The 59,811-nt window shown below is 40.9% G+C and overlaps 2 protein-coding genes across 4 annotated transcripts in view; both read right to left on the reverse strand.

Moving 5' to 3' along the window:
* Nucleotides 1-3,635, reverse strand: part of LOC111866167 (protein tipE) — a 122,455-nt gene extending 118,820 nt beyond the window's left edge. The window contains exon 1 of the transcript XR_004513183.1: nt 3,402-3,635. The gene's annotated coding sequence lies outside the window, so the exon portion shown is untranslated. The remainder of the gene's footprint in view (nt 1-3,401) is intronic.
* A 15,062-nt stretch (nt 3,636-18,697) lies between these two features.
* On the reverse strand, nt 18,698-56,868 carry LOC111866009 (protein tipE). 3 transcript variants are annotated; one of them, XM_023854488.2, is made up of 3 exons: nt 56,711-56,868; nt 49,113-50,448; nt 18,698-21,382 (listed from the first exon to the last, which is right to left on the reverse strand). In XM_023854488.2, the coding sequence occupies exons 2-3, from the start codon at nt 50,204-50,206 to the stop codon at nt 21,319-21,321; spliced, it is 1,158 nt and encodes a 385-aa protein (XP_023710256.1). In that variant the 5' UTR covers nt 50,207-50,448; nt 56,711-56,868; the 3' UTR covers nt 18,698-21,318. The 3 variants fall into 3 exon arrangements, with proteins under 3 accessions (XP_023710256.1, XP_023710264.1, XP_033608023.1); XM_023854496.2 differs by lacking the exon at nt 56,711-56,868 and adding an exon at nt 56,517-56,698; XM_033752132.1 differs by lacking the exon at nt 56,711-56,868 and adding an exon at nt 56,418-56,460.
* Between the last annotated feature and the right edge of the window lie 2,943 nt (nt 56,869-59,811).

The raw sequence follows: 59,811 nt of genomic DNA on the forward strand, positions 1-59,811 counted from the left end.
AAGTAAAGTAAAAGTAAAGCTATCCCTGTAATAGGCTGTGGAGACCCATAGTGTTGCGAGATGTTGAGGTTCCCATATTTTCTAGACAATCGGCTCATAGCTGGCGGTAAGACTGTCAGCCCTACGCGCAGGCCGCCCTTTACCCCCAAGAATATTCCTGGTACTCGTTTCTGTTTAGAGGCCGAGTCGACCCCAGGGAGCTCAAGCACTTAAATAAAGAAATGTCAGTGAACTGTTATTATCCTATGCTCATGCTTAATTTGTTACAGGCACTCAGCTGATCACTAACAACGTAGATCTGAACTGGATTACTGCGTGGTTACAGCGTTTTGTTACATTCGGCGTTGCGACATTATGCTTGTAGAACTTCTTGCATGTGTGTATTTGTCTTACAGTTCTGAATTGTTTCGTTCCATTTTTGTTTCTTGATTTGTGCTAACTCCGCTACTGGTTTCTGCAACTGCTGAGTTAGCATGTAAAATAAAGGAATGAATTATTATTATTATCATCATCTCTTGTCACAGGTTTATTTCCTGGTATTCCTTTTCTTGAACCAGTGATGCACCTCACCACTCAGGCTTCAAGCTTCGCACTGTAGCACTTTCCGTAGTATGTGTGATGTTCCCAGGATAGCTGTTTTTTGCAGTGAATCTATGGAGTGCTTACCAGGAATTAGTTCCAAATATTTTCTCAACCCTCTCGTGACTGTACCCGTGGCTCCAATAATTACTGGTATCACAAAACATTTCATGTTGTTGTTGTTCGCTGAATTTCGATGCTTAAATTTTTATATTTTAATTTCTTCTCTGCTTCTTTTTGTACAACATTCCTGTCTGATTGTACTGATACATGTATAAGTATGCAAGTCTTCTTTTGCTTGTTTTTAATTATTATGTCTGGCCTGTTTGCCAGAACCTCTCTGTCTGTTTGTACGCCTTCGTTCCATTATTATTTTTAATATTATTATTATTATTGTAGCGTGCAGATCCGTTAGTGCGTAACGATCTCGAAACAAAGAACGAAATAACATCCACGGCTATGCAACAGATTCTTAACAAGCAAGTGTTCGCAGCTGTTACAGTCCCATTCAATGGGACTAATTTAGGGTTTAGTTGTACAGAGTTGTGGGATATTCGCCAGACAATAATGAAGCGAGCGCGGAAGCCGAAGAATCTCCACTGTTAGAAGCCGTTACCAGGGAACGATTGAGAACACATCAGACTGAAAAGACTCAGCGTGTGCTGTAGTCATTTTTAAAGTATGGAGATCAACAATGTCGCTATAATTAAGTGTAGTAACGAGTAGTGTGTAAAAGTGGTCAATAAATCCAATCTCCAATCCAAACCCCGTCTATTGGCACTAAAACACGTGACATTATTATTATTATTATTATTATTAGTAGTAGTAGTAGTAGTAGTAGTAGCAGTAGTAGTAATATTTTATTTTGGGAAAATATATTAAGTAGGCCTACGTAAAATTTGTTAAACATAACTCCAAAGCAGGATAAAATGTGGATACAACAAAAACAAACACAGCAACGACAATGAAAACAATTACAACAAAAACAAAAAAAAACCACCACCACCTACTACTACTACTACTATAATTATTATTCTTTTCTCGAGGATCTTGCAGTCACCTATCTAAATTCCCTAACACCCAAGTGTTAATTTCCATTCCTTCAAGGATTGCGTACTTCCTGTATCGCTATCAATTAATTATTAATGGAAACTGACAAAACGGGTTAGGATTTTATTGCAGGGTGTTAACGTTAACTGACATACTTCGACCTTGAAGATGGAGGCAACACGTACCTTCGAAACCTCTGTAACAGTGCCCACATCTACAGGGAACAAAAAGCCAAGAACTGAATTAACATTAAACCGCTAAACGCCGTGAAAGCCTAAAATCAGTAAGGAGATATCATTAAATTAAATCCAGACGGGTTTCAAACAGGAGGACAAAAGCAGAGCAACCGCATGCGTCGTTATGTCCCCTTGCTTTGAGGTAGGACAAACTCTCTCATATCAATTACCGATAGCATTTTATACTTATACCCCCTGCGACAACTTGAAGCGATTAAGATTTGTAACAAAACATACAGAGACACCTATGTGAGGCAGTCGTAATTTACATGTCTTTGATTGAAGCACCTGCGCCATCTGTGAAGCGAATTTTAAGTGGCTGCGTAAGGAGAGTCTACTGTCGTCATCCGTGACGGGAGTTGCATCCGTGTTCCATATTTTCGTTCATTTACGTCAGTCATGAGTTTCCAAACAGGCAGGGAGCGTAGGAAACAGAATGAAGTTGTTACCATGTTAGAGCTCATATTAAGTGATGCCAAGCTCGTAAACATTTTTGCAGGACACATACACGTACACGGGCAAAGAAATTCTTCCGTAACGATGAACTGTCTTTGATCTGGTTGCCGTCTGCATCTTGCTGGTTTCTTGCTTGGCCTCCTCTTGGACCCTTAAGATGTAGGCAGTACGTTCCTTAAGTACGTCACTGAACGTATACCGAACTATACGGTCTTACAACCCCGCAGATGGTATCGTTCGTTAATTCAATGTTAATATGACGTGTTGGACATAAAATATAATCATCACACATATACAACAGCTGAATGTACGAACTCCTCTCTGCACCCCCGCCCCAGCAGTCCGTCCCAACCTGCGTCATGGAACAAATGGTCAGGACAAAAGACGTTTCTCTTCGAGAGATGACCCCCAGATTATTGTTGATTTTGCTGTATCCAGCATGGGTTCGAGCCAAAGTCAGTTTAGCGTCAGATGAGCGTTCGAAGAAGAGGAAACTGATGGACAATGAAGAAAGTGGATGTTTTCGTTCACAAATGAAGTAATCAGTTTCATTTACTGATCCTAATTTCAGAAGACAAATAATTATAAAAAAGTTATACTTATCAAATGTGTTTAGAAATATTTGTACTATCAATCACTGTCGTACTTAGCAGCAATCACGGATCGTCTCTCGCTACATACGAGCACCCCTAGCGTTGAAGTTAGGAACTATCAGCACGAGCACATGCTATCGGAAGGAGTTACAGTACTGCCAAATTGAACACGGTTAAATCTTCGCGGAAGAAAATATTTCGAACCTCTAGATGCAAAACGACAGGTTTGACTGCAAAATTAAAGTCTGTTGATTTACCGTTTAATATGATGTTGGCCTTTTGCAGAAAAAAAAACGAGAAACAGAGGCCTATGGAAGAAAGAACATAAAACAGCTTCATGCTGCTGGTTTGGATAACTACGAATATGAGTTTAGTTAATATTTGCAACAAGACAAATTCTTTATCAAACTGTTCAGGATATCTGAAAATTTAGTGCGTCATAATGATATATAAGCACCACAAACTAAATTCCGTAAGAAATATTTACCTTAACAACGGCTGGAAACATCTTGTATATTCCGCTGTCCACCGACTGCTGGTGAATACCTGTTGAATCTGATACTTTCTGAATGTAGACCACTATCAGTTGAGGACATTAAATACACACAACACATCAGCTATTGCCCTTCGATAATAAACACATATGTCAAACCAAGCACTAGCCTTTAGCCCACTTTATTTATAACTGCATGATTTTCACCTCACACGAATCACAGGCTCAATTGCATTTATACTGCCAACTTACGTTCCACTCACTGCTCTAATCAAACGAGACATTACTTCGCTAATCAAAGACACTCATATCAGTATACTACTGCAGTCATAGTATCGCGCGCTTGTTTAAAAATCCCATATTTCGTACACATGGTACATTTACACGTTTCGTATGTTTCATAGAATGAACGAGTTTATTTCTATACACAGCATCAGTCGGTTGGTCTTTGTATAATGGAGAGGCACCGCGTCTTCTGTGAGATAGGAACTTAATTCTTAAATATTATTTATATTAATGAAATGCTTCAAAGTGTCAAAGTGAAATAATGCCACCATGATATAATTACATCCCAAAATGGTTATACACTAGGAACTCAGAATTCGTTACATGAAAACCATGTTATGACATGGACGGATAGTTAATTTTTACAGAGCAGCGCTTCTTCAATGATGAGTCACTGCCTCATTGGTGTCGTGATAAATAATTTTAAGGAGCATGAAATAGTGTAAAATGAAAACATAAATAGTTGCTGTAGCTTTAAGAAAGAAAGGTGCCTGAACTTGTTATGATTCGCAGTCGAGCGTTGGAGGTTGTAGATTTGTTTTTCCTAAGATGGAGGTTTCTGCTAAGAATTGTAATATTCCTATATAGAAGATAAGGATATTTGATGCTCCATTAAAATACAACCCTTTGTACCGGATTGAAACACGAGAAACCGCAAGAAGAAATTCACAAATTCTGAATAGAATGCCTAAGTTTACGTGCTACAAAGAAATAACGAAACAAAAAAATCTTATGGAGCTTCCTCAAGCAATGGCACACAACCTGCCTTCAAATTTTGAAAAGAATAAAGGCATGCCATAGGAAGCGCTAAAATTAAGAAAAGTAGAAATATATGTTAGAAATATTATATTTTCTACAAATAAACTGTACTAAAACAAAGCTTATATACCAGAAAACCTTGTACCGAAAAAAACACATTTATTTTGCACCTTATACATTTAAATATTTACACCCCATTATCGATCAAAATAAATAACAATAGTGTCGGCAATAGTAGTAATAAAAACTACCATATTATTAATAATTAAAAAGGAGCTTTTCGTAAAACTGCATCACTGTTAATTGACGAATTGCAGTTATTTTATTGTGAGCGGAGAAGAGGGGTTTTCTGATACAAGGAAGTGGAAAGCCCCATGGTCTTTACGTAGGAGCAGATTATATAAGAAAGGTAATGATAATAACGACTGTTTTTTTAGAATTTCAACATCAGAATTGTCAACAAAACAATTATACACATTTATAATTATATATAAGAATTTGTACAGTTCGCTTGCGGACTAAAATCACGCACTTTGTCTTTGTTTGTTATTGAGGGTAACAAAATATCGGTAAGGTGACCGGGTACGGAAGATGTCGGTTCTATTTCCCAGATGGGTTTTTTCGACAGCAGCTATAGATCGGCTGTGGGACCCTTCTAACCTCCCATCAATCGGTAATGCGAACAGGAGGCACGTTCCCTGGGGGTGCAGCAGCAGAAACAAATAAATTATCCCTTACCCCATCTTGTGCCAAGGTCATGAATATATGGAACTTAATATCCGCTCACCTGTACGCTTATTTCATTTCATTTATTCAAGTCTAATAAATAGTTACTATAGGATTCTGACGATGGTGTATAACACACGGTTGTCCAGTGATTGAGGCTAGCTCTTTCTAAAGGACCCAACAGTATAGGTGTTTTCCCTCACCTGAGGACGGAAACAGATCCAGTTTCCGAAACGTCGTGTTTTTCTTAGTTACGATGGATAAATTCCGAAAACCCAACATCTCTAAGTCTAATAAAGTTTTTCATTATTGTTTTGCAGTAAACTTGGTTATGATATGATCATATTTGCAATTCTGATGCTCTGCTCTCGGTATTCAGACAGGTGAATCTCACCTGCCAACGTTTAAAATATTCTAAATTCCTGGGGAATTTGATTAAAGGGCAAATTACAAGAAAACCCGACAATTTTAACCACGAAACAAAACACGCATTATAATATTGCAATAGAACACGGCCAGTCGATCAAATGGCCGCGCGTTATACCGCTCCATCGAATGGAATCATTATTTTGAATCCCATTTGGGGCATGGACACATGTCTGAGTTTCTTTCTGTGTGTTGTCCTGTGAAAGCAGAAAGGCTTTGCGGCGGACCGATCCCCCATCCAAAGAGTATCACCAAATGTATGTCGACAATATTTCAAAACCCAGAAAAAGGGAAGACCTTGGCCCGCATTATGTAGTTCCACGGATGAGAGAATAGATGGAACACAGTCAAGTGTAGCTTTTTCACGATACTAGTTATTGTGATGTATATGTAAGCGAAGACAGAAAAAAAAATATCGACTATAACCAACGAAGCTGCTCCTAACTGAAATTTGGATTCACTGTGGCAATACATGTGGCCTGGATGCTGTTCGTGTTTATTCCTACCCATCCGGTCCCAAGCACGTCCTACATTTTACTGCCGAGGTCCTGTGTACAAGGCACGGGATTTCTAGACTGCCAAGGCTAAAGTGGCCATTTGGCAGCAAAACGGTTAGACAACCATTCCTGGCGTCACCACGAAATGCATCCTCAGTAAAGGTCCTTGGATCGAGTACTGATTTCCTTTGTTGGGAATAACATGTTCATTGTTCTTGTTTACTAGTGTAATGTGAACGCTTCCTTGAAGAACTTTTCATTTTTTGTTCTTCTTGGCTCACCATTAACCGGGCAAGGCGAGAAAGAAAGGCATCTCGAATTCACAGTCGAGCACTTAAACTACAAGATTGAAGCAAATCCTAGCATTCTGATTCTCTGATCCCATCTAATCCTTAGATATGAGGTTTCTACTTTATTTTGTTTATAATTTCTTTCTATGTTAAATGAGCCCCTTGGAATGAAGTTACTGCTCGAACTCGAGCTGGGAATGGGTGCCTTCATATATGGAGTATAGCTAAGAATACATCGAACAAAAAGTCACGAGAAGTTGAGAATGGGTAATTCTTCAGCTCGCGGTTGGCCGTGCGGCTAGAACGTAAAAATATCTATGTTATAAAATTTTAACGAAGGTCTCAGAATTGGATTGATTCTGTGAAACGATTCAAGCAACGTCAGTAAGGTCATGTGTCCATGTGAGTGGAGTCTTACGAGCTTAGGCTAGCCCATATCGGCTAATGCAAGTGCTTGGGAGTGGGCGGATATTATGGAAATTGATAAATGCATAACATTTTCGACCGCAAAATATCAGGGGAAGAAACCGCTTTGGAGCTTAATGCGTAGACGAGAGGGTAATATTAAAATGGATCCTACATAAATAAGGCGTGAGGATGAGGAACAGATTCAAATAACTTAGAACAGGGTTCCGTGGCGGAAAGTTTTGAACACAGCAATTAAACTTACAGTTCCATAAAACCAGGAACGCTGATGAATAAGTGTGAACTGCTTGAGAATAATAGCTTGTACCAGTTAATAACAGGTTCTTGAAAGTGTAAAGCACATCTCACGGACAAGAAGTAACGAAATAACTGAAGGGTTGTTGATCTTGAAAATAGGTCACATCTCCCGCCTTTTCCTCCCACGGCTGCAGAGCCCTGGCCTGCTGTGGATCAATAGGCGGCAGCAGCAGCAGGGGCAGCAAGTTCCCAGTACTAACATGCCGCCAACACCCCCACCCCCTCCAATCTTGCGCACCAAGGTCGGCAATACCGCTATCTGCAATCTGTGTTTCTCAAGCAATGGATCTCTTGATCCTCCCGGTCAGTCCGCGGAGGAGAATTGATGGCATGATCTGTATCTATCTTTTATACACTATATATTATGAATGCGTACCATAATGCAGAGATCGTGTCTACCTCTCGGTCCGGCTGCACAGTTACTTTTACGTTAAATGCAAACACACTGAACTTTTAACTGAATAAAAATGAATGTAAATAATACAGTCCATCTCCATTACCCTTCTTCCTATTCAGTTATAGAAGAGTGGAAAGATACGCTCAATTTCAGACAAGGCACAGCCCTACACATATTTTCCTAATGTGTTCTTTGTTGATTTTTTTCATATATCTTTTTCATTAATTTTCAGTTACTGAAGGTATGAGGATGAGGTGGGCAGGGCATGTAGCACGAATGGTGGAGAAGAGGAATGCATGTAGGATATTGGTGGGAAAGCCAGAAGGAAAGAGACCACTGGCAAACCAAGGCGTAGGTGGGTGGACAATATTAAAACGGATCTTAGAGAGATAGAATAGGATAATATGGGTTGGATTGATCTGGCTCAGGATAGGGACCACTGGAGGACTCTTGTGAACACGGTAATGAACCTTCGGGTTCCATAAAATGCTGGAAAATTCTTCAGTAGCCATGGCGCGGCTAGCTCCATGAGTAAGTCAGCAAGCAAGGCCGCGCCATAGCTCAAGCGGTTACTCGCTGGCTTCCCACGCGGCGGTCAGGGTCTGGTCAAATGGGATTTGTGGTGGACAAAGTGGTGCTGGGGCAGGTTTTCTCCGAGTACTTCGGTTTCCCCTGCCAATCTTCATTCCACCAATTGCTCCACAATCACCCTCGCCTATCATCTGGGGCTGGTACAATAGGCCAGAATTGGCCGCAGTACAAGGGACTTAGTCACACCCCACTAGCAGTAAAAAAAAGTAGTGAAGGTATGAAGTTACTACTCGTATGGCTGTGTCATAGTTAGGGCACGAAAGTGTTTGGAATAAAAACTGGAGTCCGTAATGAACTTTCTCAGTTATGCTGTATGATTATAATGCTCAGTTCAAGCTTCCTGTGTTAAAGTTGGGGTTATAGAAAACAGAAGATATAAAACTACGGACCAAAATTAATTCTTTCAGCAAATGTTACTGTAAACATTCCATGTGTATGTATGTTACCTGTCGGCGTGTGTAACCGATATTGTTCTCACGTCATAGCATTTTTCACGTGCTTACATATAAGGCAGGTCTATGTTGGAAACTGTGCCATCTGAAGGATAAACATGTAACTGAGTTAACTGCTTCTACTGAGAAAGGAGGGAACGAAATGACGGTATGGAATGAATAAAAGAAAGGAAGAAAATACGACAGAAACGACTCTCTGTTGAGTTTCAACGGACTCCTCAGTTAATAGGTATAATTTATATAACCTAAACCTGTCAGTTTCACTAAGTCCATGAAGAAGAGTTTTTCTGTAGAAGCTAAGAGTCGCTCGGTGTACAGGCCACACGAAAAACACATACTTCAACTAAAATAATTAACTTTTTTTAATTGCTAGTGGGGTGGGACTAAGTCCCTTGTACGGCGGCCACTTCTGGCCTATTGTACCAGCCCTAGATGATAGGTGAGGGTGATTGTGGAGCAATTAGTGGAATGAAGATTGGCAGGGGAAACCGAAGTACTCGGAGAAAACCTGCCCCAGCGCCACTTTGTCCACCATAAATCCCACTTGACGAGATCCGGGATCGAACCCGGGCCGCCACATTGGGAAGCCAGCGACTAACAGCTTGAGCTATGGCGCGGCCAAACAATTAATTTACTATGCTGAAATATCTTCGACTTTTTTTTTTGTAGTAAGTGAAACAAAGTTTATCGGATCTAGCATTATTCTCTTTTAAATTAATTGCATTAATATTGATTACATCGACTTAAACAGAGGGAACCATGCTCTAATTAACAACTGACTAGCGTTTACTCTATACTAATTACGTGTGAAGTGTACATACATCGGTTCATTGAAATCAGTTATAAAGTTCGTGGAGTGAGGATAAATTGTTACTATAATGAGCATGACTACTAGGATTGGCGACGCAATCGACATAAACAAATGTATACTGTAAGAGTAGCAGGCCATATTACATTTAATAACACAGATAATTGTTTTCCTGGGGGGGGGACGCGGTAACGCAGTTTGTTGAGGCACTATGCTAAGAGCGGAAGGTCGCGGGATCGAATCCCGATGAGGTGAATTTTTTCAATTTACGTAATCCTTCCAGCCGCACTATGACCCTAGAGTCGACTCAGCCTCTAACAGAAATGACCACCATTAACCTTCCTGGGGAGTAAAGAGCGGCCGGGGTGTAAGGCTGACAACCTCACCGCCATCTGTGAGCCGATTGTCTAGAAAATGTGGGAGCCTCAACATCTCACAACCTTATGGACCTTTACGGTCTGTTACAGGGATACTTTTACTTTACTTACTGGTTTACCTGAGTTTTAGATTGTTTAGATAAACTTATCTCTGTAACCTCTGGACAATTAAACCCATCTTAGTGCTACAGTGTCATACGCAAATAAATAAACTTTCATTTGTTCCGTTTGATATCATGTGATCGATCTGTTGGAATGCCTTCACTTCATATAAAAGAGTAATATTTGGAACTGACGTCAGCAAGGGGGGATAAAATAACGGTATTATATTGCAATACCAATAACCCAGGAATATGAAGAGAGCAGTCTTCTGGGATGCGGCGCCGTGTAGATATTGTGTTAACCGACGTTTCGGAGCAAGGTATCGCCTCCATCTTCAGGTTAATACAATATCTACACGGCACCACATCCCAGAAGACTGCTATCTTCATAGTCACCGTCGTGAAAACCTCAAATCTTACAAACCAGGAATAGTTATACTTAGCATTACTTCATGCTGAAATCTTGTTTCATAAACAAAATGTCTTACATAAAACGGCATGATCTACAAATGAGGGGTATGTAAGGTAATGCATATATGATTTTGGAGAGGTTTTTGTTCATGTAACTTCGAAATTTAATTGTAGGGCTTATTATTACCCTCATAAAGGGGAAGCACAATAGATCACTGTAGGTAGCGGTGCAAGGGCCGAGAGGGCCCACCCCTTGCACATTCATTCATTCATTCATTCATTCATTACCCTGATAAGGCAACTGAGAGAACCACTTACCATTCTTTAAAAAAATAAACAGGGAAGTGTCGCTATAATACCAAATTCAGTAAAATGAAATCTTTTCAACAAGCCACACTGGAGGGAATAAAACTTACTCGTATATTACATTTTGTGTATAATTATTAATGTGAATTACAGCCATTCAAATTTTTCTTCTGCTAAGGCGCCATTAACAGAAGAGATATTATGTAAGATTTGAGGCTTTCACGGCGGTGACTATGAAGAAAGCAGTCTTTTGGGATTTGGCACCACATATACACGGTGCCAAATCCCAGAAGACTGCTTTCTTCAGAAGAGATATTAATTGAACATTACTCTTTAATATGATCATGTTACATTAAGTATCCTTAATATTTCAGTCTCCTGATGTCCGTAATACTATATTCTATTTCTTTCAGATTCTATAAAATAACAAACATCTCCCTTGGGGTATATGTAAAATTCACAAATACTTAATCTTTAATATAATTACATGATGATGGAATATAATAAATATTTAGTGCAGAACCTGGTCCATTTTGAAAAAAAAAATACGAAACTGTTTCACGATTCCATAATATTACTATTTTAAATAAACTGATCTTAGACTAAAATAAAAGTTCTTTCGCTTGAAGACGGAACACAATTTATTAACATTTATATTCATGAAACTTTCTGCTAAAATGAAAACTTGGCATTTAACATTATGTATCTTTATATTTAAAATATTTTATAGCAGTGAACCAGACAATAATATAGGTATAAATTGAATATTACACATTTATTATTAATATTACTAATCAAAGTGTAAAAATATATTGATATAACCGTAGCAACAGATGTGTCATTTCAAGTACTGAATCATATATTGTATACCATTCACATTGCTTCAGTGAGAAAATACATCATTTCAAGCGGCTTACAAATAAAGTTTGCGCCGTGTTATTTGTTAAACACATATAGATAATAACAAACAAACGTCCTTGCATTAAATATTTGAATGCACAATACTTCAATAGAAAAGCATATGACAGAGAAGTTCAATCATTTTATAAAAAAAGTGAAATTTTCTTCTGCCTATAATTTGTCAAGATATAGCTAGGCAGCACACGGGCATGCGTCAAGACATGTAACAATCAAGACACGATTTCTGAGACATGACGCAAAGAAAGGAGCACAGTTGAAACGAATGAGATTATGAAAACCGACGCACACCGGTCTGAGTCATGTCAGCATGTTGTAATACAGTAATTACAGAATACACAATGTTGTGTGTGTTTTAATTGTTAGGGCGGCCGCACACCAATGGCGTCAAGACAAGAATCAAGACATGAGAAAAAGACGCAGTCTTGATTCATTCGTGATTAGTCAGCATCATAACTCAGACCGGTGTGCGGCGGTTTTCATAATCTCATTGGTTTCAACTGTGCTCCTTTCTTTGCGTCATGTCTCAGATATCTTGTCTTGACTGTTACATGTCTTGACGCATGCCGGTGTGCGGCCTACCACAGACTCAATACAAGGTGGACATAGAGAATTACTGACATAACAAATAAGCAACTGTATTTTTATTATGGAATTTTCTCATTGTCCTTTAGCGTTCAATGTTTCGAGGCTAAATGTTATTCTTGGCAACAGTTGCTTGAAAGAATATCCTATTGCTGAACATTATGATTTTCTTACATCAACACGTTTTAGCAGCGTATCTACATTAATTGTCTTTGTTAGTTCTGTTCCTGGATCTTAGCACAGTGAGCATCCAAAAGGAGGATAAACATCAATATCTGTGAAAGCCTACAATTATTAATTTTTTATTTTGTTCGATGCATTTATAAACTCCAGCCATTACATTTATATACGTTACAATACACGTAGTGGCAAAACATTTGTTATAATACCTATTCCTGCGCTAATATGCAGAATCTGAAAACATTTTCACGTGTACTTTTCTAGCTAAATCCTGTAATTCTTAGCTCAATACTATGTTCTAATGTTGAATAGCGCTATCATAGTTGCTAGGCAGTCTTCATGACGCACATACACGTACTCTTAGAGATGCAGCAAATGCGTGTGACCATTGAATGTTGTGGGTCTCATTTTCATCTCCGGCATTCAGATCCATTTCAAACACTGAGCAAAGTGACGACGATACATTCAATAAGAGCCAATATTAACTAACTTCCTGGAGCTAAGCCCTTCTTGAGAATCCGCCAGTTGTGCAGCGACTCGTGAATTTTTTTCAATATTTTAGGGAACCCGAAAGTTCATTACCGTGTTCATAAGAGCTCTCCACTGGTCCTTATCCTAAGCCCATATCCACCCAGTGCATACCACCCCATCCTATCTCTCTAAGATTCATTTTAATATTATCCACCCACCTACGTCTTGGTCTTCTTAGTGGACTCTTTCCCTCTGATTTTCCCAATAATATCCTATATATATTTCTCTTCTCCCTTATTCGTGCTATATGCTCTTCCCATCTTATCCTAATCATTCTAATTATAGATCTGGTGAAGTGTACAAGTTATGAAGCTCCTCATTATGTAGTTTTCTCCAACCTCCTGTCATTTCAACCAATATTCGATCCAAACATTCTCCTCAGCACCATGTTCTCAAACACCCTCAGTCATAATGTCAGAGACTAGGTTTCAAACCCATACAGTATCACAGGCTAAATTATAGTTTTGTATATTCTGATTTTTATGTTTTTGACAGCATACGAGAAGACAAAAGGTTCTGCATCGAATGATATCAAGCGTTACTCGAATTCAATCTCCTCTTAATTTCCTCATAAACCAAATTTTCATTTGTTAATGTCGCTCCAAAATATGAGAACTATGTAACATTTTGAAAGGATCTGTTAGGTATCTTTATATCATGATTTTACCGTGCATTTTGGTGACGAGACAGCAACCTATACTTAGTTTTCTCTGTGTTTATTCCAGACCATCCTCCTCACTAGCGTCAGTTAAAGTTTCTGTGTTTTTCTTTAAGGTATCTATATTATCTCCCAGTAGATTCACACCATCAGCATAGACCAACAGCTGATGTGTCCCATTTAATTTCAGTCCCACCTGGTTTTCCTGGACCTTCGTAATGGCATATTCTAAATCAAAGTTCAAAAGCATCTCGTTTTAGATCATTTTTGATTGGAAAATTATCAGATTTACTTACATGGACTTTACTACAGATTTCATTTAACACTTTTAACCACCCTAATTTCACGGGTACACCAAACTCTAGAATACTGTACAATACTTCCCTCCTAACTGAATCATATGCTTTCTTAAATTATATGAATAGCTGATGTACTGTCTCATTGTACTTCTGCTGACTTCACGTCTTATATTGTTCAGATTATCCCCATTTATTTCGCTTGGATTCTGTAACCACTGCAATTTTGATTGTTTCTTTTAATCTAATAATTCTGAGCATTTTTCGTCGAACCATGTCTTATGCTTCTTCAATCCATAATAACGTACACTCTATTTGGCTGTTCTTAAACAACTACGTCTCCTATATCACGGGTCAAAGTTGAGCGAAGCGACAAGGAATATACATGTGAATCTCAAGTAACTCTTCACTTCCAAGAGCATCTGATTTTGGTTACAACAAAGAACATATAACCGATCAACAATGTAAGTAGGTGGGCGGTATAAATTGCTCGCTCGTGTATTTTAATTATACATGCTTCGGTTACGCAGTAAATATATAACTACATTGATTCTGTCATAAATATCACTGCTTCTATCACATCTATTTTTAAAAGATGTGAATATCTCGAAAAACTAAACGTTCCACATTGTTCGTTTATTTACTCTCTTGGTTTACAATATACGTACTTCACAATAAGTACATACTTTATTGCAGGTCACAGATTTCTTTCGCATTTTAACATAAAACATACTCCCATTAAAATACGAAACTAATTACATTTGTGTTTCTATTTTTAGAGTAGCATCTACAATAGACTGCAAATGATAATCGCCGCAAACAACCATAATTTACGATCTGCAATTTTACAACACACAATCAACGCCAACTGAAATTCAAACATGAATGACGACGTTACGTTGTCATAAAAGGTACGTTTGCTAAATTAAATATAAGCAGCCGGCTTAAGTGAATTATTTGAATTGTGCGGATAGAGCCCGTTACAATGAAGAAGCCACAACTCGTAACATCTATTCATCAAAACCTCAGCATCCAGTAAAGGCAAATTAATATTAACGTAAAACATTCCGGATTTTCAGCTTTTCAGTTGCACATGAAAGTTCAGCGGTAAGCGCTGAATTCTGCTTAGCTGCGAGTGTACTCCACCACATGTATGCAATTCCTAGATATATCATATTGCTTCATTTGAAGCTAAGGAAACTAGCAAGGCAATTTAAATAATCACACCCATGATTTATGTTGGATCCAATTTTGTGTGTACGTACATAAATATAACAGAGTATATGTAGGGCCTGTATGTGTATACATATATTTTTTTCCATCAGTATAATGAAGGTTATTTCAGGTATCATTTTATGACGCTATATCAGCTTCGGTAAATATTTAATATTGTTATATACTGAAAGGAGATTCATGTGCCAATAAAGCAGGAGGCTTCCATAGCTGTTGAAGTATCATATATATCTAACAGGATAGACAAATATATACAAATTAAATTTACCTGCAAAATGGTTAACCATTAAACAACAGAGCATGTCCCTAAAGTAAGACGTAAAATTAGTGCAAACTTTAGTAGACAGAGGGTGTCGCGTGGTCAGCGCAACGAATCCTCACGGCTGTTAATTTCGGTTTTCTAGACCGGGTACTTGCACACATATTTACTTAAAATTCTCAATTCCTACCTTGTAGGCACAATTTATATAACATTTAAGGATATGAGTTCTTTCTTCGGATTTTCAAGGTCATGATAATTCACTGCTTGGATTTCAATTGATTCAATCCAACGCAACAGAGATAAAGATAATTCTTTCTAACATTTGTAATTACTTTTTCCTTAATGTCCTTACAAAATAAATAAGATAAACGCCTTCCATCATTGAAGATGAAGTGATATAAAATCATTCACATAACTGGTTATAAGAAGGAAGTGTGGGCAGTACAGTTAAGCCTCATCCAGGGTCGCGCCATAGCTGAAGCGGTTAGTCACTGGCTTCCCACCGCGGCGGCCTGGGTTCGATCCCGGGGTCTGGTGAAGTTGGATTTGTGGTGGACAAAGTGGCGCTGGGGCAGGTTTTCTCCGAGTACTTCGGTTTCCCCTGCCAATCTTCATTCCACCAATTGCTCCACAATCACCCTCACCTATCATCTGGGGCTGGTACAATAGGCCAGAAGTGGCCGCAGACCAAGGGACTTAGTCCCACCCCACTAGCAATAAAAAAAGCTTCATGCAATGCAGACGTTAGGTCCCTCAAGAAAAGCGGATTAAGTAAATCCATCTCGGACAAACATAATATCTTATGGGCTGATGCCCATAAGTGCACACATACGCGTAGTCCCCCATTAATATCTAGATATATAGATTTTTATTACATGCAAATGAATGCACCTACGAACACTGTATATGAAATGAAGGCAAAGTACAAATTAAAAAGCATAATAAGACCATAAACATTATGAGATTTACATACGGTAAGGAGTACTATTGTTACAGAAAGGCAACACAAGGAAGTTACGATGAGAAATTCTCTAATGTTGTGTAATACTTGTGGTGCAACTGGAAAAATGAGGTGTACGTACATGAACTCAGGAACACGCGAGGCCATGAGAACAACATGGTGGAAAATAGGAGTATGGAGACTACAAGGAGATAGGAGGCACAATGAACAAGGGATTTGCGCCATATACAGCAAAGAGGATGATTGCAGGTGAGGAAGAATAGAGATTTGGAGGGACGAGACGAGACTTTGTACAGGAAGCTTAGGAATATCGACGGAAAGACAGACATGGGATAACAGAATGCATGATTAAAGAACGAGAATGAGATATAAATAAATTTAGAAGAGTATTACTTAGCAGAGAATATAGTATGATTAAAATATTGATATATAATAGATGAGTTCTATAATATGGGAATAGTAATTTAATTGGGATGCTGAAGCGTAGGAACAGGAAGTCAAACTACGGCATCTCAGAACGTAAACTGTAACAAACCTAACAAATTATTCACTCATTCATATGTTAAATAAAACACAGTACACTAAATGTTATATTTTATTATAAACTACATACATAGCAATGATGATAATGGCGACTTCTGCAGGATACGAGGTTCTCACAGCGGGGGTTATGAAGATTTCTGTCCTCTAGAATATAATGCTGCGTAGTCCGGTGAAAATCAACCGATGTTTGAGAGAAACGTGTTGCCTCCATCTTCAGGGTTGAAGAGTAAGCCAAGCATGAAACCAACAAAAGCAGGCTGCAATCGCTGCCAGTATCCCTGTGAACAGGTTGGCTAGACAACTTGAGAGAACATAGGGAAGTACGCCGTACTGGAGAGCCTAACAGCTCGAGGGAGACGTTGAGAGGGTGGGAATTAATCCGTAGGGCCTTTCCCATGGACTCATTACAGTATATAAATGTCAGATGGTGTTACACCTTCACGCTGTTGTACACGTACCCTTCTTTCAATTATTTATTCCTTGTTACATATTTAGGAGGGGGGAGACCTCACGGGATCTCCCGTTCTTCTTAGGGATCACCCTTACGGGGATATCCCGATCACGAGGGGACAACCACAGAGGTTCGGGAATGAGGGATGGCTAATGTGGCCAGCTTTAAATTCTTAGTTCGAACCTCACAGAAAACATCGATGATGGCTGCGGCTGTCACACCCAGTACTATAGTTAGCATTAGGAAACGGAACAATGGAAGTCACTGCTTGCAATAATAAAGCAGTAGCAGAACCACAGAAGATTTCGGGCTCAGCTAGACGCGTGCTTCTGCTGTTTCTTGCTTGAATTACTCTTCGACCCCGAGTATGCAGGCGATAGGTTCCTCTGAAACGTCGGTTGACTTTCACGAGACTATATGGCTTTTAACATATGACAGGAATTTTCATGACGACTTCTTTTGATGATGGCGATGATGGTGATTATGATATATTTGGAAGCAGTGGGTTTGGCTATTTAAGAATAAATGACAGAAGATCAGAAAAAGAAAAGAAATACTACGGCGCGTGTTGGTGCATACGGTAGGTCTTAACAGAGCACGACTGGCAGACTGCGCTTCTGCATATTATCCGTACTCGGCAAATAATTCTTCGCGCTGTGCAGTTTTGGAAATAATACTAATCAATATTACTCTGTAAATTCTGTACTTGACTGGCTACCAGACTGTGTTGCACGTACGATGCCAAACAACAGATGCTACGTATAAGATATAGGAGCGGAACATTATTTCTTAATACAAACTCGGTCTTCCAAATTCTGAATATATTGTCATTAATTTTTAAATCGGACTAAATAAAACTGTAAACGAGAAATAAACGCCCTGGTTATCCGGATCCGAGGATACAACAATGAAAGAAGTAAAATGCAAGCCATAAAATAATACAAAATTGCAACAATGGTTAAAATTATTATGAAGGCACTGCAGTATTAACGCAGTTTCCAGTTCATATTTTTGAATATGAGCCCACTTCAACGTTTATGTTGATTTGTGAATTCTTATTGGCGTGGGATCACAAAAGAACCCATTATTTTTCCTATGTAAGAATGTATTGTGACATGTTGCGCAACGGATGACCCTTACCTCCCCAGCGGCACGTGGTGGTAACGTAGAGCTCTCGTAATAGGCGAGTCATCACACCGCCACTCTCCCCGCGGTGACGTGCCGAGCGGAGCCGAAGTTAGCCGAGCGGGGAGAGTGGTGGGGTGATGACTCGCCTATTACGAGAGCGCTACGTTACCGCCACGTGCCACTGGGGAGGTACGGGTCCTCCGTTGCGCAACATGTCACAGTATGTAAGTGCCTCTCTGATTTCTGTGCCAGCACTTTAAATTCAGACAGCCAAATAAAGATATATGGATCAAAAGGTCGAATATAAATTGTATTCTACCAAGTGACAAAGCTGCTGTTGTTACATGATATACAGAAGATTCCATAAATTGAGCATAAAATATTCACACGGTATCTCCAATGTGACAGCATTTATTTATCTTGATTTTGTATACTGTACAATTCATCATCAAAGTAAAACATCTAGTAATTTCGGAAACACCGGATTCGTTGTGAAATCTTCCAGTTCTCTTACCCTTCATGATTTTCTTTTAAACTATGCTTCATCTGAAATCATATGTTATATGTTGAACGGCTTCGACACATATGCGAGCAAGCACAGTAAATTTCCAATGAGGAAAAAACCATAAGACATTAAAATTAATTCAACAATTTGTGGGTATCATTAATTACATTATAATAAATTGCAAGTAGGATTCAGACATATAAGTGTAATGCAACTGGCGATAAATTTGAAGTGAGAGTGTAACGACTCCTTCCTCAAAGCCTGTAATAACAGATTAATCTAGACAGTAAAACAATTTGTCTGAATGTGCAGGCACATTTAACAACCGAGATACTAAAGCAGGGAAGTTTTACAGAGCTTTAAGTGAAGCCCAGCATTAAATTATGTGTGTTCTGTATAGTACAAATAGATGAATATATTAATGGGCCATAAATCTTCTAAAATTCAATACAAGTTTCACTGTCTTAAACTAGGAAAGGGGAGCACACACATACAAGAGCACACAAACGTGCATTAATGGTGCGTGCACATACACGTAGATGATGGTGCTAAGTTCTTCTGCCTTGATGGATTGGGCTCTCTGAGCTGTTAACATTCAAATTTAATTCAGGAACTATGAATCTTAGAGACAGTCCGTAGGACTCCTTTGATAGGGGATCAGCCAAGTCGCAAGGCCGGTACCTATATAGGACAACACAAACACAGAATAAACGCAGATATCCCTGCCTCGAGCGGGATTCGAGCTCACGGTCTCAGTGTTTGAGCGGGAGAAGACATTTCGGGCCTTAGACCTCGCGGCCACTTTGATCGGCATGAGACTAAGCTATGTTACCAAACGTTCGGCTAACTATTGGTTTTGGATCGAAACCAGCAGAACAGACACATGCTTGATACTTGAAAAATGCTCGAAAATGTTGCTCGATCATTGATTCACAAAAGTTTGCATGTTCACCTACTGAAGTAGTTACAGTGGTTGTCATTATCTGCAATCCAATTGATATAGAACGTTTTGCGTTCATTCCTTGTTGTTTCTATAGTCTCGTACGAACTGTACTTTATTTCCTTAATGTTATGGGATTCATGTTTCAATAGTTGTGCCTTTTAAAATTACAGACTTATTTTTACAGCTTACAATGGCACCAAAACAAAAACATACTTTAATATAAGCCATTATGCTCTCTTGTTACTGTTTGCATGTATATATATATATATATAAAAGTAGTTAAGACAATAGAACGCCGTCATATTATATTAACATCGCATTACTGCATAACGACTTCCTCCAGTTATAAAATTTAAATTTCGCTTAATTTATAAATCACACGAGTTTTCAAGATTTTAAACTTTTCGTGTCTAACGGTTTGTTTCATTTAATACCCGAAGTACCTTGTTTGAAAAACATAAACAATTTAAACATGATTAATGAATTAAGCTTACAATTATTTCATAAAAATGTAAATTCAATATATATAATATATATGTATAAGTACAGCATGCCACAAAGGATGGACCCTGCCGTATCGGTTTCCATCTGTATTACAGGGTAATATTATATTGTAGCATCCTGTTGCGCTTTTCACTTAGTGTTAATTACTTCTACAGTCTTATGTGCAACAATTTATTGAAACTTATTAAAAGCTAGTCACTTTATAGATTTTTAATGATATGTTTCGACCAAAGTGGCCATCATCAGGTGTTAACAATTGTGGGTGATGAAACCGCTGTCTTTCTGCGTTGATGCTTAGCTGATGTACGGTTCTTCTAGTGCATAAGTGTGTTTGTAACAAGTGTAAATCCTTCTATTAGAATTTACACTTGATACAGACACACAAACGCAATAGGAGAACCATACGTCAAGCACCAAGGGAAAAAGACAGCAGTGTCCTCACCCACAACTGTTAACACCTGATGATGGCCAATATGGTCGAAAGTGACTAGCTTTTAATAAGTTTTAATATATTGTTACACACAAGACTGTAGAACTAATTAATATTAAGTGTATTACAGGGATTTCGTTTTTACACAAAAGTAACCTTTCGGAAAATACTTCATGATACATGCTACAAGCACAGATTCATAAGACTATATTCAAGTAGCTAATTCCTCTGCATGCTGAAGCTCTCTCACACTCTCTCCCGTATGTGTGTGCAGTAATATTCAAAAGCAACAAACGAAACGAACAAACAGGAAATGAAACCAAGCAGTTATTATATACTCGTACATCTATAATCAGGATAACAAATTCCTGGTATTGCTATGGTAACAGCACATTTCTTATTCATGTTTCAATTCTTATAATAACAATAATAACCCACATCAGGCCTCCTTATAATGTCCAAGGCCCCCTGCTTGTTTCAGACGCATCAGCATACACTCATATGTGCAGAGAGGTTAAGCAAGAAAGCTCTGCAACCACTGAAGCTCACAGCTGAATGTAGCACTATCCTCTGCTCTTGATGCCGCTCTACTTGGGTTTCCAGGAGATGTTGGACAGCCCCTGGAAGGAACGCCTCAAACTTCCGCTATCTGCCCATGCGGCGTTGAGATACTTGTCGTCATCGTCTTGCTCAAGTTTCTGTACAACAGAAATGCAGAGGACGCAATTTGTAATTAGGCTCTTCAAAGCTGATTTTGATACAAATTACATCAACAGATCACATTAAGTTATGCTGTTGTGCTCGACATTGCCTTTCTTATGAGTCTACATGAAGCTTTGGAATTTTACTTGGCCCTGTCATGAAGGTGGTTAGTCGCTGGCTTCCAACCGCGGCGGCCCGGGTTCGAGCCCGGGTCTGGGCATGTGGGATTTGTGGTGGACAAAGTGGCACTGGGGCAGGTTTTCTCCGAGTATTTCGGTTTCCCCTACCAATCGTCATTCCACCAATTTCTCCACAACCACCATCATCTATCAGCTGGGGCTGGTACAGCAGGCCAGTAGTGCCCGCAGTACCAAGTGGACTCAGTCTTACCCAACTAAGAATAAAAAAAATACTCCTATAATTATGTGTTTCCCATTATACTGACATCCCACTTGGAACAGTAGCAAGAATACACGTTTAATATTCTAAACATTCGGAATTTGGTAACGATCACCACTGTAATTAACAACAAACATAAACATTATAGGTGGAAAACCCCAATGAAACACAACGGAAAATCATTTATTTTCTATGTTCATCCTTCATCCGTTGAATTTCTTTCTTTTGCCCCTTTAATAACTTTACCTCATTCCCTCCTTTCTAAGTTAAAATAGAGAATGAAGTGCCATCTCTATGCATCAGACAACACACTGAGCTGTCCCTGTCAAAGAACGCGAAAATAGTACAAGGTATAACATCACAATATACACACAAATTTCGATAACATACATATATAGTCACAAATAGTTTCCTAATATATATATATTGGCAGGTACACGCCTGAAAAGGAAGCAGAATAAACAACCGAAATGTCGTGCAGCCCTAATTAAATAAACTTCAGACAATGGACACCCAATATAACTGTGGTGTACTAAATCAGATGACAAATCTTTAGAAAATCAAACTCAGACAAGGTCCAAGACGAAAGATTTTAATATTATTATGACCTACACTTTATATATCAGACCCCCAAATCATTCACACATGATAAAATCCGAAAGATCCATATTATGCGGACAAGTCTCGATCAGGTATAGGAAAAACATTCTGCCTGTCGGTGACCTTTGTTCCACAGAACCAGGCAGTTCCATTACTCGACATGCAGCCATATCAGTTTCTGAAGGCGTGGTCTACACATGAACTCTGAAATAATTATGACTGATCCGTCTGGTTGAGTTCATTCGGATATACCAAAAGGAAGCGCTACATGGGGGGATGACGAAGAATGAAATAAAATGCATCACACGTGGTCACAGGTAATATGACATAGTACTGATTCGTCTTGTTCTACCGACAGGAAGTTACTTATTTAATAAGTTAATCAGATAAGGGACGGAATTAATTTACAAAGAGAAGAATCGATAAAAGAACTAGGCAAGAATGGCGAACAGAGTCCAACAAAAGCGATTTACAGTTTCTGTTCCGAAGAGAAATCAGGACTGATGCAGGGACCGGTTTACTGTCTATTCTGGAAAGGAAGAAATTTGAATAAAAGGTAAAGTTGTCCTTGTCATCAAGCATTACGCCATGAAGGTGTATGGGGAGTGGATGTATAGATCCACATTTTCTTGACCTCGGCACTAGCTGGAAGTGAGTGGTCAGCTTCACGCCCCCGCCGCTTTACTCCGGAGAAAGAGCCCCCGTACCCATTGGATAGGAGGTTGGGTGCCGGTCTGGACGACGTAGAGAATAGAAAATTCCTGACCCTACCAGGACTCGAACTCAGATCCATCGGTCATCCAGCCCGTAGCCAGTCGCTATACCGATTACGCTATCTCGGCTCCCACTAATTTGAGTATCAAATGAAATATTATATTGGAACATTATACTGTTTGTAACTAGCATATCGAGGACACGCCATCTACATAACCACAAGCATACAGATTTAAAATAAACCAACGTATAACAATGAGGCAGACAAATGCGATGCAGCCTGATGACCGGAACATCGAAACATGTCGCAAGTACTGAATTTAATTCATTACAATTACATACAGTAGTTGTGTAGGCGGCAGATCACCATGCTTCTCCTTATGTCTAAACGTATATCTTTACACCTATTCCATATAATGTTTCTAAACTATTTTCCTATTATAAAGATGCAAAGATTTATGATATTGTCCGTTTGCCGACCGTGTCGCACTTAATGACATTCGAGACCAATGCACTAATTTTCATAAAATTTGGTATGAATGTCATGTCACTGGAGACATACCTCTTTTGTATTTTTTTTTTTAATTTTTCATGCCGTCAAATGGAATGACTTTGTGCCACGTCACTTTTATCAAAACGTGACGTCATTTTATCAACCGTGCTATTAAAGCGATTTCACGTTGTGATATAAGCGACGCGGCACAAAGTCACCACATTTGACGGCAGTCAATACCAACGCAACGTCAGTACAATGAGTGGGATAATTTGCAGCGCACATAAACATTGCTGTTGGTCAGCGTGATTCTTAGCTCGAGAGATCAGAGACCACTAGGTGAATGTTTCAGGCACAGAATTTTATAATTTTCGTGCAATACAGTAAGAGAATGCCACTTGAAACACCTAAATGTAGATGGGAGGATAATATTAAAAAGGAATTTAACGAGAGATATTTTGAAGCTGTGAATTAAATTCATTTGGTTCGAAATAGGAACCACTTGAAGGTTCTGGTGGACTTGATAATGAGCGTTCGGTTCCCATAAACTGCAAATATTAGCTTCTCAAGGACTTAACATCATGGAATTAATTACACGTACTGAAGTAAGGGAAGAGATTGCTTGGGCCAGTTGCTGGATATACTCCAAGAGACCACATAAACAATGACACAACTGGCCAGCAACTTCGGGTAGCTAACGTGGTAAGGATAGGCATACAGAGAAACACAGCATACAGTGCAGATAATACGTGGAAAGAATGGAGGATAACAATAAAATATAGATTGAAGAGAAGTAGTAATGTTGGGAGAACTAGAATAAGGTGGTTAGATCAGAAGTGAGACTCCCAACGGGCTTTCACGTCCTGGGTCTTAATGTTACAGATGAAGAAACGTAAGAAAGTTAATTTGGTTGAGTCATCAGACTGTTGGCCGACCACAGTGGCCGCGCGGTCTAAGGTATTAACTGTCTTCGCCCGCTCAAACACTGAGATCGTGAGTTCGAATTCCACTTGAAGTATGGATGTTTGTGTGCTTTTATTCTGTGTTTGTGCTGTCGTGAGTGTAGTAGCGGCCTTGCGTTAGGCTGATCCCTCACCCACGGAGTACTACCGGCTGTGTATAAGATTAAGAAACTAAAAAAAAAAAAACGGCCAAGTCCCTAGAAAGGGCTGTAGAGCCATTGAATGAATAAATATACAAACAGATAGATAGATACACAGATAGATTGGATGGATAGCTAGATCCGACTGTTGTAGNACGGCCAAGTCCCTAGAAAGGGCTGTAGAGACATTGAATGAATACAGATACAAACAGATAGATAGATACATAGATAGATAGACAGATACACAGATAGATTGGATGGATAGCTAGATCCGACTGTTGTAGTCAAAAGACCTTAAACAAGTGCTTCTGTATACTGTTATTTAGGTGAGCCTTCCAGGTTAGAACAAATGGATGGTATGCATCATTTGACTTTAAATACATGCATAAAGCGTTGAAACAAGAGATATATAGGGTTAATTATGTATGACCACCATTTGGCTATGCGCCAGACGGAAACGGTGAATCAAGCCAAATACCAACGAAGCTTTTGCATGTGATAATGTGTTTCGAAGAGAAAGGACGAGGGTTTATGCACGCAAGTTCTCAACACTAACTGACCTCAATTCGCTGCAGCTCACATAAAGTTATAAGAGACAACATCGTATCGTTTTTGAACCGACGATCCGGTAGCATTCGGACTGTGTGCATAAAAACTGACACATTGCTCATATAATTATGGACATGAGTTCTGGCTTACCACTGAAACCTAAATCGGCCATGGTCTCAGATCAGTATTGAGAATTTCGCAAGGTGAAACCAAGAAGCATTCGGCCACTGGAGCGTGAGGTGGGACTGGGTTTTGTGGCTTATTTTACGACGCGGTCTGTATCTGGTCTAGTGGGCAGAGTTCCTGGATACAGATCCTGAGGTCCCGGGTTCGATTCTCGGCGCTACCAGATTTTCTGAGTAGTGGGTCTGGAACGGGGTTCACTCAGCCTCGTGAGGATAACTGAAGAAACATTTCAAGGAAACAGCGGCTCCGGTCTGGAAAACCGAGATCAACGGCAGTGGGGTATTCATTGCGCTGACCACGCGACACCCTCTATCCGCTAAACTTGGCACTAACTTCGCCGACAACCGGCTGTCGCTCGGTCGGTATAATTCGTTTGCGGATTGAGGCCACGGAGTCTGTATATGACTATTTGGGGTTGCATGGCAGGACGATTGGCGAAGGATAAACTGGAAAATAATTGGAAAGAAAGTGGTCGTGATCTACCTGGATACTATTCTATTCTATTACGGCTCTATAGCCCTTTCCTGGGCCTTGGCAGCTTTTTCAGTTTTTAACCTATACACAGACGGTAGGACTCCTTGGACGGGGGATCAGTCCGTCGCAAGGCCGCTACCTACCCGCAGAACAAGAGAAACACAGAATAAACGCACATAGGCATCCATGCCTCGAGTGGGATTCGAACCCACAACCCAAGTGTTTGAGTGGGCGAAGACAATTCGTGCCTTAGGCCGCGCGGCCACTGTAATTGGCAATTTGGTGCCAACCCGTCACTTATATCGAATGAATGGGGATAACCATGAAGCACCTCAGTCATGATTGTCATTGGTCTGGCCGAGATTCGAAAGGTACACCTCCCTTCTACAAGTCTACAAACTTGCTCGGTGACTTGGTCAAAAATAAGGTAGTAATCCCTCGACATGTTTCACGATAAGTTTAAAAACCGAGCATCATATGTTAGGAATTTTTATAAAACTAAACGACATTAGCTTCCACTTAACGTTTTAAAGTAGACTGGTTCGTGCTAGTCGAAAATGACAAGACAACTCAACTTTTGTATTGAGTTTTGAGTGGAAAAGCTGGTAATGCAACTGTATATATGAGAGACAAAGTTTTGGGAACATGTCAATTTTTTTTACAGTGACTCAATATCTACGTCACTGCAAAGTTTTTAACAGCTGTTTTGTTGCTTACGTCAGAAGAACTTCACAGAGCTTGGAAATAAAATGAAGAAAAAATAGAAAGCAAGACACGTTCTTAGCATTACATAATCTTGTGATAAAATGCGAACATAACAACCGTTATGGCAATGACACTAAATGGTGTAAATAACACGAGAAGATAAATCAATAAAACCGTGAAAGTGCTAACCACTATCCTATGGCTTTCCCCCATGATCTTATGCGACATCAATACTTTCAATACAGACTCTCATGTGTTATGTGTTTAAGGAATTTCCTTTAATTACTGAAATTTTTAACTGCCATCCAAGCTTCACTCAATAATCTAATACCTAAAACGGAAGACACGCCCTCATGCCCTTCTTCATCTGTGTGTGCCGTGTTGTTGCACTATTACCAACCGTCTAAATCCTGTTCTATCAACTTTCTTCTACATATCCCAGCTCCGGGTATAATTAGAATGACCAAGTCAAGGAGCATGGGGTGGGCAGAGCATGTAGCATGAATGGGGGAGACGAGGAATGAGTATAGGATACTGGTGGGAAAGCCAGAAGGAATGAGACCACTGGGACAACATTAAAATGGACCTTAGAGAGATAGGATGGGATGGTATGGATTCGATTGATCTGGCTCAGGATAAGGACTAGTGGATGGCTCTTGTGAACATGGTAATGAACCTTCGGCTTCCATAAAATGCTGGGAAATTCTTGAGTAGCTGCAGAACTGGCGGCTCCTCCAGAAGGGCTCAGCTCCATGAATAAGTAAGTAAGTAAGTAATCCCAGCTCCGGTCTGGAAAACCGAAATTAACGGCCGTGGGGAGTCGTTTGGCTGTCTATCTGTCTATCTATTCTATCCGCTAAAGTTAGCAATAACTTCGCCGACAAGCAGCGGTCGCTCGGTCGGTATATTTCGCTTGCGGACTAAAACCACGAATTTTGTTTTTTTATCCCATGACAAGAATGGGGTGGGGGGAGAAACAAACGACTCTGAGGCTTTAGCTCTTTGTCCTATCGCCCTTATCATCAGGATAATAAAGTTCAATTACATAACATGAGACGTATCTATTATTGTTACTACTTACATTAAAAACAATGTACTTGCTAAAATTGTTTTCGGGCAAGTAATTAGTAATATACCGTATTTACGCATGTATAGGCCGCACATTTTTTGCCAAAAATTCAAGAGGAAAACTGGGGTGCGGCTTATATTCGAAATCACACTTAATTTAAAAAAAATTATATTCATAATTAGTAATACAGAGTGTAATACTCCTGAAATAATATTCCAAGAAAATTATTTTTTCTATAATTTCTGTCTGAAAATTGTGCTGCGGCCTATACAACCACGCGGCCTATACATGCGTAAATACGGTATATCAAACAGCAGTGGTACTAAAACCTGTTGTTACATCGTTCGCTTATGGCGGCCATTATTAAAGAAACATGGCGTACACAGGAAATGCATATAACAATAAAATATTCGTACAGGGCAACGTCATCAAAACAACGTAGACTTTTACCCGCGCCGCGCGAGAGATTCGAACCCAGAATAAAAAGCTTTAGAGAGTCGGAGACAGTGCGGTCACTATGTTAACTTCGTCTCTCAAGGTCCGCAATTCACATGCAGTGTATTTGCTCGCAAAGTTTGCCACGTAAATCGCGCAGACCGCCTTTCGCGCGACAAGTGAAGCTGGTAATTATACATGCCATTTAACGCTAGAATTGCTTCCCTTTATAACCTTTGCACAATCCTTGCTTTATCGGCTGAAATTAGTACTAATAAAGATAAACTAGAGTCCACTCAACATTACAGTATCCAACAGTAGACATCCAGTTCCTTCAGAATGTGAAACAAAAAACCAGGATCAGTTAACAAACATTGGTGCCCATTGTAATCCTAAATTTTTTAAGTAAACATGTATTTATTTTATAATACAGATACGCAACAGACTCTGATTACCTCTCCCGTAACCACAGCAAACGTGACGCGTCCGTCCGGACATGTCCGGCATTTTCTTTTAGAATGTAACACAACAAAATGGTGGCTGCATGGAGTACATATTCAACTTCGGATTTGACAGCGATAGCAAACAAAAAAATGTTATTTGCACATCCATGATCTGGTATGCAGATATATCATAAACATAACTACAATTTTCGTACGATTTATTGTTTCTAAGAGAATAATTAAAAACACGCGGAAGGTTAGGAATATTGAGGTTTTGTCCGATAAACTTAACATTGTTAAAATCTATACCTAATAATACTTCATAAAAAGGTAATAATAATAATGTAAAACGGTAAAGCTCTCCCTATAAGAGACAGTGAAGGCCCATAGGGTTGTGAGAGGTCCCACATTTTCTCTAGACAACCGGAACATAGATGGCGGTAAGTCTGTCAGCCTTACGCGCCAGCCGACCTTAATCCCAGGAAGCTTCCTGGTGCTCGTTTCTGTTAGAGACTGAGTCGACGCCAGGGCCACAGTGCGGCTGGAAGGATTAGGTCAATTGAAAAATCCAGTGATATCGTTGGGAATAGAAGCCGCGACCATCCGGCTTGTAGCATAGCGCCTCAACCAACTACGTTACCGAAATAATAATACGTAAGGTAGGTAAAGTTCTTCCTAAGCACTACGCCATGAAGGCGTATGGAGGAGTGGATGCATAGGTCCACATTTTCTTGACCTCTGCACCAATTTTAGGTGAGTGGTCAGCTTTACGCACCTACCGCTTTACCCCCGAAGAAAGAGCACCCGGTAGCCTTTGGATAGGAGGTTGTGTGGGCCCCAGAGTCGATATGGACAACGTTGAGAAGAGAAAATTCTTGACTTTACAAGGACTCAAATACCGACCATTCGGTCGTCCAGTCCGTAGCCAGTCACTGTACCTACTACGCTATCCCGGCTCCTATAATTTGGTTATAACAATAAAAATATTTGACTGAAATAGGACGCAATTTTATGACCATCTGCGCTAGAGGTAAGCGCGTTAACCAATCGGGATGTTGTTGTTGGGTTATAAATTAACCTGATCAAAACATGATACAGTACATGTACTACAAGACTTGCAAGCCTGAAAGTCTGTGCAAATGAGTTGTAAGCTTTATGAGTTCTGCCAGGAACTCCTTGTTCTGTCATTTCATCAATATAAACATACATACGTATAAATCCACTGAAAAGTGTGGACAACAAAAGACAGGCACACTTGTCATATCGCTTGGTTTACTGTTACTGGAGTGTAACTTCCAACTTGTCCGCTTTCTGTCTGTACTGCGGTGCACTGCTTTTTATTCCATTTATGACCTTTTACTCCTATACTGATTAACCTGTCAAGGGGGCTTCGCATATGTAAACGCTATAAATGTTGAAACATTGAGCTCTCTGTGATTTTCAGTCTACATGGTAACGATAAAAAAATGCAGTTCGTTCAGTACAGTCTGTTTTCAAAGTCAAGTTGCCGATATGACAATATTACGTCTGCTGTTTTTCGATTCTTTTGGTTAAATGTCGGCATACATTTTATAGTTCAATATACTAACGCTTCGCCGACCACAGTTGTCGCGTTCCGCTCGAACACTGGGATCGTGGGTTCGAAACCCCCTCAAGTCATGGATGTCTGTGTGAGTTTATTCTGCGTTTGCGCTGTTCTGTGTGTAGGTAGCGGCCATGCTACGGGCTCATCCCCGTCCAAGGAGTCATACCGACTGTGCATAGAATTAAGAAACTGAAAAAAATGGCAAATGTCCAACAAAGAGCCGTACAGTCATAGATAGATACTAATGCTTCAATAATTACCATAGTCATTTATAGCTCATTTTTTAAAAATATGGTAACATTAAGCAAACAAACTCTGTGGTCTGTAGTCCGCAAGCGAAGTATACCGACCGAGCGACCGCCGCTTGTCGGCGAAGTTAGTGCCAACTTTAGCAGATATAGGGTATCACGTGGTCAGCGCAAGGGATCCCCACGGTTGTTAATCTCAGTTTTCTAGACCGGAGCCGCCATTTCCTTGAAACAGCTCCTCAATTATCTTCACGAGGATGAGTGGACCCCGTTCCAGACCCACTACTTCTCCGAAAATTTGGTAGCGCCGGAAATCGAACCCGGGACCTCTCAATTTGTAGCCAGGAACCCTAACCACTAGACCACAGAGGCGGTTATGGGAACATTAAGGCAGCTGCAAATTTCCCCGGGATATGTCCATGCAGCAGATAATAAATAACTTTAACAATCGGTATAACAGATTGGGGAGATGACTTTCTTAGGTTAATACTGGTGTCATTTATTCGCGGAGCCATCTAACTTTCAAATTCCTCTCGAGTTACTGTACATGATTTTTCTGTGATTACATCTACAGATACCGCAGTCATTACTGGTAGCACCTTCAGATAGGTTATGGCGACCTCCTTCCATATGATTTTCTTCTCACAATTTACGTGCGTATCATCTTAGTCAACAAATGCCCCTATGGTCTAGTGGTCAGAGTTCCTGGCTACAGATCCAGAGGTCCGGGTTCGATATCCGGCGCTACCAGATTTTCTGAGAAGTAGTGGGTCTCGAACGGGGTCCACTCAACCTCGTGAGGATAACTGAGGAGCTATTTCAAGGAAACAGCGGCTCCGGTCTAGAAAACCGAGATAAACGTCCGTGGGGATTGGATGCGCTGACCACGCAACACCCTCTATGCGCTAAAGTTCGCACTAACTTCGCCGACAAGCGGCGGTCGATCGGTCGGTATAGTTCGCTTGCGGACTCAAGCCACGGACTTTCTTTTCACCTTAGTCAACACACCGTCCTTAAACAACCTAGGAATCAATTGCATTTCTTTATTCGAAGAGAACGTTTCCCAAGGGATCACACGAACATTTCCACAAACACAAAAGTTACACAGAGCTATGTAACATTTGTGACATTTCGCAACAAGCTAACATTCAGTCCAGAACCTTTCCTCTTCTCGTCTGCTGTCTAAAAACGTACAAATTAGAATATACAAAAATATAATTTTGCCTGTGGCTCTGTATGCATGTGAAACTTAATCTCTAACATTAAGGGATGAACACAGACTGAGGGTGTCTGAGAACAAGGTGCTGAGAACATTTGGACAAAAGAGAAATGATGTGACGGGGGATTGGGAAAAAACTGCATAATGAAAAGCTTTCGTAACTTGTAATGTTCTCCAAGTATAATTAGAATGATCAAGTCAATGAGCATGAGATGGGCAGGGCATGTAGCACGAATGGGGAGAAGAGGAGTGCATATAGGATATTGGTGGGAAAGCCAGAAAGAAAGAGATCACTACGATGTGGTGGTATAGATCGGATTGATCCGGCTCAGGATAGAGGCCAGTGGAGGGCTCTTGTGAACATGGTAATAAGCCTTAGGGTTCCATAAAATAGTGGGAAGTTCTTGAGTGACTGCACAATTGGCCGTTTCTCCAGAAGGGCTCAACTCCATGAAGTTGGTTAGTTCAGAATGATGTACATATATACAGAAGTTGGTCATTAGAGACGACGGCCGTTAAACAGAAGTCGACTGCGTTTGTTTAACGGTGAACTGCCAGTCCGAAGAAAACGAAACGTGGCTGTTCGTGGAACATGAGACAGAGAAACACTCTACGTCTGTGACAGTTCATCGGACCCGAATGACAATGATGTATATATATCATTACTACTTTTTTTAAAAAGTAAAGTAGGCTTTTATATGTAAATTGCTTTTAATGAAATGACTATAAGCGCATCATATCGAATTCAGTGTGCAGTACGTTGCAACGTCAACACAATGCAGATAACACTCGTACAATGCGAGTGATGTTTCACAGACTGTCATGTCGAATTTGAATGGAAGCTACTTTTTCTATTATCCCGTCTGGTAGATGACGTTAGAAGATACCGATATTAGCGGGCTCCAATCCGACGTTATTTCTTCCCACGCTGTATGTGTGATGACGTAACCATTCGTTGTCATGGCAACGGAAGCCTGGTTACATGACTCGATACAACCACTGCTTTTGAACACTATCTGACAATCCAGACGTTCTAGCTCGGTGCAAAACCAGACGCAGAACTTAAATTAAAATCATCTGCAATATTCTATGTTAACACGGTCTGGTTGCGAATGNGAATGAAGGTGCAGGAGTCGTAGATTGGGGGGGGGGGGCTAATATTAAAATTGGTTTAAGGGAAACAAATTATGCTCAGAATTACTGGGGTTTCGGTCTTATTGTCCGGTATTCTAGAAACTATAAAACACGTTTCAGAAACTGGATCTGTGTCCGTTGTCAGGTGAGAGAGGGAGGGGACACTCTGTTGTGTCCCCCACACCTGATGATGGAAAACAGATTCCGAAACGTTGTTTCGTAGTTTCTAGAATACCGGACGATGGACAAAGTCCGAAGAGCCAGTAATTCTAAGTATTGTACACCATCGTCAAAACCCTTTAAAAACAAATTATGCAAATGTGAACTGAAGTAAACCGGTTACGGTATATTGCACTGAAGGTTGTGACACTTGAAATCCCATATCAACATCATATTTTTATCGCTTCTCGATTTACACGGATTTTATTTGTGGGTTTCCAATTACGCGAACCATTTCTCGTAATTACGAGGTTTGAAAAAGATATGAAAGCATCAGACCTAATGAACATTAACCCTCTACCTGAGACATCTCGAAAGCCAAACATAAATGAAGAGGCTTCTTTACCTCTTGCTTCTCCGTTATCATCGCCTGCTGGGTCATCTGACCCAGATGGCCCCATCCCCAGTAATTCTCTCCCCTCCAATACCGTAACCACCAGCAAGCTACCTCACCCAATGTTGGCAACACGTTTCTTTAAAATTATTTTATTGTTTGAGATAGGCTTCTTAATATCTTTATTATTTTCACCATCGACATTGGCAAAAGAGCCCTTTTTTAGCCACAGCCTTCCTTAGAGGATTGTCAGATTACATCCGCTTTTCACCTCTTTGGATTTCGCAACGATATGTATTTTAAAGAGCAAGCTCATTAGTCTTGTGTCCAACCCACAACCTCGAGGACCAGGTCCCTGTGTTTATGTCCCACCGTAAGAGGGCAGGCCAGTTATGCTCGCAGATACCGGGTTTCCATGTCGTCGCCTTCAGCGACTTGCAAGGCAACCCGCCATGACAAGGGGTGTCTTTATTATCGTTAGTAACAAAACAAACTCTGTGGTCTGTAGTCCGCAAGCGAAGTATACCGACCGAGCGACCGCCGCTTGCCGACGAAGTTAATGCCAACTTTAGCGGATAGAGGATGTCACGTGTTCAGCGCAACGGATCCCCATGACCGTTAATCTCGATTTTCTAGACCGGAGCCGCTATTTCCTCGAAACAGCTCCTCAATTATCTTCAAGAGGCTGAGTGGACCCCGTTCCAGATCAACTACTTCTCACAAAATCTGGTAGCGCCGGGTATCGAACCCAGGACCTCTGGATGTGTAGCCAGGAACTCTGACCACTAGACCATATAGAATAAGTAAATATTATAAGCATAGTTTAAAATAAAAAATGGCGAAAGAATAAAGATGTTAGAATAAGTACTGAGAGAGCAGTTTCCTCTAACAGCTACCATTTCTTTTATTTCTTATGGGAAAATTATGTTTCATTTATGGCGTTCTGATCCTCAAAATCGCAACTATTGTACAAATCTGTAAGTGACTGTACACTGTAATTACTGAGGTTGTTACTACGTTACTTAATTGGCGGTTTAGTTAATGGGTTATGCAGAACAACACCAGAAGGACAGCAGAAGGACAGCAGAAGGACAGCAGGCAGACGCTGCGCATTCAGACACATGCCTTTACATTCCGTCGCGGTCTCGCCATTCAAGTCTCATGTGCAAAGAAATAGGGATTGTGGGGGAGGAAGAAATCGATCCCCTGACAGTGACAACGGCATCATCCTAGACCTTCACCCTCCCTCACTTCCTGACAAGCCACTTGCTGCTCCTATTTTGGGTCAAATCTCCGCAGCTTTCTGCTATGTAAACTTACAGTTTACAATTCCTTTGCTGTCTGGATTCATTGAGGCAGGAAATGAATAGGAAACACTGACATTATTGTGTGAGAGAGAAATGGGACGTCAAAGAACTAAGGGTGAATACAAAGTATAAACACCTGTTAAAATATATTTTCGTAGTATCAGGGCAATTACGGTTTGTGAATGAGGTTGTTAACCCTAGAGCACTGTAAGCAGTCGAGTAATAACATATGAAACGAATAGTTGAGTGGCCTACGAAACATTTAACATTTTATGACACCTAAATTATTGCCCAGCCGGTAAAACCTGCCAATTTTCGCGCATTATGAAATCTGCACACCACACAGACTTTACTCATTACCAGTAACCGCTAATATGGATCGTAAGCCGAAAAACGGACAGGCTCTGTAAGCAGCTTCGGGGATATCGGAAAAGCATAACTACACACGAGTATAATATGCAATATACGCAATATTGTACAGTTTAAACATAGCCACAAAAAGAAGGAACATGCACTCTGCATTATTAGAAAGCGCCAGAAAGTCGGCAACTTAATGCAGGTCGTATGTTACCAGGGCAACGGGAAAACAATGGCGGGCGTCATGTCGTCATGAGGGAACAGACGCGACATTGCGTGCCATGCTTATTCCTTATTCATGCCACTATGAAAAGTGTCCTCCAGTTCCTAATCAATAGTACTAGCATCAGTAAATGTCTGTTACTAGGTATGCGTGCCACATTTCCCCGAAAAATGGTTGGCAATCTTCGATTTCTAATACTGTATCGGTCAAATACCACTACATAAAAGAGACAATGATCACCAATCTGCCAGCTATTTGAAGAGGGTCGTAAAGAAAATATTTATTGAAGCTTCGTAGATTTCCCAAATAAATGGCATACATAAATTACAACTTATAAACGTTATCCGGAGATTAGGTGAAGTTACCGCTCTGCCGATCACAGTGGCCGCGCGGTATAAGGCATGAGTTGCTATTGCCCGTTCAAGCACTGGGGTCGTGGGTTCTAATCCTACTCAAGGCATGGATGTCTGTGTGTGCGTTTATTCTGTGAGTACTATGAGGCCGCGCCATAGCTCAAGCCGTTAGTTGCTGGCTTCCCACCACGGCGGCCCGGGTTCGATCCTGGGTCTGGTCAAGTTGGATTTGTAGTGGACAAAGTGGCGCTGGGGCAGGTTTTCTCCGAGTACTTCGGTTTCCCCTGCCAATCTACATTCCACCAATTGCTCCACAATCACCCTTACCTAACCTCTTGGGCCTGGTACAATAGGCCAGAAGTGGCCGCAGTACAAGGGACTTAGTCCCACCCCACTAGCATTAAAAAAAATAGGTGTACTATAGGTAGCGGCCTTGCGACAGCCTGACCCCTCCCCCCGTCTGAGTCCTACCGACTGTGTATAGACTAAGAAACTAAAAAAGCGGCCAAGGCCCGACAAGGGCTGTAGAACTGTAGCAGAATAATGGAATATAAAGTTGTTCCTTTGCTTAATTAATCAAACACTACGCCATGAAGACGGATGGTGGAGTGCGTGTATACAGCCACCATTCTTGACCTCGGCACTAGCTGGAGGTAAGTGGTCAGCTTCAACCCTCGGCCGTTTTTTTTTCCTTGGCACTACAGCCCCAGTGGGCCTAGGCCTACCTCCATGAACTTCTCCGTTCACTTCGGCTTTTCTAAATCTTACACATTCGGTAGGACTCCTTTGGCGGGTGATCAGCTCGTCGCAAGGCCTCTACCTGTACACAAACACAGAAAAACGCACACACACAAACTAAACATCCATGCCCTGAGTGGGATTCGAACCCACGATCCCGGTTTCCAAGCGAGCGAAGACAGTACATGCCTTAGACCGCTCGGCTACCGTGACCGGCTCCCGGCCGCTTTACCCCCGGGAAAATTCCCCCGTACTCATTAGATAAGAGATAGTGTGGATCCCAGAGCCGGTCTGGACGATGTGGAGAATAATCTTCCGCCCACCCCTGACTCGAACTCCGATCCCTCGGTCGTCCAGCCCGTAGCCAGTCGCTATGCCGACTATCCTGAGATTTCAGCACATAATAATCACCCTCTGTGTTAACAGAGTCGTTTAGACTAGGCAGAATCTCCACACACACCGCTTTCTAAGTACATTTACGGCAGCCCTAACCTTATCCCTGCACGCCTGCTACTGATGCCCCCATATGGCCCATCACTTCTGTATGTTCATACACGTAGGCATACAACCGCATTACTTCCACCTGTAGACGCTGACTCCTGAGCAAACAATCGCTACCATCACCATGGGCTTCTAAAACTTTAAAACCTTGACCATTATTGATACAAGATTAGATATTCGACTGCTGACGTATGCACATCTACAATCAGAGAATTTCACTTATCTGAATAACTATCAAGTTTAATAAGCGTCTTAATTTAGGGGTCAAATCACGCTATACATTAAAGTTTGGTGTATCCTGAAGTGCTTAAAAATATTAGTGAAGCGTATTGTGTAATTTGGTCAGCATAGCACTACTGTTTGTGTCTGGAGGCTAGATACTATCTAATATCATGTAAACAAAGGGAAAGTTTTATTAATATTTCGTGTAAAAATCTGGGAGGCAGTGAATCTTACTCAGAAGCGTATATTACATAGTACTAAGAAAATATACATACTTTTTCTTTCATCTATCCAAAATGGAACAATGAACAACACTTAAACTCGTACCATGTAAAAGAACACCCCTACCTTAATCTTAATTGTGCATCAAAATACAATAGTTAAATGCATGTACATACTGAAATATACTAAAGCAAGAGGTACTTTGGATTATTTTGTGAAACACAAAACACAACTGGGTGCGAAGTGAGAGCATAATAGTGACAACATCACTACTAACAACTACGAGACCGAGAGAAAGCCAGATCTAATACTATTGTGCAGAAGTGCCAAGTTAAGGATACAAAGAAACTGCTTCTAAGGCCAACTGACAATAATGAAACAAAACAGATATATCAAGTTTCAAGAACCAATCAGGTAGTGATGTACGCACAAATATTTTCCATGCCGTTCTTACCTCTGACACACTGGCATTTCAGTTATGTTACTAGTTGGTTACTATTCTTTTAACACATTTTAGGGATGAGAATGGCATTCCTAGATGTGCTGTGTGTTTGGTATATGTCACGAACTGCTTTATGCAATTTTATTATACAAACTACTGTCACAATAAGCATAGCCACATAAAAGAAAGTAAATAATGCTTCAGAATACTTTTAAATTACAGTAATTTGTTCACTTTCTATATAAAATGTTCGTATACGGTCATCTTATAACAAAACCATGCATCTGAACGTTACATTTCCGCATGTGAAACACAAATTTAAATTATGTAAAGAGATTTTAAAATAACAGGTAATTATATTAGTTGTTTGCTATACGAAGAGATCCAAAGATGTGAAATGAAACATAAATTCTTTCTAGGGTCACGCTGTTACAAAAAGCGCCCTAAAGAACAGTCTCAAGATATGTTTCATGCTGCTGCATATTCCGACGTATATTAACTTCAAAGGACCATGCCACACAATACAGATTACGACCATAAGTGTATCTCGGTGCAGGAATTGACTGACAGGCTAGTCACAAAGCTGTTTAACTTCCGAGATCATTTAGTATATAAAATTATTTTTAAACAATCGAAAAGACGTGGAAGACTGATAAAAACATGAAACACTTGTCTGTTAAGACACTTCTTTCTTGGTTAAAGAACTGGCCACACGTTTACGGAATATTTCTATAGAACTTGTTCATTTGTTTTCGAAATTGTGAAACGATTTCAGACCCTCAGTTACAGATTTCAGTTATCACATTTTCCTACGGATAGAATTTGCAGCAATCATTAGAGAAACTGGGGTACCTTACCTACCTAACTTTTCTTTGCAGACTGTGATGAAAATTAATTTAGAATTTCCGTCCCTTTTTAAAAATGACACGAGCAGAAACAGAATAAATTGAAAACACAGTTCTGCTGGTAATCACACTACGTGATCAATGCGGATAATATCTGCAGAGCTGTATGAGTACAAAGTAAGAGTCCTTACTGTCTGGAGGGGGGCTGTGATAGCGCAGTTGGTTGAGGCACTACGCTACAGGCCGGAAGGTCGCGGGTTCAAGTCCCGATGAGGTCATCGGATTTTTTCAATTGACCTAATCCTTCCGGCCGCATTATGGCCCTGGGGTTGACTCAGCCTTTAACAGAAATGAGTACCAGGAATATTCTTGGGGACAAAGGCTGACAACATTACCGCCATCTATGAGCCATTGTCTAGAAAAATGTGGGAACCTCGACGTCTCACAACCCTATGGGCCTCCACGGCCTGTTANCTTACTTTTTTTTACTGTCTGGAGACGTTCTATTCATTCTTGGTTTATTTAGCGATACGTTCAATAGCTCGGATCATATGCAGTCTGTGATTAGTGAAATGTGAGTCACAAAGGTTATGGCAGGGAGTTGTCGAGGCCTAATATTAGATATTATCATGGCCATCAACTTTTAGTGCCAACTTTTGAGGATAGAGGGTGTCAAGTGGTCAGCGCAACGGATCCCCACGTCCTTTAATCTAGGTTTCCTAGACCGGAGCCGCTATTTCCTTGAAATAGCTCCTCAATTATCCTCACGAGGCTGAGTGGACCCCGTTCGAGGCCTACGACTTCTCAGGAAATCTGGCAGTGCCGAGAATCGAACTCGGAACCTCTGGATCTGTAGGCAGGAACTGACCACTAGACAGACAAACTTCGCCGACATGCGGCGGTCGCTCGGTAGGTATAGTTCGCTTGCGGATTACAGGCCACGGAGTTAGTTATCATGGCAAGCGCTTGGAGTGACTGAATACAACAACGGAAAACTCAGGATAAACAGTGCCGGAATAAGATTTGGCATGGGCTGTCCAGAATACACAGCAAGCTTTTCAGAAGCACTGAGTTTTAGAGCGTTTCAAATAATATATAGATACTATATTATACTTAAGCATCCTGTTGCACTACACACGTCTATATGTAATAATACAAATGCCGTCGTGAATGCAACAATTTATTTGGCTATATTCGCAGCTAATCTTTAATACTTTTTTGGCACACGTATTAAAGACGAGCAGCGACACACACACACGGAGCCTGCACAGAATAATACATGAACGGTGCTGGAAACAAGAAACAGCCGCTGCAGCACATGTAGACACAGAGCAGATATCCATGTGATTTAAAACTTTAAATTTTGAATTTTAAATTAAAAAAAAATTAAATTTTAAACTGGAATTCTAAAATGAAATTGACGAGATTTTAAACTAAACTGACAGGCTGGTGTTTTAGATTTTGATTGTGTGCAGTGTGACAGCTACGTAGTGAAAAATATACCTGATGATGGCCAGTTACGGCCGAAACATGTAGTGTAGAGGAAGAAAAGACAAAGAACTACAACCAAATAAACTGTTGCATTCACGACGGCATTTGTATTATTACATATAGAAATATATAGATATTAATAAAGTCCAAGTAACATAAGCTGATAGCAAAGAATGTCGATCCCCCAGACATTTCGGTTAACAATGAAATAACTGGTTTGAACTCCATTCGTGTAAATAAAAATAGATATGGCTTGAAGAGAGGGTTTTGTGACTTCTGTAAGCAGCATATGTTGTCTGAAGCTGAGTTCTGATCAAAATTAAATTAGATAGAATAGCGAGGTCCGAAAAATGAATTATCGATTGATGTATGTGGCCAGTCGCCATCACACTGCGCGTAATTCAGTACGTCACGCAAGAAAAGTCTTATCGCCTTCTTCTCGCGCACCAATGAGTTACGAACTGAGCAAGGCAGACCGTCATGTTTCAACATTTACGATACGAAAACCATTGTATCGGTTTTCACAAGAGTGGCGTTGGCATAGAAGGCAAACGATAAATATTTCCAGTTTCTTGACAAACCTTATTTCGCCGTATGACACTCTAAATTCGTCACAAAATTAGGAACATTTTTCACAGTTAGTTTCCACAGCTCTACATAGAAGACTCCATTACGCGGCTACGGACAGATGCGCCTCCACTGTGGAGACATCTATGGAGGGTAACTGAGCAGCTGTGGAACATACACTTATCTAATTCAGTGCGTCGTATCATGAACTACGGAATGTCACAAAATCCAGTAGGTTTACCTTACAGTTACGTTCGAATAACCCACGACTATACGATATCATCATATACATTGTCTTGTGGATGTGAGTATAAATATTGTGGACCAACTTCCCAAAATTGGAATGTCACAGACACTTATTTCAACCCTCCATCTAGCGTGAAAATATTACAAACTCACTTGTGTGTAGGATACAATTTACTCGTAGTGAGAACAAGAAAATATGGAAATATGTAGGCTTATACAAATTTATTTCCCGTCAATAACAGAAAATGTTACTGCCTCGTTTACAAGGAAAAAAATATTAATTAAATCGAATTTCGCCCTGGAGAACTCAGCAATTCTGCTTTCTATTCAGGAGGTCCCGAATTCAAATCTCGGTTCGAAGACGGTCTTCTTCAGTCACTCCAGGGAAATGCCGGTGTAGTATCTCAAATTAGGCCACGACCGCTATATATTGAGACAGTGGAAGTATTGTTAAATAAGCAATAAATAAAATAATATTAATAAATTAATAATGTCTCTTGTCTATTAGTGAATTATACAGAACGATGTTTAATTTGTAGCATTATTACGGGCAGAAGTTTACTTGGCAAAGAAAAACCATAGTAACGGAATTATGTATGTACAGGACTATAGTAAAATGGGTTAGACGCATTATTCTATGTCCTTATGCGGGGAAGTGCAACCGTATGCCAACACCAGTCTTTACTCTGGCACGCCAATTGTGCCTGCTATTCTGACACAAAGGGACCCACTTCCTTTCCACTGTCGTATATCACATCAATAAATCAATGAAAGCAGTATTGTGCATGTGCTCAAACGCTGTTTCCCATACACTTACCACGAGTGGCTACGATGTTTGTATTACATGCATAACTGAACAATAAATTGTTCTCATCTGGTCCCATTTCTTCAGTCTTACATTCATAATGCGGAAGACGCAATGCAGTGCTCACGAGAAGCAATATAAACAGGGAATTTTGGCTACATGAAATATTTCTATTCCATTTGCTCGCAATAAAATTCCAAGACGTAAATAATCCCTGAAGTTCGTGATCACGGACAATCGGAACATTCTCAACTGCTGCAGAAACTCACATGCTGTTTCAAATTTTTGTAATTATGCTGGATCCTCATATGTCACGAAATCTACGCCATCTGTGAGTAAAAGGTAATGTTGTCCCTGTGTTTAACTAATTAAGCACTGTGCTATGAAGGTGTGTGGGGGTGTGGATGTATAGATCCACATTTTATTGACCTCGGCACTAGTTGGAGGTGAGTTGTCCCGGCCACTTTACACCCGGCATCACTTGTATAGGAGGTTGGGTGAACCCCAAAGCCGGTCTGGAAACTGCGAGTTCCGAATGAAAATATTTAAGAGGCAGGTCTTGTCAGCTCGGTACGGCAATAAAAGAAATACACGCATTTTATTTAGAAAGTGATTAGCTTCAAGATGAGCTCTTTTTACCAATCTGATTGATAACGAGAAGAATAATATTGTACAACATAAGTGGTAATGTATACCAGGAACTGAGAGTATGATATACACTCTGGTATATGGTGTATATATGGAACTGTCAAGGGGCACCCAGTAGCGTAGTTGGTTGAGGCACTATACTACACGCAGGAAGGTTGCGGGTTAGATTCCAGATGAGGCGTTTTCTGAATTGAAATTATGCTTCCAGCAGCACTATGGTCCTGGGGTCGACTCAGCCTCTAACAGAAATGAGTACCAGGAATCTTCCTTGAGGGGGGGGGGAGAGGGCGGCCGGCGCCTAAGGCTGACAACCTTACCGCTATCTGTGAGTCGACGGTCTAGAAAATGTGTGAGCGTTGAAGTCTCGAAACCACGTGAACTTCCACAGCCCCTTACAGGGATACCTTTGCCTTTTGATTCCGCGTGTCAGTCAATCTTCGCGTACTACCCGTACTTTCCCGTATTACCGTGACTACAATATTACATAACTCTGTAAGAACGGAACCAAACTTTCAATTAATGCCCTCTGTTCTTTCGACCACATACATTCAACCGTAATAACACGAACAGATTAAAGAGTGCGACTATTACAATCCAGTTAGCAACTAACACACATGTAATGTTTTCTGTGAGTTTGTGCCGTGAATTAACACAAGCTAATGCAAGCAGTACTTTTTTAGATATATGTCTAAACTGTAAACACATCTTCAGAATGTATAACAAATAAACGAAACGATAACGATTTTGATTTATTATAATTTGTGGCATTTGATGGAATTTATGCTCTTAGGCATTAATATAAAGGAACGGTCAGCATGTCCTCTATAAACATAATAGTTATACGTCTGTAATGCTTATCTCGATAATCGAATGAAGTGTTCTGAAGGATTTATTTTCAAAACTATCTTGAGATCTGGAAAGGTATTCACATGCGCATAAGCTACTGGGATATTGATATTTACAGGTTACGAGTTTCACGCTTGTTTTTCTCAGAATTCTAACCTCTTCACAAACAATGCAGAACAATGTCAGAAAAACTTACATTAAACGAAAGACTATTCTTTTTTAAACAGTAAGTGCTTTAGGTTTGTTTCATAATTAAATTCATCATCAGCTTACAATTTCTCCTCCAAAAAAATAAATAATAATTATGCGATAGGAAGTACAGAGATGTGAGGTTACGACATATATATACACATATAAAACTCCGTGATTTTAGTCCGCAAGCGAACTATACCGACCGAGCGACCGCCGCTTGTCGGCGAAGTATAGTGCCAACTTTTGCGGATAGGGGGTGTAGCGTGGTCAGGGCAACGAATCCCCACGGCCATTAATTTCGGTTTTCTAGATCGGAGCCGCTATTTCCTTCAAACAGCTCCTCAATTATAATCACGAGGTTGAGTGGACCCCGTTCCAGACCCACTACTTCTCAGAAAAAAANAGTGGATGTATAGATCAACGTTTTCTTGACCTCAGCACTAAATGAAGGTGAGTGGTCAGCTTCGCACCCCTGCCGCTTTACCCCAGGAGAAAGTGACCCCGGTACCCATTTGACAGGAGGTTGGGTGGACCCCAGAGCCGGTCTGGATGACATGGAGAAGACAAAATTTCTTGACTCTACTGGGACTCGAACTCCGACCCCTTGTCCAGCCAGCCAGTAGCCAGTCACTATACCGACTGAGCTATCCCGGCAGTTCTCGATTAATATAAATATAAAGTTTTCACATTTTACAAATGTAACTTCAAAGAAAGCTCTTTTGACTTCATTTATTATGAGAGAATTTTCTTTGCCCAAACTGATAGTCAACTACCATACTTTTAAACTGGATATTTGATGGGGCTTCACTCACATGATCTCTCATCTCATACTGACGAAGGACCGTTGTATGTAATTCCTGAAATCGCAAGTTACAAATAATAAACATGAATTAGTTAAAACGATTATATATGGGCACCTGAATCATAATTATAATTAGTCTGCAAGCTAACTATCTCCACAAATACACAAAGGCCATTTAATATAGTGTGTGCATCATTCCTAAGAGTTAATGCAATCGAAATCCAGCGCTTTCGGTTTTAGTTCTAAATGAATAAGAAGTGTTTATGCATATTTAAATTCTGGGGAAACTAACACCATGGGCAGGAGATCTTGTTGTCAAACCAACAATCGACCATTCACTCAAGAAATTCCCAACATTCTGTGACCCGAGGGTTCATTACCGTGTTTACAAGAGCCTGCCACTGGTCTCTGTCCTGAGACAGATGAGACACGATATCTAATTCTATTCATCTGAGATCCAGTATAATAGTATCCTCTCAAATTTTAGGGCAAGAATCGAGGTAAAAGAAAAAGCTGTTCCTGTAACAGACCGTGAAGACCCATAGGGCTCTGAGACGTCAAGGCTCCCACATTCTCAAGACAATCGGCTCACAGATGGCGGTAAGGTTGTCAACATCTCACAACCCTATGGGCCTCCACGGACTGTTTCAGGGATACCTTTATTTTTTTTTACTAATGGACCTAATAAGGTATTATTTTAAGAAAATGTCAATACTAAAGCCCCGGAATCGACGGACGAGTAATGAAGGTCACGCAAATGGACACCTCTCTGCCTGTGGACTATGTGAGGTGAAAGCAGAATTTCTGATTAGGAACAGTATAGAGGCTAAATAATTTTAAAACAAAGGCGCAGTGCCGACCTGTTTATTTCCGATTTAAGGGACAATGGTATACAACAAATTAGAAAGAAAAATACAAGTCTATGCCTTCAAGAACAGCTCTGCTTAAAAGAATGAATCGAAAATGTAAAGGAAATTACTACAGAGAAATGAAAGCGAAACAGAAACAAACATGCAGCCATTAAGTCACTTCACCCTCTCATCATCAATGTAGAAGCGTCAAGTAATTACAAGCATGTTTACATTTCCTGCTTGACTCTTAACGCAAGCGCAGTGGTGCGGAGTTACAGAAGAGCGCCAAATATGTACGGTACTCGAGGTCCGGACAGCTGTGGTTATGGACGGTTCTGTCTTCTGGGATATAGCGGAGCGTAGTCCGGTGAAAGTCAACTGGGGTGTCGGAGAAAATTATCACTTCCATTTTAATACTGAAGGACACGTCAAGCAAGAAACGAGCATGAAGCAGGCAGCAAGCAGCGCTCTACTTCATGCCACTTTCTTGATTTGATCCTAAGTCACATTCTTACCCTACTCTTTTACTATCCGTCCGTCCATCCAGTCTACAGAACTTTTGTTGGACCTTGGCCGACTTTTCAGTTTCTTAATCCTATACGCACATACGCACGCGGTAGCGTAGTTGGTTGAGGCACTATACTACAAGCCGGAAGGTCGCGGGTTCAAGCCCCGATGAGGTCATTGAATTTTTTCAACTGACCTAATCCTTCCAGCCGCACTATGGCCCCGGGGTCGACTCAGCCTCTAACAGAAATGAGTCCCCAGGAATATTCTTGGGGGTAAAGGGCGGCCGGCGCGTAGGGCTGATAACCTTGCCGCCATCTGCGAGCCGATTGTCTAGAAAATGTGGGAGCCTCAACATCTCACAACCTTATTGTCCTCCACGGCCTGTTACAGAGATACCTTTACTTTTTTTATACATAGTCGGTAGGACTCCTTAGACGGAGGATCAGCCTGCCGCTAGGCCGCTACCTATGCACAGAACACAAAAAGAGATTAAACGCATACAGACATCTATACCTGGAGTGGAATTCGAACCAACGATCGCAGCATTCGGATGAGCGAAGACAATTCATGCCTTAGACCTCGCGGCCACTGTGACCGGCCAATAATGAGGTTGTCAGCCTTAGCCGCCGGCCGCACCTTTACCCCCAGGAAGTTTCCTGGTACTCATTTCTGTCAGAGGCTTGGTCGACCCCAGGACCGTAGTGCGGCTGGAAAGGTTAGGTGATCTGAAAAATTCAATGACCTCATCGGGAATCGAACCCGCGATCTTCCGGCTTGTAGCATAGTGCCTCAACCAACTACGCTACCGCGTGCCCCTTTCCTCACTCATTTCTCCATACGAAAAGCATTGGGATCAGGACGACAATGTGTAACTTTGCAACTAAATTTGTTTAGAATGTAAAAAGAGACAAGTGTGTGAATCCGGGAAAACTCAGAATCAGTGGGTTTTGGACTTTTTCCAACGTCCGGTACTCTAGAAACTAGAAAACACAACGTTTCGGAAGCTGGATCTGTTTGCGTCCTCAGATCAGAAGGTGGCTCCCTTAGAGAGAGCTAATCTCAATCATTGGACAACCCTTGTCACATTCATTATAGTTTCCGAAACGTATTTCCTATTTTCTGGAATAATGGACGATGGACAGAGTCCAAAAACCCAGTAATTCGGAGTATTATACACCATCGTCAGAACCCTATAGAATTACACGAACACTGGTGATATCAGTACCCGCTGTGTAAAACAGAAATTTATCCTCAAATTTTAGTGCAGACTTTTCTGCACGGGCACCTTATAGGCCTAATGACCAAATGAACGTCCACCAACCCTTGTTTCTCCCAAACGCCGCCAGACAGGGAAAAAATTGGGGGGAAGGAGGGACACAGCTGTCGTCTTGGTGGGACAGCTATAAGTAGATTATCAAATATTCTGTTAAATTCGTGGGTTCGAGTCCAATTACTTTTTTATTTTCCTACATAAAATAGGGCTGGAACCGTAAACATGGATAAAAAAGGTAAAGTTGTCCCTGTGCTTAATTAATTAAACACTGTACCATGAAGACATGAGGGAAAGGAGGTACAGATCCACCATTCTTGATCTCGGCACTAGATGAAGGTACGTGGTCAGCTTCATGCCCCGGCCGCTTTAACCGAGGGGAGAGAGCTCCTGGTATCAATTGGATGGTTGGGTCCCAGAGCAGGTCTGGACGCTGTGAGGATAACAATATTTTTTTCATGCCGGGAATCGAACCCAAGCCGTCCAGTCCGTAGCCCTTCGCTAGAACACGAGTATGCAGCTTTAATATATTTTATAGTGACCACACCCAGAGGCACTGAATGTAAGTAAACACCATAAAGGACAAAAACTGTTATTCTAATTGCAGAGTAGACTGTTCCACACGGGCACGCTAGTGCTTTAATAATAATGATGATGACAAGAATAAGAATAATAATAATAATAACAAATTGAGAGGTCAAATTCAGTATATGTTCCCTGGCATACTAAATATTTACCATTGTCCTTACATTACGGCCTTCAGTGGAGAGAAATAGGAAATGTGAATATGAATCTTTTATTGACCCTTCAAAGCCCAGTGGTTGCTGTATGTTCCACTCGCTTTAACACACTAAAACTCTGCATTCTGCCCAGAGAGCATATTTGGGTTTCGTAAGGCTCGCACGGTAAATAAAGACTGTTCCCCTTAACAGCATTAACCGGGTCGTCTTTGTAGCGGAGACGTAATATGTTTCCTGTGAGGTAAGAACTGAATTTTTAAGTATTATTTAGAATACAGTAATTCTTTCAAGGGTTAAGCAGTCAGATATCATAAAATGAACACAAATGATATTTTGTGAAGCATTTCATAGAACATTTCTGCGGAAAAATAATATGTAATCGCTTCTGCATTGATGAATGGGGTACATGTGAGCTTGTAGAATCATGGATAGTTCAATAAGGTCAAATCCATACCACATTTTGTATCATCACTCAGGCAATTGGAGGCAGGCGATCCCTCGCACTCCTGCGTGGTAAATAGCCCGGCTGGAGGTAAGTCAGGGAACCTTCAGAGTTCACACTGACTCCAGTACTAAAGACAGACAACAAACATGCCCACAACACAGACACATTGACGTCAGCCGTGCACCAGGGCGGATCATTCCAATACTTATCGTCCACATGTAAATAAGACAAAAAAAATACACAATTCGCAGACTCTGAGGTTAAATAATGTCTGTCACATTTACATAGAAGCAACGCCCTTAAATGAACATCTAACACTTTCTGGATGCACAGTTCACTCATTCACTCTCATGGAACTGAGCCCTTCTTGAGAAGCTGCCAACTGTGCAGCTACTGCTGGTTCGATGCCACCTCCGTCCCATCTGACCTCCTGTACTCCCACTAAATCTACCTTATATTTTGAAATTTCTTCCGCCACTGCCCTGAGCGAACCTGCCATATACATACTTCTAACATTACAAGTACCGAATCTCATATCAATTTTTTTTAGCTAGGTCGTCTATCCAGAGGATCCGTCCAGGTCCGAGACTTTTTGAACATTTTCGTAACAAGCTTATTTTTTTACAGCGAGGAGTTGTTAGCCCCACGCCCAACACCAAAGCTGGAGGACCACCCTTGTTGGCTGTCCGCGACTGCTTATTCAATATATTCGCAGCTTCCTTCCACGCGCAACCTGAGAACGCGCCATGCTGATGTGACAAGGGACCCACCTAACCTGGGGATGCATAGCTATCCTCAAAGATGTAAGAATACGTTTTTTTTTCGTTTGTTTAATAACGCTGTTTAAAACACAAGCGTGTCTAACTTCATGGAGCAAGGTCCTTCTTGCAAAGCTCACAGTCATTCAGAAGGTCAAGAAATTTCCAGCGTCTTATGGAACCAGAAAGTTCATCATCATGTCGGCAGAGGTGTCCTTAATTGTACTGTAAAGATTGAAGGACAATGGACGTGCATATTGGAACTCCCCGTACTGGGGTTAAGAAAGCACCCCTCGCTGTATTTCCCAACATATAACCACAGTATCTAAAACTACTGCATAAGTACTCTGACTGAAACACTGTCAACATACTCCATTACACGGGAACAGTTGGATACACATAAAGCGTGCTGCCAGTGAACACGTCTACCAACTCACCCAGGTATGGAGTTAGAATTGGAGATAACAGGGACGGCATCCGCTACGCTTTCTCTGCTCATCTCGTCGGCCATTGCCACCTTGAGCTGATGTCCGAAGCTCGCAAGGTCCTCTCTGAAGATCTCGCTGCCCGGCGTGATGGCGCCACTAGTAAGCGGAGGCAAGGGCGTCATTCCATCCCCTCCAGTTTCCCCTTCCACGACTTCGCCTGCAGCGTTTACCAGAGCTTCTTGTTCATCGTCGTTGTAGATCTTGAAGTAGGCGAATGCAAGGTAGATGACGGAAATGATAAAGGACGGGATGGGAATAGCCATGGCGTACACGAGATTCATGTACACCTGCCACATATCCAGCTCGCTCATCACTAGTCCCGGATCTATCTTGCTGTAATAACACGAGAAGTTGGTCCCCGGTTCACTGTACTTCTTCACAAAAATGCTGCAATTGAGCATAGGCGGGTATCCACACCCTTTCACATTCGGGAATAACCTTGCTTTAGCATAATACCATTCTGAGTCGTTCCCTAAAAGTCCGGTTTGCTCTGATGATTCCAATCCATTATGAACTGTCTCCTCTTCGTCTTCGTCCATTTCATTAGAATAGTCATACTGCCGAATGGCTCTGCCGGATCTCGAACTGGTGTGCTCTACTTCGCGCCTCTTGACAATGTTACTAACATCTCTTTGTGACCTCAGATACTCATGAAGTTTAGCAACAATATCGTCATCTGCTGACCCCTCAGCTACTTCGTCCTCCTCAGTATTCCCTTCCTCGCCTTCCTCCGTCTTAACTACTGGTAGAATTTTGTAGTTGACGCGGATCTGGGTGCATTCGAATACATCCTTGGTGCAGCCTTCTCGACACGAGCTCCACGTGCAATTGGACGCGCCCTGCCTGGTTTCGGTATCAACCGTCTGACAGAGGGCGGCCACCGGGTCGAACTGCATGAAGATGGTAGTGAAGGCCGGCTCAATGACGAAAGGCACCAGGAAGAGGAAGGCGAAGAGGCTGAAAGTGCCAAGGAGGATGAAGAAAGCAGTGGTGTAGAACAATAGTTTCTGTGCGATTGTCTGCTCGACTTCTGCGTCATCCATGACGGAAGCGCGTTAACAGCTGAGCACTGTGATCTATACAATTCGTCACCACGTCAGCCTCATCCAAGTGAACTTCGTCGTGAGCTCGTGGAACTCGACGGTCGGCAAACCGGGTGTTTGTCTTCTGAAGGCCCCGCGCTCCACATGATATCGCGTAGGCGTTATGAATGCTACAGTTCTACCGCCAACGACTAGCCATTCTAATATGTGTCAGCGTTCCTCCATGTATGTACTAAGGTGTCCTGAAATATACAATGATCCTACGTGTTACATTTTAACCCTAACGAGGGGCATTCCCCATCAGGAATATTCAACACCAAGACAAATATTCTGCTAACAAGAGTAACTTTTCATACACAACATACCAACCCCCTATGATCTCATCCTCTGTCACCCCCAGCCCCCCAATCTTCCACCGTCACATCGCATCGCTCCGTAGCCATGGGAACCGGACCTAATCCGTGCTGGAGAACCTCTTCCGAACCTCTGGTAACACTTCTTATTGTAGTAACGGAACTATGACACAGCAGACAACAGTGCTACTCTACAGATATCGAATCTGCATCTTGCAACCACAGAAAGCCTGTACGCACCTATGTAAATTCCTTCTCCGACACATTCCAAGATACATAAAATCCCATTCACTTTAATTAATGTGGCAATTAAACTTTTTTTTCGCATGGGCATATAGGATCTGGGGCTTTCACGGTGATAACATTCACATGACGGTCTTCAGGTTGTCTGGTACAAACGTTTTAGAATAACATACTGTCTCAATCTCTATCCCGAAGATCGATGCATTATTTTCTTTCGAAAAATGTGTGCCCACTTATCAGACTACATGGTGCCATAAGCCAGAATATCACATCATTTCTTCAAGATATCCCGAAATTTAAGTGTTTCAAATTAAGTCTGATTAATATTCCTTGCATTCGATAATACGAAGGGGACAATACCAGAAGACACAGTCATGGGTCAGTTGACGTTTCAATTACTTCTCTGCTGCCTCTTTTAATATAATCTTCGTCTCGAATTGTGTATTCCCAGCAGCAGAGTTTCAAGAGGTTTCATTACCAAAATTCCATACGCAGTTATGTTTCCTCTGTACGAGCTGAAAGTCCAACACATTAGACCAGTGTTTCTCAGCTGCCGGGCAGCGGCCCGGTACCGGGCACTCGTCTTATAGAAAAAAAGAATTTACCATGCTGCAATCTCACAAAGGTTGACAACCAATGCATTAGAACTTTCTGATTTCGTTATCAGAATAACAGAGGCAACCTGTAAATATCACTAAGTTTCCCGTTATGCGGTTATTCTCCCGTTCCCACTAACTTCACACCTGCCAGGTTCAAACATTCTTCACAGTTCACCACTTTACGATGCAGTGCTTATAAATTTTCATTCAACGAGGCTTATACCTTGATAAATAATACACACGTGGAACACATAATATTCTTTAGTGTAAGTAATCTGACAGTGCTGACGCCTTCACACTTAAAAAGAGGAACATTCCTCGACCTGCAATCTGTCGTTTGGGGAGAATTTAGTAGTTTTCTTTTTAATTTCGTAGGGTGGGGTGAAACTGAGTTCACCTGGTACGTCAGCCACTAATTGGCCTATTTTACCAGCCGCAGATGATGGATGTGTATGCAGAATTGGGAGTGAGAATTGTTAGGAGAAACAGGTATATTCGGAGAAAACCCGCCCCAGTGCCATTCTGTCCACCACAAGTCCCACATAACGTGACCTGAGATCGAACCCGGGCTGCCGCGGTGGGAAGCCGGCGAATAACCGCCTGAGCTATGGCACAGCCTAAGTTTGTAGTTAATTGTTATGGAAGTGAGTAGTACGGTGGCTAATCAATATGTAAGCGACAGAGAAATTCAGGGGGGAAAAAACAAAACACGAATCCTTCGTTACTACACACAGCAATAACAATTTCATTACTCCGGGTTCGCCTGTTCTGGTTCGGAGACAAAATAAAGTGCGACATTACACACAGGGACAGAGGTGAATTATGTTAAGACATTTACCGTCACGTGCATGGTTATAAATTTACAATAAATAACAAATTTGGACGGAGTAAAATTTGTAAAGATACAATAAAATGATTACATTGTGCAATGATGGAACTAACATACACGTATTTAAAAAAAACAGAATATGAAAAGTAAATAAAAATGAAGTTAAACTGCAGTGTAAGATTAAGAAATATGCAAGCTGATTATATTTTACATGGAAATTGAAATAAAAAACAGAAAGGGGCCTGAAAACGTATTATTATTATTATTATTATTATTATTATTATACTAACTGCTTTGTTTTTGTATTCTGTTTGTGTTTTGTTTCTTTTTCTGAATTTGTTGCCACTTTGTAACTTCGTAATTGGAGTTTAGGTTGTAACGTTTGCATGCAAATAAACAAGAATGGAATTATTATTATTATTATCATACCCGCAAAACTGTCATTATTACTCGAAACTTAAGGACATGCGTTCTACATCTCCATGTGTCTTCATAACCTTAGCCAGTGCACTAAATCTGTCGGTAGCAGTGATTTACTTGATTTGATTTTTTCTTACTTTATACTCTTACGTACTATTTTTGTCCACTGTGGAACTCGATAATTATCATTCTCCTTTGGTTAGTGATATTCACTTGCCATTTTTTAGTTGCATTAAAAATTACGAGTGTCCCTACCTTAGATTTGCATCAGGGGATTATATCAAACTTTATAACATTCTCTCAGTTGAAGAAAGCAGTCTTCTGGGATTTGGCACCGTGTATATGTGGTGTTAACCGACGTTTCGGAGGAACGTATCGCCTTCATCTTCAGGGTAGAAGGAAAAATATAAGAATCCGCAGGCGAAGAGGCAGTGAGAACCGCCTGCGGATTCTTATATTTTTCCTTCTACCCTGAAGATGAAGGCGATACGTTCCTCCGAAACGTCGGTTAACACCACATATACACGGTGCCAAATCCCAGAAGACTGCTTTCTTCATCGTCACCGCCGTGAAAACCTCAAATCTTACATTCTCTCAGTTTACCATTGATCTTGTGTGCATGATACCAACTCTGTGGATGCTGCTGTCGCCAGCCTCAATGCTACTGTTCTAGATGCCATGAAACAGGGAATTTCCCCATGCGTCATCGGAAAATCAAAATCCCCACGTTAGTTTCCTAGTTCTCTAGGGTATTAAATTAGGAAAAAGAATAATTTTTACAAACTTTTAAAAAGAGGAAATCGAACTGCACTCACAATAACTTTTCCTTTTTCGGTAAGCGGGTCGGGATAGTTAACTTGGTATAGCGATGGGCTACAGGCTGGATGACCGGGGTTCGATTCCGGCAAGGTCAAGATTTTTCTCTTCTTCACATACGAGCTCTGGGGCCCAGTTTCCTATCCAATGGGTACTGGGGGCTCTTTCAGAGGCAGTAAAGCGGCCGGAGCGTGAAGATGACCATTTACCTCCATCTAGTGGAAAAGTCAAGAATGGTGAATCTATACATCCACTCCCCATGTGTCTTCAGAGCACAGTGTTTGATTAAGTAAGTAAAAGGCACCTTCTTTCCACTGGCTCTACAGCCCCCTTGGGTCCTGGCCTCTGATTTTCAGTTTCATGATAATTTTACAGACGGTAGGACTCCTTGGACGAGTGATCAGCTCATGGCAAGGCCTCTACCTAAACACAGGACAACACAAACACAGAATAAACACACACACACAGACACTAAGAATCCATGCCCTGAGTGGAATTCGAACCCACGATCCAGGCTTCCGAGCGAGCGAAGACAGTTCATGCCTTAGACCGCTCGGCTACCGTGACAGGCTAAAGGCAACTTTACCTTAGTTAAAGCTACTATTAAGGCAGACTCAAATAGCTGAAGTCCATTGATGACAATTTAAAGTCGCAAGGAAAGAAATCTTTGAAATACGTTTCTTCTTTCAGAGAAAATTCCAGTGTCTGTTCAGCTTGAGGCTGGCAGTAAGAATTTGGTCGAACCTTGGGACGCTGCTGCTCAACTTTCTAAACATTTTCAGTCAGCAATCCAGCTCCAAATGTCATCTTCACCCTTTAGCCATCTTCCAAATTTTTATCTATTTCTGATTCCGGTGTTTTCAAATCTCTCAAGCGCTTGAGACCAACTCAATAACTGGAATTGTTATTAGGGGTTGTTCTCATATTTTTGTTCCTATTTTTGAATATATTTTAATCTATAAGCTTAAGTCAGCAGTTATTTTCCTACCTTAAAGAATAAAGTGGGAATTGTCCCTGTTTCAAATTAAAAAATCAACAGTGCCTCTGTTAACTGTTACAAACCCAAAGCTCTCTTAATAATTTTTCCAAATAATTTGATCTTCTATTATTCATAGCCATGTTTTCATCTAGCCAAAGTTTAAATTAAACCACTGCCATCATAACAGAAAATCTAAATATACCACCACCTATTTTGTACCTTATCTCGATTTTAGTCGGCCCTCAGCAATAAGATGACGTCATTTATTTCGATCTCAGCAAAGCATTCGACCTTATCTTTCATACCCTGTTTCTTCATAAGTGTAGTGCTTCTGATGGTTACATATACATTCATTCATTCATTCATTCATCAGTGGCTATTGTCTAAATTATACTTGTATAAGTTGCTTCGTTTGTCGTTTGTTTGAGTGTATATGTTTATTTCTTTTTGTACGTGGTCCCCTTTACATTTGACCTCCGGCCTACTGAATAAACATGTAAATAATTAAAGAGCTGAACTCAATTAACTAGTGGTATCTACTACCGTAGATAGTAACTACCACTACCGCTTCGTATTCTGGAGGTTCCAGTTCGAAATTACGGTCCACAGACCTCCTATCTTCACTGACGTTGCCTTCCTCCCTGATATCAGGCAATGATGTGACAGTGCCTCCAATTAAGCATTCTTCCGAATCATTTCCAAATCAATGTTCAATACCTGCCGTATAATTCCACGCTATATAAACTGAGCCACTGAAAGTATTATTAAATAAGCAATGTAAATAAGACCAAATCGCTAAAATTCCAAATGAGCGTCCCACATTTTCTCTAGACAATCAGCTCATAGATGGCGGTAAGGGTGTCAGCCTTACGCGCCGGCCGCCCTTTACCTCCCCAGGAAGATTTCTGGTACTCATTTCTGTTAGAGGCTGAGTTGACCCAAGGACCATAGCGAGGCTGGAAGGATTATTAAGTCAATTGAAAAAATCGACCTCATCGGGACTCGAACCCGCGACCTTCAGGTTTGTAGCATAGTGTCTCAACGAAGCACGCCACTGCGTGCCCCCACATATTAATGATATTAATGCCAAAATACTGTGAAATAATGAACAGGTTCAGAACTGTTTACAAAATATATATAAATTATTTCATAAAATTCAGAAATACAACCTAATCGATTGCTCTTTACCTATGCTTTATAAAACATTGCTTTCTTGTAATTGATAACCTTCTGTTGCAAGACTAGCAACCGTCTCAGAAAGTTATCTGCAACATATCCTATACACGCCCAGCATAAAACGATTTATTTAATAGGTTTACGCCCAGCTAATCATTTTAACACAGTATAACCATTCACAACAGACCAAACCCAGCTCACCAATTAAGCCCTTCAAAAATTACTGCTGGAAACGACTACCTCATAATACGCTGGATTTGAGGTTCTATCAGCAGTGGCTATGACGAGTACTATCTTCTTGGATGTGACGTCATATAGACCTATAGAAGTTCACCGATGTTTCAGTGAAATATCCTGCCTCCGTCTTCAGGGTCAAACAGTACATGAAGCAACCAGTAAGATTCAAGTAGAAATCATAACGTCGGTAAATTTCTACCAGATTACATGGCATCATATACTAGAATACAGTCGTCTTCATCTGCTTAGTTCGTGGTTCATTCCAACAATCTCACTCATTTTTATAGCCACTCCGTTTTTTTTTCATATTGTTCACATTCAACACTTGACGTTTGTCATAAAATTACTGTGGCCGTTACATTCGGGCTCATTTTGAGTTATACTGCAAGCATATTCACATCTCAGTACACGTCATTTGTCAAATTAATGGGAAAACTTGCAGCTTGCTTCTTGCCGGTTGCTTCTTGGCTTACTATTTTACCTTGAAGATGGAGATCCTATTTTCCTCCGAAAAGTCGGTAATCTTATATTGGACTACATTGTGTCAAAATACACTCACATATTCATAGTAAAAACAAAAAGAAACACTATCACCATTGGAAAGTTCGTCATTTTTTACACTACCGTATGAGAATTCGAACAACTACTATGCACCTACAACAAAATTTCCAGCGGAAATCTTGAAAGCACAATATGACTATCCTACAGAATTTATGATGTAAAAGTCCACATGTTGATGAAGTAACGTCCTTTTCTGCGACAAGCGAACACCTTTCTGCACACGAAAACGAACATTTTTATATAGCAAACAAACATGAATATAAAGTCTGTCACTCAAGTAAATATATATACCCGCAAATAATCGATGATAATTCTGCTGTAGATGAAGTTGTGCTTTGAGATGGACGGGTTCGGTTTCGAAAGTCTTGCCGCTGATTTCAACAGCTACTTTGGCTGAGCGCTACGTTACTAGCATCTCCATGACGACTGCTCGTACAGGGACGAACTCTGCCCGGACTCAACGCCTACATAAAGCAGCGTCGAGATAGCGCCAGGCGTCGCGCTGCCCGACGGTACAGCAGCTCCCCGATTCTACCGCGGAAAGTTCTGTAAACTCAACTTACTGTCTGTTCTGTGGACAGTTTCAAAGAATAAAACGATTCAAGCTGGGATATACTGCGATATGACACCGCATAGTATCATACGTAGTGACCTAGGTTTCGGAGATACCTGCTGCCTCCATCTTCATGCGTGAATACAGCAGGATCTTCTATAACGTTGGTATCAATTCAGGAGACCACACGGTGTCACAAACCAAAAATACACGATCAAAATTTTCACAGCCGTAATAAGCACAGAGCAAATGATGCTCGAGATGGTTCAAGTTCGTATAGCAACAGGCGTGACCAGAGTGGTTTGAACGGCTGTTGTATTGCGATGTGGAAAGCAAATGGAAAAACTACCACATTATCACTTTTCCTGGATAGTCTCTTTCCAAAAACAGAGATACCATCTATGCGACCAGAAGACGAGGAAGAAGACGTAAGAAGATGCTGGATGACCTTGGGGACAGAAGATGGTATTCTCATTTGAAGGAGAAAGCTTGAGATCGAATTAAGTGGAGGAACTGTTTTGGAAGAGACTGTGGACCTGTCGTATGACAGATTACTGATGAATGAATGAATAACCTCAAGACTGAAATCATTATTCAACAACACATACAGACAATTCTTAACGATGAACAGGTACTTATTCATTCCAGAAATGGATCTATCAAAAAATTTACCATCTGACAGACTACAATCACGTACAGCAGAAGTCACACAATACTTGCTGTCATACAAAACTAACTTCATTAGCCCTCATTTCATATGTAGTTCACGTAAAAGTTGAGACATATAGGACCTCATAAAGCTTATGAAGCCATTAGCTTTGATTGAATTGCTTTCCTGTAGCAGGCCCTTACACATTTTCGCGGGAAACCATACAAAAAGTTAATTATCAACATTGCATATTCTTAAAATACAAACTATAACACACTAAATCCATGGGGTAGTGTCATTCTTCAGAAGCTACTAGTCGCTCAGATAATCACGAAATACAGACGGCCATTTATGGAACTTGAAGGTTCATTACCTCATTTACAAGAGCCTGCCCAGCAAGAGGTCCTGGGTAACATTTGTAATACGCTGCTACTTACTGGTGGCGGCAGTCCCCTGTTCAACCCCACAGCTGGAATACTATCCGTTGTCGGCTTGTTCAGTTTATCCGGAAACCATTTCTATCCGCATTATGAGAAAGCGGCAATTGGTGGTGACAAGGGACTCACCTACCATGGACCAATTAACATTCGTCTATATTATCGTCTTGTGTCAGAATGGTAGTAGCCAGCCCATAATAGGTATAACAGTATTAATGTTTGCTCGTATTGCTTCATTTAGCCTATAGTCTCATAAATTCGAATGGTAATCTTGAAATGTTGTTTCGCTTAGGTCGTTTATCCAAGGAATCCATCCAGGTCAGAGGCTTCTTGTGATCTTTCATAACAAGCTTATTTTTTTTTACGGTGAGGAGTTGTTAGCCCCACTCCCAACCCCCAAGCTGGAGAACCACCCGTTGTCGGCTGTCCGCTAGTGCTAATTCAGATACTCTCCATACCTGGAGGGCGTCTCCTCCATCCGCAACTTCATGACGCGCCATGCCGTGGTGATAAGGAACCCACATAAAAATTGGAATAAACAAAGCTTTAATTTTGCCTGTGGTTCTATATGGGTATTAAACTTGGTCTCTGATATTAAGGGAGGAACGCAAACTGAGGGTGTTTGAGAACAGGGTGTTGAGGAGAATATTTGGGCCGAAGAGAGATGAAGTGAGAGGAGGTTGGAGAAAACTGCATAATGAGGAGCTTCATAACTTGTACTCTTCTCCAAGTATAATTAGAACGATCAAGTCAAGGAGGATGAGATAGGCAGGGCATGTAGCACGAATGGGGAAGAGGAGGAATACATATAGCATATTGGTGGGAAAGCCAGAAGAAGGAGACCACTCGGAAGACCAAGACGTAGGTGGGTGGACAATATTAAAATGGATCTTAGAGAGATCAGATGTGATGGCATGCATTGAATTGGTCTGGCTCTGGATTGGGACAAGTGGAGGGCTCTTGTGAACACAGTAATGAACCTTCGGGTTCCATAAAATGCTGGGAAGATCCTGAGTAGCTGCACAATTGGCGGCTTCTCAAGAAGGGGTCAGCCCAGTGAGTGTGATCTTGAAATGCTACACAAACAAAATACCTTAAGCATAAAGGCGTTTGTAGCATTACTGAGTAGTGATCACTAAGTCTCTCTGACAGGTCACAGCGTTCAGGAACGAAATCCCTCGGGAATGAATATTGTAGGAGGATGATAACGTTTTGTCGGCAATAAGATCGAATAAGTCACTGATATACGACTATACATTCACAACAATATGGAAACATATACGCAAGCAACAACAACAAAGACAAGCGCCCGATACTTTAAACTGCAATATATATATATATATATATATTGTGGCATATAGACCCGTTGCTAGGCAACGACCGCAAATTAAGCAACTCTTCAAAATCCACTGCTAAGTTACGGCTCCGCAAATAAGCATGCTTCCATGCCAACAAGAGAATACAGCAATAACGCGAAGCGGTGTTTTCTACGCGGTCCATGCTGAGGTGTTATAGCAGGACTGGCAGCTGAGGCCGGGGATAGTTCGGGAACCCTAAGGAAGATGAATGTCTGCCGTTGGAAGTCGCTACCAAGCAACGGCTAGTGAGTACTGCAACAGATTGAGAAGACCTAGTATGTCCTGTAGTGATTTGTAAAGTGTGTAGAACAGTGACAGCATAATCCTTACTCGTAGTTAGGAGTTGAGAGTTCAATAAATTCGATTACCAATTCAATCCCTTATACTTAAGCACT

The sequence above is a fragment of the Cryptotermes secundus genome, unplaced genomic scaffold, assembly GCF_002891405.2.
Source record: "Cryptotermes secundus unplaced genomic scaffold, Csec_1.0 scaffold1054, whole genome shotgun sequence".
Classification (NCBI taxonomy): domain Eukaryota; kingdom Metazoa; phylum Arthropoda; class Insecta; order Blattodea; family Kalotermitidae; genus Cryptotermes; species Cryptotermes secundus.

Excerpts from the sequence above, each read along its gene's own strand:
- LOC111866009 (XM_023854488.2), bottom strand. The coding sequence starts at position 50,206 with ATGGATGACGCAGAAGTCGAGCAGACAATCGCACAGAAACTATTGTTC. Across the intron at positions 21,383-49,112 it reads AATTCTAACTCCATACCTGG|AAACTTGAGCAAGACGATGA; the intron begins GTGAGTTGGTAG and ends TCTGTTGTACAG.